General features: G+C 40.9%; 3 protein-coding genes across 5 annotated transcripts in view; 1 reads left to right on the top strand and 2 right to left on the bottom strand.

Moving 5' to 3' along the window:
• Positions 1 to 12832: 12832 nt before the first annotated feature.
• dbt (dihydrolipoamide branched chain transacylase E2) lies at positions 12833 to 41788 on the bottom strand. Its single transcript, XM_080431039.1, has 11 exons — positions 41731 to 41788; positions 36908 to 37025; positions 31222 to 31297; positions 30282 to 30463; positions 28853 to 28980; positions 26345 to 26588; positions 25207 to 25373; positions 23785 to 23862; positions 22484 to 22675; positions 21507 to 21578; positions 12833 to 17320 (listed from the first exon to the last, which is right to left on the bottom strand). Exons 1-11 carry the CDS (start codon positions 41773 to 41775, stop codon positions 17153 to 17155), a joined length of 1470 nt encoding a protein of 489 aa, XP_080287165.1. The 5' UTR covers positions 41776 to 41788; the 3' UTR covers positions 12833 to 17152.
• A 5719-nt stretch (positions 41789 to 47507) lies between these two features.
• Positions 47508 to 54257, top strand: lrrc39 (leucine rich repeat containing 39; the record flags this gene model as incomplete). The annotated part of the gene is made up of 8 exons (XM_080429910.1): positions 47508 to 47635; positions 48638 to 48743; positions 49225 to 49381; positions 49824 to 49960; positions 50758 to 50903; positions 51808 to 51960; positions 53275 to 53462; positions 54048 to 54257. The coding sequence occupies 8 exons, from the start codon at positions 47508 to 47510 to the stop codon at positions 54053 to 54055; spliced, it is 1023 nt and encodes a 340-aa protein (XP_080286036.1). The 3' UTR covers positions 54056 to 54257.
• A 6439-nt stretch (positions 54258 to 60696) lies between these two features.
• Positions 60697 to 72089, bottom strand: part of trmt13 (tRNA methyltransferase 13 homolog) — a 15595-nt gene continuing 4202 nt past the window's right edge. Inside the window, exons 2-12 of one of the 3 annotated variants that reach the window (XM_080431425.1) lie at positions 71634 to 71683; positions 71119 to 71185; positions 69719 to 69778; positions 68789 to 68858; positions 68364 to 68470; positions 67069 to 67263; positions 64702 to 64774; positions 64444 to 64518; positions 63590 to 63768; positions 63120 to 63385; positions 60697 to 62287 (exon numbers count right to left, since the gene is read on the bottom strand). In XM_080431425.1, the coding sequence (XP_080287551.1) occupies positions 62119 to 62287; positions 63120 to 63385; positions 63590 to 63768; positions 64444 to 64518; positions 64702 to 64774; positions 67069 to 67263; positions 68364 to 68470; positions 68789 to 68858; positions 69719 to 69778; positions 71119 to 71185; positions 71634 to 71683 (1311 nt within the window). In that variant the 3' untranslated portion in view covers positions 60697 to 62118. The remainder of the gene's footprint in view (positions 62288 to 63119; positions 63386 to 63589; positions 63769 to 64443; positions 64519 to 64701; positions 64775 to 67068; positions 67264 to 68363; positions 68471 to 68788; positions 68859 to 69718; positions 69779 to 71118; positions 71186 to 71633; positions 71684 to 72089) is intronic. The other 2 variants (XM_080431426.1, XM_080431427.1) reach the window with 2 other exon arrangements.

The raw sequence follows: 72089 nt of genomic DNA, 5'->3' as shown, positions 1-72089 counted from the left end.
TGTGTGGGGGGGGGGGTGAACCTGAACCTGTGAGACTTACTACGGTTCCCTTTTTTCAGTTTTTTGCTTATGAGGCAAGTTAGCGCCCGCCCAGACACAACCAAGCAGCAAGCCACAGACGGCGCACACACACACACACACACACACACACACACACACACACACACACACACACACACACACACACACACACACACACACACACACACACACACACACACACACAGTCTTGCCTACACATGACACATTCATGCACGCAGAACCAGTGGTGTAGAGTAACTAAGTAAATGTACTCAAGTACTGTACTTAAGTACACTTTTGAGGAATTTTTACTTTACTTTTTCCAATTTGCAGTATTTACTTCTACTCCACTACATCTCAGAGGCAAATATTGTACTTTTACTCCACTATCATTATTTGAAAACTTAAGTTACTAGTTACTTTGTAGATTATTATTATTACCAAACCACTTCAGCCCTATATACATTTCAGTCATTTGAAAATAGCAGATCTACAAGCTCACAAATTGTGAGCTTGTAGATCTGCTATTTTCAAAAGATTTGTATACTTTGTATACATTTGAAAAAAAAATCTACATTGTAGAATTGATACTTTTACTTAAGTACAATTTTGAGTACTTTTTCCACCACTGCGCAGAACCCATGTGTCACAGCTACTCTTCCTGTAGTCTCAACCAGCATCAACACAATTTACATCAATACACAACATTCATACAACACACTCACTACCACAACATACAACACAACACAACACAACACAACACAACACAACACAACACAACACAACACAACGACACTATAACTCACAACCTGTCTAATACATATGATAGCTCTATATTACAGGTTGATCTTTAACATTATTCATAGATCTTTAAACTCAATCTCAAATCTCAAAAACTAGACAGGATGTAGCTATAGCTCATATCACATCATCCACAGAGAATAGTTAAACTTGTTTTCTTTTCCCCCCCTTTTTCTCTCATTATAAAATGGTATGAGAATGTAACTGTTGTCTTAGGTATTTTTAAAGTCACATAAATGATATTTGTAATAAAATTACATATATTTCATGTATGTGACTCAGGACATGTCAGGAGCAGTGGTGTGTTCTACAGTGTTACGCTGTATATGTAGTGTGACCTGCAGAACATCTTCGTAGCCAAGCGTAGGCCTCTACTAACCATTTCATCCACTGAAAGCGCACTAGCGTATCTCCACGACCACGCATGTCGTGCGGGGAACGATTATCGTATCACTTCGAAAAAACCTAGAACACACAACACTGGTCAGGAGATATTATCTCCTACTAGTATCTGAATCAACATGCAGATATAAAGAAAATACATTTTACCTTGAGACGAGACGTTGAAAGAAACGATGCAGCTGATCTGAACTGTGTGAGTTCATGTGAGGATGTGGTTTAACTTCCTCAAACTGCACTATAACTGTGAAACATCTGACGTCACTCTGATCTAACCTGACCTACCTCTCCTATACTGTCTGTCTCTCAGCTGTCCTACTGTCTGTCTCTCCTACACTGTCGGTCTCTCAGCTGTCCTACTGTCTGTCTCTCCTACACTGTCTCTCTCAGCTGTCCTACTGTCTGTCTCTCCTACACTGTCTCTCTCTCAGCTGTCCTAATGTCTGTCTCTCCTACACTGTCTGTCTCTCAGCTGTCCTACTGTCTGTCTCTCCTACACTGTCTGTCTCTCAGCTGTCCTACTGTCTGTCTCTCCTACACTGTCTGTCTCTCAGCTGTCCTACTGTCTCTCTCTCAGCTGTCCTACTGTCTCTCTCTCTCAGCTGTCCTACTGCCTGTCTCTCCTACACTGTCTCTCTCTCTCAGCTGTCCTACTGTCTATATATATCTATGTCTCGCCCAGGGGCGAGCAGTGATACTCATGTATCCGTATAAAGCAACCTATTGTCGGCATGGGGCAGCAGTGGCTCAGGGGTATAGTGGCCGGGTAGAGGAAACCGCAAGGTTCCCAGTTCGATCCTGGGCTGGGGGCCTCCCCCAGAGTAAGTGTCGAAGTGTCCTTAAGCAAGACACTGAACCCCTAATTGCTCCTGATGAGCAGGTTGGTGCCTTCCATGGTTTCCTCCGCCATCGGTGTGTGAATGGGTGAATGTAATGCACAATCTATATAATATAAAGCGCTTTGGATAAAAGCGCTATATAAATGCACCATTTACCATTTACCATGGCCGTTACAAATGTCCCCTTGCTTCTACGTTGTGCTGTGGTGGTGGAACGAACTTGATACATGATTTGTTGTGGCTATAATTTACAGGCAATCCGTTTCAAATTGTTTTCTGTTGATTAGATTAAAGAAACTGCCTCTGTGTAATGTTTGATGTTTGATTGAATGTTTTATTTTGTGATATTTTCAAGTAACAACATGAGCTCCAGCGGTGTAAAGTAGAGCTCTTCATGGTCTTCGGGTCCGGAACCGAAATGGAAATGTGAAATCTGTCATAACAGACCAACTGAAATCTAATGGAAATGAGATTTCCAGAGAGGGTTACCAGGCTAGGATAAAGCAGCAGTCGGATGGTTAATATATGTTGTTTCATAACATTACATTACATTACATTACATTACATTACAGTCATTTAGCAGACGCTTTTATCCAAAGCGACTTACAATAAGTGTATTCAACATAGGTAGGGAACGAAAACTACTAATCACCAGAAGTCTTTAGTGCATTTTCTGCATAAACAAGCAACCAAGAGTATACCTAGCGCTAAGGTAAAAGTGCAATATATCAGCTACCTATTTCCTTAAACAGATGAGACAAAATAGCTAAATCAAATGAGCATGAGCTAAAACAAATAAGTATATCGACTAAACAAGATCCAATAAACAATCCAATAATCCAATAAACAATACAGCAATAGAAAACAAGCGTTCGTACAACTAGTTAACAACAAGTAGGTCAGGCAGAGAGGAAGGGTAGTGTTTCCTGAAGAGGTGAGTTTTCAGCCTGCGGCGAAATATGTGTGCAGGATGTATGTACGCTATGATACTGAATGTCAATCTGAACACATTTCTGTCAAACTCTCTGTCTGTGTAATCTGAAGAGTCTGATTATTAATTACTTGTGTCAGTTATGGTTTTGTCATTAGCCAATCAAAACGAACGACTTGAAAGCTCTCTCTCTCTATCATGTCATCATTTCATGTCCAGGTACATCAAGTCGCCTCACGCTACAGAAACAGGAGATAGGCCCCTCCCCTATAAGTAAGTAAGCCTTGCAGAGCCATGTAGCCAATGGCTCTGCAAGGCTTACTTACCAGCACTCATTAAGGTGCTCATCCAGGCTCTTGTCATCTCCCGCCTGGACTACTGCAACTCCCTCCTTGCTGGTGCTCCGGCATCTGCCATCAGACCTCTGGAGCTTGTTCAGAAAGCTGCGGCTCGTCTGGTGTTCAACCGCCCCAAGTTCTCCCACACAACCATCCTTCTCCGTTCTCTACACTGGCTCCCCGTAGCGGCTCGCATCCAGTTCAAAACCCTGGTGCTAGCCTATAGGGCAGTGAAAGGAACAGCTCCTTCTTACCTCCGGGCTATGGTCGATGCCTACACTCCTGCCCGACCACTTCGGTCTGCCACCTCGGGGCGACTGATTGCCTCGTCACTCAAGGGTCCTTCTGGCCGATCCACACGGTCACGACTGTTTTCTGTTCTGGCCCCACAGTGGTGGAATGAACTTCCCACTGATGTTAGGACAGCAGAGTCACTGCCCATATTTCGCCGCAGGCTGAAAACCCACCTCTTCAGGAAACACTACCCTTCCTCTCTGCCTGACCTACTTGTTGTTAACTAGTTGTACGAACGCTTGTTTTCTATTGTTGTATTGTTTATTGGATCTTGTTTAGTCGATACACTTATTTGTTTTAGCTCATGCTCATTTGATTTAGCTATTTTGTCTCATCTGTTTAACGAAATAGGTAGCTGATATATTGCACTTTTACCTTAACGCTAGGTATACTCTTGGTTGCTTGTTTTTGCAGAAAATGCACTAAATACTTCTGGTGATTAGTAGTTTTCGTTCCCTACCTATGTTGAATACACTATCAATTAACTCGCTTTGGATAAAAGCGTCTGCTAAATGACTGTAATGTAATGTAATGTTAAGGGGTTAAAACTTGGTTGATGTGTTTGTTGTACACAACTACACACTGTGAATACACACTGCACACAACTACACACTTAGCCTACGTCTTTGTACCAGAGCAGAGCATCGAGCAACAACTGGTTCCTGAAATGAGCACATGCAGCAAATGATGCCACTGTGTGTGTGTGTGTGTGTGTGTGTGTGTGTGTGTGTGTGTGTGTGTGTGTGTGTGTGTGTGTGTGTGTGTGTGGGGCCTGGTTTACATGAAGTGGGAGGAGTCATGGTTTACATGTGGAGCCATTTCTTGTAAATGCTGTCAGACTCACGTCACGTGACCTGAAAATACAAAATTAATTCTGAACCACAGAGAGAGAGAAGGAAGATAACAGCCAAGGAGTAATAATACCCATATAATAATAATAATATTAATAATTTTTCCAAGTCCAAACATCATATAATACTATCACTTTGATCGTTGTGATGTACAGTGTGTGTGTGTGTGTGTATGTGTGTGTGTGTGTGTGTGTGTGTGTGTGTGTGTGTGTGTGTGTTTGTTTCTATTTATTTTTTGCCGTGGGGGGGTTAGGGTAATAAAAATGTTGCCCATGTCCTCCAGTCAGTGTCTTCAAAAGACGTCGACCACAAAAACAACTGAACATCGGAGGGCAGATTATAGCTGTGTGTGACTTCCTGTTTGAGACGTGTGGTGTCTGTGTGACTTCCTGTCTGTCTAACTGATGTTCAACCACAAGCTGCTCTGTGTTGAAAACTGACAGTTAAAACTGCGTCTTATTTATTCACAGTGAGCATTATGTTCCACTTATAACAACATCTATGTTTACATTATTAAACTGCATGGTCAGCATTCTGTTTCATCTATTTGTGTATCATTTGTGTATCATCAGTTTAATATTTAAGTCATTCATGCATTTATTACATCTAGGCTTGACTAGATCAATGCCTGCCAAACAGACAGCTGTACACCATGAGTAGCTACATGGTAAAGGGTCCAGGGACCCCTGAGGGTGTTCCAGGGGGTCCAGGGACCCCTGAGGGTGTTCCACTCTCTCAGAGTTATGGAGGTCCCTGACATTAATATGTTGAGAACCATTGCCTTAAAGAACACTCTTAAAAGCTGTGGTCTGGATCCAGAGAGGTCAGGAATGGTGATACAGAGACAGCTTCACTGTGATAGTAATCATCACCATACATTACTATAAACAGAGTATTTCTACAGTGCAGTATTGATACTTTTACTTAAAGTAATACTAGGTAACTTTTTCAAAACAACTAATGTTAAATTGTATATCTTTTGTGAGTGGCAGATGTTTCACAACACCCACTCCATGAATTTCACCCCCGAAAGCCTTTTATAAACATATGTTCTATTGAAAGTGGAGTGGGGTGTCTTTCTTGCGAACATGACGTCATCCGGCCGGGAAACGGAAATGCACCGGTTTCCTGTTTGTCCCGGAACTACCACGCTAATAACAAAAAGGAATTTCACGCTGTTTTTATGGCATTATAGGATTTGAAGATGGAAAAACAACAGCAAAAGAAAACACAGCTCACGGTAACTAAAGCTCCACTGGCTAAGAGAAACGATCCGCAGATAATATAAAACAATTAAAAGAACGCTTCAGAATCAGAATCAGAATCAGTTTTATTGTCACATCACAGGTTTACAAGGTAAAAAAGTGGGTGAAATTCTTTTTTGTACATCGTTCCCATCGCAACGTTAGTTTCCATAGAAAGAAGAGGGGGGGGGGAGAAGAAGAGGGTGGGGGGTAAGTGGGAAGGAGATCAAAAACAAGAGAGCAACAGAAGGCCAGACAAGTTATCTACATATTTACAAATTACCTGAGATAATAAAAACTAAAAAAAAAAAAAAAAAACTAAACTAAGGTGCCTGAGCATAGCAGCAATGTATTGTATACTGTGCATGTTATACTTATACTGTGCATGATAGACAATGGACGTTAAGGTGCTTAGAGGAAAAGGAGCACAATAAAAAGACAAAAAAAAAGTCAGTGCGTTATACAAGGGATTAAGGTGCAAAAGGTCAGTGCGTGTCCACCTAGAGTGGACTGACCTTAGTATAATCCGCATGTAGCTCCATGAGGGAGTGCAACAAAAAGTCATTTGTACCTGGTGTAGTCCACAGGTGTGTCCGAGGGGGGGCTAAAGTCCAAGTCATTGTCCCTGGTATAATCCACAGGTGTGTTCAGGAAGAGCCAGAACAAGTCTGCGCTGCCTTTTGTCAGGCTGCTGAACAAGGCCTATGCCTCATTCAGGCTTATGCCCCATTCAGCATTCTGACAGCAGCCGGATTGAAACTACACCAGTACCTGGTGGTGGAACTCTTGATACTGCGGTAGAGCCCCTTGCCCGGTCGCGGTCGTTGTAGGGGGTTGAACAGTCTGTGACTTGGGTGGTGCTTGTCCTTGATGATGCGCTTGGCTTTGACCACGCACCGCTTTTTGAAATGCTTCCGCCTTCCGGTGAAAACTAATGGAATTCTGGGTAATGCAGGCATTGCAGACCTGCAATGACGGTAGTGACCAGCAGAGGTTGCGAAAAAATGTGGACTTAGCAAGTACGGCTATAAGTAAAAGTACTGAGTACTTCTTCCACCACTGTGTGCCGGCTACACTTTTTTTTATCAAACCCCATGTGATCACAGAAAGTCGTTCTCATGAATGTAAATGTACAACACAGTCTCACTGAAATGTGACTGGCACGGTGGCGCAGTCACCTCACAGCTAGATGGTCCTGGCTTCGATTCCTGCCGGGGACGATGTGAGTGCTGGGGGCGTGTCCTCTCCTCCATGCCATCAGTGCCCATACTCTATAGGTGGGGTTGGCGAAAGGGTAGGCTCGATCTCCAGGCTTTTATTTTCCTTCGCGTTTTGCTCAAAGATAAAAGCCTGGACCAGCCTGTTGACGTTCCTGGCATAGGAAGTGGGTGATTTCCCTAACCAACCAGAGTGCAGTGGGCGTCGCTCCAAATGTTGCGACGTCAGGGCTCTCACTGCGACACATTGGGGAGGGGCGCGGGGGCGGGAGCACAGATCGGTGAACCAATGGGAGCCAGATATCAGACGCACTAGGGTAGCCAAGCGAAAAGGCCTTTCTGTGTGGAGTTTGCATGTTCTCCCCGGGTTTCTTACCTCAGAATATATCAGCTTCCCTAGGAGGGCAGTAGTATATTATGTATGTGTATGTTATTCATGTTGTGCAAATCAAATAAATCAGAACCGTTTTATTTTTTCTAAAATATAGCTGCAAACAGCAATACCGGGGGGCGACGCAATATGCAATATATATGCAGTGAGCAATATGTACAATAAGCCATAGCAGAACAGAATAGACTTCATTTGAAACACAGAGGCCCATGCCATTAACAAATAAATGAGCTTTGGAAACAGCTGAACAGATTGCTGAGGGATTGTGGATATTGTAGTCCAACTCTTCATTATGTTGCATAAAATGGCAGATTTCAAACTTAAAGGGATATTTCACTTTCAAATAAAATAAACATTAAAAATAAATATTTTACAAAAAATGAAAGAAGTTATGGCAAAATCACGGCCCCCTCACACATTAGTAGGACACTCTAATGCGTGAGGGGGCCGTGATTTTTCCATTACTTTTTTCATTTATTTTTAATATATTTTTTAAATGTTTATTTTATTTGAAAGTGAAATATCCCTTTAAGTTAGAATGTGGTCAGTCGGCTTCATATTCCTCTCTTCCCGTTCAGCTACACCAGCCCTGTTTAACACATTGCCTGCCAAGAACGCATATATGTGTCCTTTTAAAAAAATCATGTTTACAGTGATTACACTAGAGCAGGGGTGATGCAACTTTGATGATGTAGAGGGCCACTAGATTTCCACACTCACTGCAGAGGAACACATTACATATACATTATATATACATGCAGAAACCTCTTATCTCCGTATTTTAACTTTTTTCGTAATTGATGCTCTACTTCACCATTCTATGTCACACAAAAGTGGCAAAAATAGCAAAGCTACAAGCTGAAAACGTGTCGCAGTGCAGTTTTCAGCTTGTAGATCTGCTATTTTTTCTATTTTTGAATTGGAATCCTGAAAAGTAACATTTTAATTTAATTTCAAATGCATTTAGTTATACTTATGTTAACTTTATGAACTTAAATACAAATACATCGGACATAAAAAAGACAATAGAATGTTAATACTAGTCATTAAGCTACTAATATAGTAAGGTTGTGCGGTTTAACTGTTTAACGGTTTAATACGGTTTTATAAAATCTTGACGGTTCGTCAGCCAAACCGCATGTCACGTGACATGTGCCGTGCGTTGCGCTTATGTGAAAGTGTTTACGTGTATGACCAGCGCTGTTTTTGCCCCCTCATTGACTTAACTCTCAAAAAAAAAGAAGGCTCTGGTACATGCAAGTGAAAAGGTGTCACGTGATTATTGATTACGGAAGCACTAAGCAGCAGAAATCAGTTGGGAAGCGGCCACGCGGCCACAGCTGAAGACCTGGTCTCAAAAAGTAAAACAACAGCCCCAATATGGGATCACTTTGGATTCATAGCCAACGAAAATGGAGACCCAGAAAACCTACACAAGCCGATATGCAAGCTGTGCTTGAAAAAAGTTGCGGCTGCCGACGGTAATACGTCAAACCTAAAAAAAAAATCACCTACAAAAGAACCACCCGCTAACCTACTCGAGGATGGCTCCAACTCAAGTGGGCACAAAGCGACCTGTAGCTGGAGGACAGCCAGGAATCTTATCTGCCTTTGCTAAATGCACAAAATACAGCAAGGACAGTGCGGGGTGGAAGTCACGCACCGCAGCTGTAACCAACTACTTAGCGAGGGGAATGGTGTCATTCAACAATGTAGAAAAAAAAGAGTTCAAAGACATGCTGAGCAAATTGGATCCACAGTATGAGCTGCCAGATATACGTTTTTTTTTCAAAGACAGCCATACCTGCCTTATACAATAAAGTTATAGAGAGGACGTGCAGGTACTGGCGTCGGCATCTGACTTTTATTCACTGACAACCGACATGTGGTCAGCTCGTAACATGACACCATATATGTCGCTGACATTCCATACCTTCACACCGGAATGGACACTGGAATCTAAATGCCTCCAAACTAGCTTTTTCCCCGACCAACACACCGCTGACAATCTTGCAACTGCCCTGGAAGATGCACTTGTAAACTGGGGCTTAGATGCAAAACAACTCGTGGCAATAACCACAGACAATGCCAGCAACATAAAATCTGCCATCGACAAACTTCAATGGCAATGGTTGAACTGCGGCCATAACTTAAACCTTGCAGTCACCAACTCAGTGTCACAACATAAAAGGATAGTGGACCGTGCCATTTGAGTTTGTCATTGCATCACTACTGCGTTCTCTCACAGCTGGTGTAGACAGCAGGAACTACACAAGAAACAAAAAGGAGCTGAACCTACCAGATCATCGTCTCATAACGGTAAGATATAGCACTAAATAGGTTATTTATTTGGCATATTAATGATAAATATATTATATTCTCATTTAACTTATTTAATGGCCAATAAATTATGCCTAGTGTAGGCCGACAAACGTGTGCTTTCCTTTTATTATTTTGTTCCTTTTATTTTATGATGTTCTCGTGTATTTTTTTAATTTACTTTTAGGAGTGTGTGACCTGCTGGGGTTCCCGACAAGCAATGATCGACCGTATCCTCGAACAGGCACCCGCAATTCGAGCAGTACTGGCAGCGGACAGAACATCCAAGGTGAAATTCACGTGGAGTGACGAGGATGTTTTGAAATCTATAAACGCTGCTCTCAAACCTGTTGCTGAGTTCACAGACATCCTGTCTGCAGAAAAATATGTCACAAGCTCCTGTATCCTACCCCTGTTAAACTTGTGCCGAGATGATGTGCTGCATGTCACAGAAGATGATGTCACACTAACGAAGGACATCAAGTTGGGAATTGTTGACAGGCTAAATGACAAATATGTCTCGGACAAGGCTCAGAAACTGCTGCGCAAGTGCACCATTCTTAAATTCTAAAAATATGCAGTTTGATTTATAAGTTTAAGAAAATGTATAAAGAAAACATAATAAACAAGTATAAAGCACTATTATAAATTATAAACCATAAAAAAGCTTCATCATAAAACATTAACATATGCATGTGTTGTACATGTGTAAAGATACTGTGGATACCTTAAGTATAAGAAACAAACTTTTGAAGTATGTTGGTCCTTGTCTTGTCTTTTTGTTTTGTCTTTTGAACTACTATGTCCTTTTGTAGATCTTATTATTTTGATCTAAGTTGAAAGATAAAAAGGGTAGGCATTATAAGCTACGGCTTCAGCCTACACCTTTTCTGTACAAGTACTGTTTTGTTTATTTATTATTATTTTTTGCGTGTTAAAAATTGGAATTCTTGATACAGAAATAAAAAACCATTCATTCATTCATTCATTCATTCATTCATTCTTGACCCTCGCTACAGGGATCGGTATGGGGGAGGGGCAGTTCAACTTGGTTTAGATGATACGAAAGCTGATCTACAGGCGGAGATGGTCGCATTGGCAGGGAGGGAAGTCAGGGAACGTCCTCCAGTGGCTATGGAGGAAGATGAGGAGACCGAGCGAAGACCTGTTGCAGCCAACCAGCCTGCTGCGACCCCAGAGCAAAAGGCAAAAGAAGAGCTGGCTAACTACTTGAGAGAACCCGTCCTAAGCAGGGATGAAGATCCCCTTATGTGGTGGAAACGCAATGCAGACTGTTTTCCACAATTGTCGATCGTTGCCAAGAAATATCTGTGTGTTTGTGCCACAAGCACGGCCTCTGAACGAGTCTTCAGCACAGCTGGTAACATAGTGTGCCCCACACGAAATCTCCTTAAACCAGAAAAGGTTGACATGCTAGTGTTTTTGGCTAAAAACCTAGAGTAGGTTGCCGCTCTCTGTCTGAATAATGGCTAAGAAGAGCATTTTTTTTTTAGAAAGAGAGTGAGACTTGCCATTTATTTTCGTTTAATTTAGGTTTTATTATTTTTATTTGAAGAATGTTCAATGTTGTGCTGCTGCAGCTACTTGCACTGCATGAAGTCACCTTGTTATAAAGCCTGTTAGGCTAAGTAAGTATGCGCTGCTACTTAACGTGCACAATCTGCACATGCACATAGGCAATAGCCTACAATGTTATATTGTTTACAAACTTCAGAGTTGTTACAAAGTTTGCACTGAACTTGAAGTTGCCTTTGGTATTAAGCCTACAGTTAGGCTAAAAACTTGCACTTTGTAAAATATTCGTGTTCATTTGTAAAAAAAAAAGAAAAAAAAAAAAAAAAAAAAACTTGTATTAAATACTTTATTAACAGTTTACATATTGTACACAAAAAGCCCTAGGGGCTTGTTTCTTGGTATGGTTGAAATGTTTATTCTTTATTGTTGTTGTAGGTAAAACATACCTATTACCTAATAGCCTAAGTGGCAATAAAAATGTCTCTAGGCCGAGGCATCAATACTTTTCTACTTCTACTCAAGTAAATTCGTTCTGGACTTTTACTTGTAACAGAGTATTTCTACATTGCAGTTACTTAAGTAAAAAATGTGAATACTTTTCCCAGCGCCTGGAGTCCGTCAATAAAGTGCAGTTGTTTCTCCCTGTAAGGATCTGTTTATTTCTTTAAACGCACTGAAAGAAAACTAACTGCTTTAATTTAATCCTTTAGCAACAGCATGTTTGGAATCATAACAGCTGAAATCAATAATATATCACTATTCTGATATTATTCCGGTGGATAGAAGAGACCCTCCCCCTCCCCCTCCCCCAGACAGCCTGTGTTTACATATCGTGGCCTCCCTGGCTCTCAGTGGATAAGTTAAAATAAGGTAAAACCACTGGTAAGGATGATGAATTAATGAATGAATTCCTGGCTGTCAATGTGTTATAAAGCATAACGTTTTGCCTTCTGTGAAGAGCCACAGCCCTGTTTCACTAGGAAATAATATGTCACAATACTGACATTAAATACTGTCAAAAAAACATTTCATGTTGTCTTTAAAAAGTGGAGGTGCGTTGATTAACCCATTAGGACCGGGAACACATCTGTGTCATTTTAAGACTTTTATTGGCTATTCAAAAATAGCAGATATACAAGCTCTTAGGCGGCAATATGAGCTTGTAGATCTGCTATTAATTTTTTTTCTATCGTGAAAATGTGGGCAAATCTTTGAATAATAATACATTTGAACTCAAATCTTTGTTTCTGGGGGTCCCTGGACCCCAAAATACATATCATTTTTTGGGGTCCTTGACATGAAAAATGTTTGAGAACCACTGATATTATAGCAACATAAGTAAAAAAAAATGGATTGATTTTGAAGACATTTGTAGAATCCCCCAGAAGCAAAGATTTGAGTTCAAAATGCTCGCTTTGAAAAATATAAATATTCAAAGATTTGCACACATTTTCACAAGTTTTCAAAAGAAATAGCAGATCTACAAGCTCGAGCTTGTAGATCTGCTCTAGTCATGATTTCTGTGCAGCTTTAAATGAATGACACGGTGGTTTTCCACCAACACGGCCCAGGAACTCACATGAAGTGAATCCCAAAACGCTGATCAATCAACAGAATGCAAAGAGATGCTGGTTCAGCCTTACACCTCAAATGTATTATTTAAAACTTTATTATTTTCACCTAAAAAGGAGCCACTCCCATCAAATACATCCAAACATGAAGTACATTCTCTCACAGACCTCAAACTGACCCCAAAAATAATAATTAAAAAACAAAAAACAGCTCTGTCTATTCATGTATGTTTTATATATTCCTCTAAAACCAAACTAAACAAAACAGAAACCAGGTCAAACTAAAACTAAAATCCTAAACAAAACAAACAACAAAACGTCTGACATACGTAACCATAGCAACAAACCCCAACAGTGTTAACTATGGGATAGATTTAATGAGGCGTCGGTGTGCTCTGTAAGATAAATGCACAGATGTCATACAATAAAATAACATTAAAGAAAGGCTCAAATTTGCATTGGGTTTTCATGTCATGGACCCCCATTGATATGCATCTGAAAGGACTTGGTGCCAGGGACCCCAAAAGAGAACATGTGTCAACATCTGAGAAGCAGTAATAATATTAACAGCATTAATATCTGGTGTTCAGAGTTCCAACGGTGACTGTATTTAAAGGAGTAGTTCACTTGAGCGGTGGAGACGCCTACTGAGTCTCCTACTTAGGGAGGCAAAGTATCGATTAATTCATTAATTGATAGATGATAACCTTATCGATCGATTAATTGCGGCAAATATCCGTGTTTTTTTTAGGACCAAACGTGAAATTCTTGTCCAAAAACGAAAATGAGGGCAGAAACATTATTACCTTGATGTACGGAACATTAACGAGGGTCAATGAGCATCAGCTGGACACAGACACACCTGCCCTCTGCAGTGCTCTAATTTGAAAGTCTAATTTCTCTCCAAAAGCCCTTGAATATGATGGAATATGATTAAGGATTACTGTGATTAATTTCATATCACACACATCATACCTGTAACTTTCACTTGTCAAAAAAAACGATTAAAAAAAATAAAAATAAAATAAAAACAATAATTTAAAGGAGTAAATTCATTCTTAAAGGCAATTCATCTTTATAGATTAATTGTTAACATCCCTACTCCTACTGACCCGGTCATCACATTGTCTCAGGAATGCGACAAAAACAAAACAAATCTCCATGAATTCAAGGCTTCATGGGATGTACAGTGTAATTGATAGAAAGTAAGTCATTTTTTGGGGGCGAACTACTCCTTTAGTGAAAGGAAACACACGTCACATGATCTTAACTGTGGTCACATGACTTTCAGGTCATGTTGGTCCGGTTATCACTGTGCCGTAAATTAAAGCTGCAATCTGGAATTTATTTTAAAGTATAAAACTATTGTTTTAACCCAGTGGTTCTCAAACATTTTCATCTGTATTCTGACCACGGACCCCCATCTATGTGACCACGGACCCCCATCTATTTGACCACGGACCCCCATCTATGTGACCACGGACCCCCATCTATTTGACCACGGACCCCCATCTATTTGACCACGGACCCCCATCTGAAAATATATTTAGAACAAACATGGTAAAATATTCATTCTATTACTTCTACCAAAATGTAGAATATCCTGACACCATCTATTAACCCTTTAAGACCGGGAAGGCATCTGTGTCACTTTAGGTTTCTTTGGCTATTCAAAGAATAGCAGATCTACAAGGGGAGGCCATTTTAAATCCCATTGAAATGAGGGTCATACACCGTTTTCCTTTTTATCCCTTGTACATAGTTGTTTATATGTTGATGACATGTATTAATGTGTTAATATTCTATGCTACAGTACGTTGATTAATTGAATACATACAGTAGGACCACAATGGAAACAAGTCCTCAGGACTTTTTTTGTGTTCTCCTTTTAGACTTAATGTCTTCAATCAATCAAGTATTCAATCAATCAAAAACAAGGCGTCACATTGCAACAGAGTATAACATAGGGTTAAAGTGGTTATGCTATATTAACTCATTTAGCTGGGGGCCCCTTCTGGGGGTCCTGGGGGTCCCTGGACCCCACTTTGAGAACCACTAATTGAACCTGTATGGTGGAGCATATAACACATTCTATAACTAGTACATGTGCAGTGGTTGTATGTTATATAACTAGTATAACTAGTACAGCTCTTCTACTGAGACACTTAGGACACCTACTGGTTGACGAGCAGTACTGCCCGAAGCTCAAAGTGCAATATCCCCCCCCCTGGGCCAAGCGGGCATTCCGTCTGAGCTCAGCGGTAGAAATGTGTTAGAATCCGAGGAAGGGGGAGGGGCTTACAGTAAAATGAATATTACAAATTGCAGCTTTACATGAGGAAGTGTTTTTAGACTGTAGATAATAGGCCTCGTATTAAATAAAGGCTAACATGATCCAACTGTTACAAAGCCTGATGTTATAACTACACTACTTTCCAAATGAAGGTTATGTTTTTTTTATAAGTGGAAAAACATGATATTTATTGTTCACAGAATAATCTCACTCACAAACAAAGCATAAACACTCCCCCCCCCCCCTCATGACATCACACTTAATTGACAGTCTGAGAACCAATCAGAAGTTAAAGATGCCTGACTGGGAGCTCATTGGACATGATGATGATGAAAGAATACTATGTTACATCCAAACCACGTGATTTCAACCCACAATCCCATTGGCTGTACTACAACCACGTGATTTCAACCCACAGTCCCCATTGGCCGTCCTAAAACCACGTGATTTCAACCCACAGTCCCCATTGGTCGTCCTAAAGCACAGTTGTAATGTGGGATTTCTATTTAAGCAGCTTTAAAATGTGATTTCTGCGTAAAGCCTGATCTATATTGTTGTCACACGACAGACAGACATGCCAATTTGTGTCGTGACACTGAATTTGTAAGGTCACATGGTTGACGGTTATGTTTTCCAGGCTAACTAGACCAGCATGGATTCATAATATTCAGGGCTGTGCAGTAACAGTTATTCAACATCCTAGCTACGGTCTAGACGGCTAGACTTAAGGCAACGAGGAAACGAGAGCAAAAGGAAAGGAAGGAAGGCAACGACACAAAGACACGTTAATAGAGAGAGAATCCACAGGCTGCGTCTGAAACTCCACACTAACACACTAGCATACTAGTTAGAACAGTATGGAAGTCCACACTAACATACTAGCATACTAGCATACTAGTTAGAACAGTATGGAAGTCCACACTAACATACTAGCATACTAACACACTAACATACTAGTTAGAACAGTATGGAAGTCCACACTAACATAGGATGTAGTACACAATGCTAGGGCTGGGCAATTAACCGAAGATATATATCCAAAGCCATATTTATAACCAGTAGCTGCGACAACAACGTACGTACAAGAGGCCTGTAATGACTTAACCTCTGACATAACGTCAGCGACTGTAATATGAAACACTGTCATTTTATACACTGAACGTAGTTATTCATTCTATGGAACACGTGCAGAACGTGGTTATTTATTCGACTAATAGAACGTAGTTATTAGATGAAAACAATGACAATGTCCAGTAAACAAGCCTAGTGGCCTAGCAGTACCTCTGCTTCGTCACTAGATGGGGCACTTTCCTAAAATTACATTAGTATGTGTGTAAATTAAATGTACTATTGTGTATGTTGGATAATAGCATACTGATTAGCATGTATCATACTGATTAGCATGTAGCATACTGATTAGCATGTAGCATGTAGCATACTGATTAGCATGTATCATACCGATTAGCATGTATCATACTGATTAGCATGTAGCATACTGATTAGCATGTATCATACTGATTAGCATGTAGCATACTGATTAGCATGTAGCATACCAATTAGCATGTAGCATACTGATTAGCATGTAGCATGTAGCATACTGATTAGCATGTAGCATGTGGTTTCAGACGCAGACAAAGTCACACCAAGTCCAGGGAAGGACAGGGTGGGGGGTGGGGGGTGGGGTGGGCACAAGTCGTGGGTATGGGTGTGGAATCTAGTACAGGTCCAGTGGGGGGGGGGCATACTTTGTTTCCTAGGACAGGGACTGAGGACTCAGCTTGCGATTGGTTGAGAAGGCGGGGAAGGGAGCGCTCGTTTCTCTGAAGGTGATAAAACCATTCCGTCCACTACGGCTCACCCACTCCCCCTAGCCCCTCCCCCTAGCCCCTCCCACCAGCTTGTGCGCCTCGAGGCCGTGTTGTGGGTGCGCCTGACCTTCTGAGGTAACAAAACCAAGCGCTCCTCTTCCGTCTCTATTTTTGGAAACTAATATATATAGTGTGGAAGAGGAGGGGCTTAGGGGGATCGTTATAGATCCAGGACCAAGGTGGGGGGGGGGGGGGGGTATGGGGGTAGAGGTGGGGGGTATGGGGGTAACATATTGGGATCATTTGAGGTCCAGCACCATGACAGAAGGGTTCTCCAGGTAATCCTTCCACAGGTTGGAGAAGCGACACATAGAAGCTCCATCGATGATCCGGTGGTCAGCTGACCAGCTGACCACCATGATGTGAGCTTTGACCACCTCCCCCCGGGAATCGAACCTGGGGAGAACCTGAGACACACACACGCAGAGACACACACACACACACACACACACACACACACACACAATGTATTCATGTCCACATCAGGGGTGAAAGTGGCTGACAGTTCTTGCCGGAACTGTTAGGACGCGCGGCGACGCCGCGCGGCCGGGAGAGTGCGCCCAGAGTTGCGGTTCTGGGCGGATTGGGTCCGTTTTTTTCGCGGTTCTGGGCGGATTGGGTTCGTTTTTTTTTCCAGTTTTTGGTTTCTTTATTTTGGTTTTAGGGTTAGGATTAGGAGTTAGGTTAGGGTTATGTTATTTAATTCATATTTTTGCCTGATTTTACCAATTTATTATCACAAAAAACAATTTCTGCCTAATAAAATATTCAAACAAAATGGGTTTATACTAATGTAAAAAATTTGGTTATATGGCGGATTTGGGAGGGTTCTATATATGATTATAAATCATACATTAATCCCTTTAGCCCTATTTTATACCTAGGACTATTTGAAAATAGCCGATCTACAAGCTCCACAAGCTTGTAGATTTGCTATTTTCAAACATTTTAGTAGTTTTACTTTTGGTACTTTAAGTACATTTTGATACCAATACTTTTGTACTTTCACTCAAGTAAATTTTCAATTCCAAACTTTTAACAGAGTGCTTTACATACATACATTGCAGTATTGATACTTTTACTTGAGTAATTGAGTACTTTTCCCACCACTGTACCTGGGCGTTGTTGTTCTACTTTGTTTTTAACCACATTGTCAGCTTCTTCAACTCTGTCTTCTTTTCTCTTAAACATCTCAGTTAGTTTTCGTTGCATTGTGCTTCATTTATTTTTAAAATTGCATTCTTCATCAAAACAGTGTTTATTTCCCCTCGCGTTTCTTTTCTTTTCTTTTTTTATCCAGAAAAGACGTGTTGAACCAATCAGAACTAACTATGCTAGTCTGTCAGCCAACCAGAAAGATGTTTTGAACGTTGGTGGGATTTAATTCGTCGTAAAGCCCGCCTTCTTTATCCGGTAATTTGCACATACACACATAGGCACGGACAACGGCCGTTTCCGTATCCGTTTTATGCCGGATCTCCAAGCTGCAAAGTGAATTGATCCCAGTCCCAGTTTCGTTTCGCTGGAGAAGAGGAGACGCTTCTCCGCTCCGTAAAATAAATAAAACACCGTAAAAATAGCACGGATTAAGCTGACACAAACACACAGTGGAACAATTCAAAAGCACGTTATTAGAACATTTAATAATTGTGTATGTTAATCTGACGTTAGTAGATTATGTTTTCTTCTTGAACATGGCCATGGGTCTGTGGCAGGTTATTTAATATGGGATTTTCACAACTACCTTCGAATTTTTCGTAACGGAACGGCGTTCCGGCACCTAATCTTTTACCGGAACGGCGTTCCGGACCGTGCCGGCCCACTTTCACCCCTGGTCCACATAAAGGAGAGCACACAAGTAAACAAATATTATAGTTCTGTCAGGACAACACATAAATGGATAAAGACAACTCATGAAGAATAAGATATATGTATTGAATATAAAATGAGCAACATATTTATTATGGTTTGTCGATGAATTGGATCTGCTTTTAGGTTCTCTGATAAAGAGCATCTCCTAACCATAGGGACTCAGAATCCCCCCATAGTACATAAACAGCAGATCCACAAACAACAGGTGGTAGCAAAGCATGGGGTGGTGGAGGGTGAGCAGCAATTTAGCACAGTACAGAATGAATGAATGGAGCAGCAGCACAGCAGCAGTGTGTGTGTGTGTGTGTGTGTGTGTGTGTGTGTGTGTGTGTCCAAAGCAAGCAGGATGAGAAGTGCAGACTTCCAGCTCTACTCTCTCAGTGCCAAGCCACGAGATATCCACAGTTTTTTCTGAATGCCCTCAGTGCCAGAACGAGAAATCCAGAGTTTTTACTTAATGTTGTTTTATAGACGGTCACGGTCTGATCTTGAATCCAAAGGGAGCAGTAAAACTGTAGCACAAACGGATACGAAAATAATGGATTTAACGTCATTTCCGTTCCCGTCGACTCCATGTTTGTCGTTTTTTTTCTTTTCCCTATAACTCTTTTTTTTTTTTTTTGTTCCGCCGAAACACGTGTTTCCAACGGCCTGTAGCGAAGGGGACACAAGCTCCGTGTGGAATGTTTTTCAACAAACCAGCAGTCAGAGGCGATCTCTGGCTGTACACACAGTGAGTCGATCGATCAATATGGATCTAAACTTTTTATGACCACTTGAAAACCACTATAAACACGAAAATCGCTTGGCACTGGGTGAGTACATTATGAAAATAATCTGCCAGTCAAAGAGTTAAATAGAGCGGTCTGAGAATGAAATGAGTGGATGAGTGGATGTGTACGTGGAGCTGCTGCGGTCCAATAGAAGGCCACCAACAACTGGCAGAACTTGCTCTGCGCACGTCTGTGACAGGCGCGACGCTCATGTATAGTTCATTTTACATTCACAAAATCATGGCATTTGTCATGATAGGGCATTAATGTACGGCTTTTGTTTTGATTTTAATATCATAGATTCCATGGCAAACAGCAACATTGGATAGCCTAATGATAGGCCAACATAATGTTGGATGCATTTATCCACGATAAAGTTTGCGGCTTCTGTTCTGACTTCTGACACAGTGCAGTGTCCTATGGCTGCCTAATATAAAACCAATAGTCTGTACCCTATAGCCCAGCTCTGAGATGGAATGTAGGAGTGGTTGGTATTTAATGAACCAGGGGTCTATTTCACGAAACCTGGATTAGGGATAAACCGGGTTTAAACCGGGTTTAATCGGCTATCCTGGCTTAAATTATCCAGGAATCGGTTTCACGAAAGCTGAGTTAGCTCGGCAGATTAACTTAGCCAGTAAACCTGGATATGTTTATCCATGATCCTGTTTCACGAAAGAAAATTGAAGCAATCCTGCCTTAGTTACCATGGCAATTTAGCTGTGAAGTTAGCCTGGTCCGGACCAGGCTAACAGCCAAGCTTTATTAATCCAGTGCCTTGTTCTTCAAGTTTTGTGAAATAGCTGTTAGTCCAATGACTCCAATCATAAACCAATGAGTTTTTCCACACTTATTCAATTCTTAGGCGAAAATCGAAGATCTACAAGCCCGAAATGTTTTTGTCTTATGGCGGCCGGGGGTCCCCGGCCCCCCATGGACCCCCGCCCCCGTGGACCCCCGGACCCCTGTGTACCTCCGGACCCCCGTTGACCCCCGTGGACCGGGGACCCCCGGCCGCCAAAAGGCAAGCTTTTCACTTGTAGATCTTCGATTTTAGAAATTAGAAATTAGAAAATTATTCCAAGTGTTTATAATTATAATTCCAACATTCACTTAAACTCCTTATGTTTAAGCCTAACTGAATTATATATTTATGGATTTGTATATAAATTAATTGCATATTTTTGGACAACTTGTGCATTTAATTTGTCGGCAATACTTTACCACGCTTTCTCCCTGGATCTATATTTATTGCGGCCGTGTTTCCTTTCTTGGTTATTATAAATTTTACTTCCTTGTATGATTCCATGAGCTGCTGCAGTGCTGCTGTTCAGCCACAGAGAAGAACGCCGCTCTGGTTTTGGGCTCCATGATTGGTCAAGTTCAAGGATCGACTTTCATGGTCTTTTATAGGAATATGTGAACTCACATTCAGCCTGGTTTAACGATCCTGGCTCGACAAACCTCTCCTTCTCAGCCCGGCTTGGCGTTCGTGGAACTGAATAAACCAGGCTGAACAGCGCAGGCTTGTCAAACCTGGATTTGCCTTTCAAACCAGGATAATTTAATTCCGCTTTCGTGGAATAGACCCCTGGTCATAAAGGCTTCCTCTAGGCTAGGGTCAAAGGTCATAAAGGCTTCCTCTAGGCTAGGGTCAAAGGTGAAGGCTATCTCTAATACAGACTCTTCATCAAGGTCGTCTGTTGTATTATCTGTCAGAGATGTAAAGATGTCTGGTTCATCACAGAGAGAAACATGCATGTTATGATACAGGAATGTTTATACATTAGCATTTATAAACATAGTATTCATTAGTAGAATTCATCACCTGGATCTTTCCCAGAGCACCAATGGCCACCTCAGGAGGTAGTATTTATGAATGTATAGTATTTATTAGTAGTATTATAGTATGTATTAGTAGTATTATAGTATATATTAGTAGTATTACCTGGATCTTTCCCAGAGCACCGATGGCCACCTCAGGAGGCAGGATGACTGGCTTGGCGTACGTTCCTCCAATCTGACCACAGAAGAAGACATCATACATTATTCTCACTTCCTAACAGAATGTTGAAGAGTCATGCTGTTGAATGCACTTATTGTCTCCGCCAGGCCGAAGGCGTGGCGAGACAGTATGTTTTGCACACTGTCCGTCCGTCCTTCTGTCTGTGAACAGCTAATCTGTCCGTCCTTCTGTCTGTGAACAGCTAATCTGTCCGTCCTTCTGTCTGTGAACAGCTAATCTGTCCGTCCTTCTGTCTGTGAACAGCTAATCTCCGGCACCGTTGGCCTTGGCAAACTGTGCACACACACTCCCTGTATGCCAATTCCGAACCTCTGACCCAAATGTTTACACATTTTTCACATGGGCCTGTTATAGTGCCATCAGGAGGCCGATTCTACCTGACCTGGCAGAGACCTGTGCTCCGAGGAGCACTTTTTCTAGTTGTAAGTCGCTTTGGATAAAAGGGTCTGCTAAATGACTGTAACGTAAATTTAATGTAAATATTGGACAGGGTAAAGGTACAGTGCAGTGAGGTCTTACAGATCCGATATTAGACAGGGTGAAGGTGTTATATAGTGTGAGGTCTTACAGATCCGATGTTGCTCAGGGTAAAGGTGTAGACAGTGTGTGTGGTCTTACAGATCCGATATTAGACAGGGTGAAGGTGTTATAGAGTGTGGTCTTACAGATCCGATATTAGACAGGGTAAAGGTGTTATATAGTGTGGTCTTACAGATCCGATATTAGACAGGGTGAAGGTGTTATAGAGTGTGGTCTTACAGATCCGATATTAGACAGGGTGAAGGTGTTATAGAGTGAGGTCTTACAGATCCGATGTTGATCAGGGTGAAGGTATTATACAGCAAGGTCTTACAGATCCGATATTAGACAGGGTAAAGGTGTTATACAGTAAGTCTTACAGATCCGATGTTGCTCAGGGTGAAGGTGCCCCCTGTGAGGTCGGAGGTTCCCAGCTGGCCGGTGGAGCCCAGACTCTGCAGACGGTTGAGCTCCACAGCGATGTCCATCACACTGAGGAGCTGCACGTTCTTCACGTTAGGAACCAGCAGACCCTGAGCCGTGTCCATGGCTAGACCTATGTTATGAGACGCCTGTATAGATATACATATATGTTTATTAATATGTGTCCATGGCTAGACCTATGTTATGAGACGCCTGTAATAACTTCCATATGTTTATTAATATGTTTATTAATATGTGTCCATGGCTAGACCTATGTTATGAGACGCCTGTATGGATATACATATATGTTTATTAACTCATTCACTGCCAGAACATTTTTATTTTTGCGTTTGACAAACTGCCAGAGATTTTTCATAGAAAAAAAAAGTACTCAGGAGCCAAGATACAAAATGTTTAAGTTTTAAGTTAACAAGGAAGTGGATTGGAGTCTAGATCTTCAACAAATCATATCTCCTTGGTCTTTAGGTTAAAAATTAAATAAATAAATAAGAAAAAAAAAAAGATATATTTTTTTTTTGAAAAAATTAAAAGTCGTTTTAGTCGTTCTTGGCAGTGGAGGCTTAAAGGACAAAAGTCGTTTTAGTCGTTCTAGGCAGTGAATGAGTTAATATGTGTCCATGGCTAGACCTATGTTATGAGACGCCTGTATGGATATACATATATGCTTATTAATATGTTTATTAATATGTGTCCATGGCTAGACCTATGTTATGAGATGCCTGTAATAACATACAAATGTTTATTAATATGTTTACTAATATGTGTCCATGGCTAGACATATGTTATGAGACGCCTGTATGGATATACATATGTTTATTAATATGTGTCCATGGCTAGACCTATGTTATGAGACGCCTGTATGGATATACATATGTTTATTAATATGTGTCCATGGCTAGACCTATGTTATGAGACGCCTGTAATAACACTCATATGTTTATTCACCCATTCGATCGGGAACGCACCTGTGCAATTTTTGATTTCTTTGGCTATTCAAAAATAACAGATCTACAAGCTCATGAACTTGTAGATCTGCTATTTTTGAAAAATTGTTAAACTTTGTGTAGCGCGATCTGTTATTTTTAAGTAGCCAAAGAACCAAATGTTATGAGCTGCCTGAATATGAATATTCATATGTGTTTATTAATATGTTATGACTAGTGTCCATGGCCAAGCCAATGTTATGAGAACATACATATTAATAATAATGTACTTATTAGATCGTATTGACACATACCTTATATGTGATGTTCTGACAGTCTTCATCTACCGACGCGTTGAGAATGGGGAAGTGCAGCAGACCCAGTGACGCAGCCTGAACCAATCAGAAGACAGAGATCACATCACAACTCTAATATACGCCAAGCTCTTAGATATGAATGTAGATTCAATTTACAATGTAGTCATTTATCAGACTTACAGTAAACAAGGTAAACACATACATAGAATGTCAAGACAGTTAGAGATGCACCGATTGCAAAATTCTTCGCCGATAGCAATTTCCGGTTTGACCCGACCTGCCAATACCGTCTTTACAGATACCGATTTTCCATCTGAGAATTAGACAGTAAGGACTGCTCCAATGCCATTTTTTTCAGGCCGAGTACAAGTACTTTTGTGTATTCGTCAATACAGAGTACCAATAAACCAGGTAAAGAACACTTATGCCATATCACAATTGTACAAATCCAAAATCAAAGACGATATCCAGTCTAATATCATGATATGGCTATAATAACATTTTATTGTACCATTGCTGTCATTGTCATGTGTCACTGTTACAGAGCTGCATGATTATGGCAAAACTTATTATGGGTCCATATTGAGAGCAGTTATCAACATTATTATTTTTTAAACAAACTTTTTTAACAAACAAAATCTTATCTTAATGCAAAATTTTGACTAAAAGCTAAAATAAATAAATAAGGTTTTCCCATTTGGACACATAGCAGTACATGTATGTCTGCATTTCATTGTTTTCAAGGTGAGAAATTTACCTTATGTCACTCTAGTCTAGTCTCTTGCCTTTCAATGATATCAAAGGCAAATATTACCTTATGTCACTGCTTCAGTTTTGGCTTGATTTAACCTGTTACACTACTCTCGGTTGCTCAGCACAGGAATTAGCTCTTGCTTAGCTGGTTGAGTGTCTAAGCGGAAGTACCGTAATTTAGCGGAAGTACCACCCAAGGAAATGACGTTGCCGCTTTACAAATCTGTTTACATTCTCCATGAATGAAACGAGTGTTGTGATTGGTCGAAAAGATCGTTTCCGGGGGAAACACGTACTACAGAAGTCTCACCCTTATAGACTCTCAGCATTAAGTCGTGACCAGGCTTTTCTCTTCGCAGATGAGTAAGGCTGTGAACGAGGCTAATGTTCAAGTGGTTTTGTTTGTTATAAAAGGTAACTACACAACCAAACCTCTACCAAAGTAGTTCTGCTTCAAGGTTTTACCTTGATAAAGAGCTTATAACTCAGTTTTTACCTTGATAAAGAAGGGCTTATAACTCTGTTTTTACCTTGATAAAGAAGGGCTTGTAGCTCAGTTTTTACCTTCATAAATAAGGGCTTATAGCTCAGTTTTTACCTTGATAAAGAAGGGCTTATAGCTTAGTTTTTACCTTGATAAATAAGGGCTTGTGAATCAGTTTTTACCTTGATAAAGAAGGGCATGTAGCTCAGCTTGACTCCTCGGGCTTCAGTCACAGGCTTGAGTTGAGATCTCAGAGCCACCAGTCGGCTCAGGTCCACCTCATCACAGTAACCAAAGTGAGGGATCTTCAGAGCTGCTGTCATGGTCTTCACCATGGCTTTATGGAACCCTGGAGAACAAGAATAAACATGGTCTTCAAACTATGGCTTTATGGAACCCTGGAGAACAAGAATAAACATGGTCTTTAAACTATGGCTTTATGGAACCCTGGAGAACAAGAATAAACATGGTCTTTAAACTATGGCTTTATGGAACCCTGGAGAACAAGAATAAACATGGTCTTTAAACTATGGCTTTATGGAACCCTGGGGAACAAGAGCAAACATGGTCTTTAAACTATGGCTGTATGGAACCCTGGAGAACAAGAGCAAACATGGTCTTTAAACTATGGCTGTATGGAACCCTGGGGAACAAGAATAAACATGGTCTTTAAACTATGGCTGTATGGAACCCTGGGGAACAAGAATAAACATGGTCTTTAAACTATGGCTTTATGGAACCCTGGAGAACAAGAATAAACATGGTCTTTAAACTATGGCTTTATGGAACCCTGGAGAACAAGAATAAACATGGTCTTTAAACTATGGCTTTATGGAACCCTGGAGAACAAGAATAAACATGGTCTTTAAACTATGGCTTTATGGAACCCTGGGGAACAAGAGCAAACATGGTATTTAAACTATGGCTGTATGGAACCCTGGGGAACAAGAATAAACATGGTCTTTAAACTATGGCTGTATGGAACCCTGGAGAACAAGAGCAAACATGGTCTTTAAACTATGGCTGTATGGAACCCTGGGGAACAAGAATAAACATGGTCTTTAAACTATGGCTTTATGGAACCCTGGAGAACAACACTGTGTGCAATAGACAGTATATAACTCTCGTCACATATACACATCCTGATCTTATACTTATAATAATAATAATACACTTTATTCGTATAGCACCTTTCATGACATGAAATGCAGCTCAAAGTGCTTTACAGAGCAAGAATACATTTAATTTAATGATAAAGAAAAAGAAGGCAAAAGCAAAAAACATAACGTAAATATGAGATAATAATAAACTGTTTTAAACCTTTCAGGGGTTCAGTGACATCTTTCCCTGTGAAGACGGGTTTGGGTCTGGGGGGCGTGGCCAGCAGGGGAGCGCTGGACGGAGCCTTCTCCTTGGGCCGGGGGGCCGGGGGCGGAGTCTGGATCTCCTGGAAGGGCAGAGACGGCGTCAAGATGGCGCCGGTCTGCTTGGCCAGGAAGTTGAGGATGTCCTCTTTGAGAATACGACCGTCTCTGCCCGTTCCCACCACCTCACTGAGCTTAATCTGAACACATGGAGGTTATGCATTATTATGTGTCCATCTTTAACTGTTCCCACCACCTCACTGAGCTTAATCTGAAAACATGGATGTTATGCATTATTATGTGTCCATCTTTAACTGTTCCCACCACCTCATTGAGCTTAATCTGAAAACAAGGATGTTATGCATTATTATGTGTCCATCTTTAACTGTTCCCACCACCTCACTGAGCTTAATCTGAAAACATGGAGGTTATGCATTATTATGTGTCCATCTTTAACTGTTCCCACCACCTCACTGAGCTTAATCTGAAAACATGGAGGTTATGCATTATTATGTGTCCATCTTTAACCGTTCCCACCACCTCACTGAGTTTAATCTGAAAACATGGAGGTTATGCATTATTATGTGTCCATCTTTAACTGTTCCCACCACCTCACTGAGCTTAATTTATACACATGGAGGTTATGCATTATTATGTGTCCATCTTTAACCGTTCCCACCACCTCACTGAGCTTAAATCTGAACACATGGATGTTATGCATTATTATGTGTCCATCTCTAACCGTTCACAGTGGAGGCTTTAGCGATGTTTCAGCCGTTTCAATTGAAACGGGCCCCGCCACCAGGGGCATCCCGACTGACCATCAGTCGGGCCCCCCCACCCCGGTCAGTCGGGCCCCCCCACCCCTCAGTCACGGACCCCACCAAAGATGAGCGTCCCAGGAACTGGAACCGTATAAATATAAATATGATAATAAATATAACCGAAAAACAGGGACGCCTATCGCATGGCTACGTTCCTAATGTACGCCGGTGTGTGTGTGTGTGTCTCTGTGTCTGACACACACACAGTCTGACTGGCCGTGGCGCGCACGTGAAGACCCGCTGCGGCCATTAAAAACAAGGTTGAGCGCACATTGAAATGCATGGAGCAGATGTCTCGCTGTGGCCAGGTTGCCCTCGTGCAAACGCTTATTTGGCGAGTTGGAAGCGCAACACACACACACACACACACACACACACACACACACACACACACACACACACACACACACACACACACACACACACACACACACACACACACACACACACACACACACACACACACACACACACACACAGTTAATTCTTCAACAAATCTTTGTCATTGCCTTTGAATTGATCGTCTCCGTGATGCAACCTCAAATTGGTCCTCATTCTTATTCTTATTCTTATATTTGTATATGTGTTGCTACAAACATTTCTCTTTCTACCAGCGCTCCTATGCTGCTACAGATGCACTTTGACTGTTAATAATAATAACAACACTGTGTTAACCACACAGAACATATAAATGCTTCTGAAGGGCACTTTGTTTCTAGTTTGTACCAATACATTATTTATGACACATGGAACAGTGTTTCATTCACCTTACATCACATCTTATAGCGCCACCATGTGGACTAACTGAACACTTTAGACCATACATGGGCAACTGGCGGCCCTGGGGCCACATGCGGCCCCCACCTTCACTTAATGTGGCCCACAGGTTAATATCAGAATAGTGATTATATTATTGATTTCAGCTGTTATGATTCATAACATTCAAACATGACCCGCTTTAATGACTTCAGTCTATATTAGTAGGTAGCTGAATGACTAGTATTAACATTCTATTGTCTTTTTTATGTCCAATGTATTTGTATTTAAATTCATAAAGTTAACATATGTATAACTAAATGCATTTGAAATTAAATAAAATGTTTACTTTTCAGGATTCCTGAAAAATAATTCAGGACTACAATAAAGAAATAGCAAAAATAGCAGATCTACAAGCTCAACGCATCACATTGCGACATGTTTGGACTTGCAGATCGGCTATTTTTGCTACTTTTGTGTGACATAGAATGGCAAAGTAGGGCATTTATTATGAAAATAGTTAAAACACTGAGATAAGAGGTGTCTGCCCTACAGTATATGTAATGTGTTCCTCTGAAGTGAGTGTGTAAATATAGTGGTCCTCTACATCATTAAAGTTACATCAGCCCTGATTTAGACTGTAAATAAACAATACACTGAACCTCTGCTGTTCAAAGGCAGAGTGACATCACCACTGTGATGATGATGTCATCACTATGATGATGATGATGTCACCACTATGATGATGATGTCATCACTATGATGATGATGTCACCACTATGATGATGATGTCACCACTATGATGATGATGTCACCACTATGATGATGATGTCATCACTGTGATGATGATGTCATCACTATGATGATGAGGTCATAGCTCTTACGTTGTTCTCCATGGCGAGGCGTCTCACAGCGGGCGTGGCCTGAGTCTTGTGACCTTTGATCTGCTGGTGGGTGTGTTCGTCATGTGACATGGCCGGGGTCTCCACCACATCCTCTTCATGGGCCTCCTCTGGAGACAGGAAACCACACACACACACACACACACACACACACACACACACACACACACACACACACACACACACACACACACACACACACACACACACACACAATTACATTATTTATTTTCTATAGTTAGGTATGTCCATATTATGACCACAGATATGCTCTAAAACTGTGAAAAACATATTTTTCATTTCACCAGGTCTTTAATCCATTAAGACCAGGAACGGATCTGTGTCATGTTAAGATTTCTCTGCTATTCAAAAAGAGCAGATCTACAAGCTCGTAGTAAGGCACTCACAAGCTTGTAAATCTTACACTGATGTTGTAGCAACATACGTTTTTATCAAAAAACTGTTAGGATTTAGAAGATTAGATCTGAGTTACAATGTTCGCTTAAAAAATATATAATAATAATAATGGATTTTATTTATAACGCACTTTACATTTACAAGAAATCTCAAAGTGCTACAGAAGGCAATTGCATAAAAACAGAAACATCACACCATTAAAAGAAAACAACTAGGAAACTATTAAAACATGGGGGCATAAAGCCTAGAGGTAAAACCAGCTAAGAAAATGCTTTACTAAAAAGGTAGGTCTTTAGTCCTCTCTTAAAACAATCAACTGACTGTGGAGCTCTCAGGTGGACAGGGAGGGCGTTCCACAGTTCGGGGGCGACCGAGCAGAAAGCCCGGTCACCCATGGTACGAAGCTTTGCCTTGTGGGTTTTGAGGAGGTATGTGTTTGAAGAGCGGGTGTTGTGGGTTGAGGGTTGTAGGGGGACTAATTCCTTGAGGTAGGAAGGAGCGTTGCCGTGGATGCACTGATGTGTCAGAAGGGATACCTTGTATTGGGTTCTGAAGGAGACGGGAAGCCAGTGGAGTGAACGGAGGATGGGTGTGATGTGTTCATGTTTACGCACTCTCATCAGGATCCTAGCCGCGCTGTTTTGAATATACTGGAGCCTTTGAAGGCTCTTGCTAGGGATCCCGATGAGAAGTGCGTTACAGTAGTCCAGCCTGGAGGAGACGAAGGCGTGGACAAGTTTCTCTGAATCTGCCAGTGTGAGGCGGAGTTTTGAAATGTTTCGGTGGTGGAAATATATATATACATATTCAGAAGTGACGTTTTTTGGGACGGCGTCACATCCATCCATTCCTTCTCTCAGAGTCAAGGGATCATTCCTAAATTGTGTTACAGCGTATTTTTTAATGTGTCAATGTGTTAATGTGTTGATTCCAGACACAGTCACATTATAGTCATCAAACGGGGGTCTTAAATGTTCAGGTAAGGGTTTCCCACCTGGACTGGATTCTGTCTCGATGTCGACCAGCGGTTTCCCCACCAGCGCCGTGGCGTCTACGTCGTAGTGCAGCTTACGGATCACTCCGTCATAACGGCTGGTTATCGTCACCGACGCCTTGTCACTCTGAACCTCACAGATACTGTCAAACTGAGACACCTTGTCTCCTTCCTTCACATACCTGTTACACACACACACACACACACACACACACACACACACACACACACACACACACACACACACACACACACACACACACACACACACACACACACACACACACACACACACACACACACACACACACACTATTTTTGAACAGCCAAAGTATAAAAGGTTAAAGTGGTTACATTTATTGTAGTCTGCCCCAACGCTCCTGATTTTGTGTATAGAGGGGCGGGTGTATAGAGCCGGCGAGAGATTGCGCCTGATCCCATTGGTTCACCGATCTGTCCGTCAACCCCCGCCCCGTTAACACAACATTACGAGCGACGCCCAGAGTTGGTTGGGAAATGAAACACTTCCTCATACCGAGCTTTTATTTTTTAGCAAAACTAAACAATAAAAGCCTGGAGATCGAGGCTACATTTAATGTGATGCTATAAATTAACACATTTTCCTGGGGACCCCCTGTAACCACCCCAAAGGACCCCTGGGGGTCCCCGGAACCCTCTTTGAGAACCAATGGCCTATATGATGAAATGTCACTTCTTCTACTTTTGGTATTTTTTTTAACGTGTCGTTTGCTTTGATATTATTACGATCCATATTGTGGATGATGAATCCAACAGGATGAAGTGTGTCATTAAAGATGTAAAGGCAGCATAGTGACTTTCTACATGTCTTTAGTACAGAGTGACAGTATGGTACAATTAAAGAACGGCTGTGAAACAAACGTTTAAAATCAGAGTTTCTGACAGATATTTTTGTACGTACCATTCTTTAACCGTGACCTCCATGATTCCCTCTCCAATGTCAGACAACTTGAACTGAAGGATGGGACCATGACTCCCTGGAAACATATGAATATACATATACCTATTAACAACTCATTCACTGCCAAGAACGACTAAAACGTTTTTTCTTTTTTTTTTCTTATTTATTTATTTAATTTTTAACCTTAAGACCAAGGAGATATGATTTGTTGAAGATCTAGACTCCAATCCACTTCCTTGTTAACTTAAAACTTAAACATTTTGTATCTTGGCTCCTGAGTACTTTCTTTTTCTATGAAAAATCTCTGGCAGTTTGTCAAACGCAAAAATAAAAAAGTTCTGGCAGTGAATGAGTTAATATATGTACGTGACTTCCTGGAAACCTTAATATACATACATTAGTAAAACATTAATAAGCATGACTCCCTGGATGGAAATAGAAAACATTATTATTAAACCTGTAATACAATTTACAATGTATTCATTTATCAGACGCTCTTTATCCAGAGTGACTTACAATAAACAAGGTAAACACATACATAGAATACAGAGAGACAGTGTAGTGTCTCAGTAAACTATAGGATCATAGAATACAGAGACAGTGTAGTGTCTCAGTAAACTATAGGATCATAGAATACAGAGAGACAGTGTAGTGTCTCAGTAAACTATAGGATCATAGAATACAGAGAGACAGTGTAGTGTCTCAGTAAACTATAGGATCATAGAATACAGAGACAGTGTAGTGTCTCAGTAAACTATAGGATCATATAATACAGAGAGACAGTGTAGTGTCTCAGTAAACTATAGGATCATAGAATACAGAGAGACAGTGTAGTGTCTCAGTAAACTATAGGATCATAGAATACAGAGATAGTGTAGTGTCTCAGTAAACTATAGGATCATAGAACACAGAGACAGTGTAGTGTCTCAGTAAGCTATAGGATCATAGAATACAGAGACAGTGTAGTGTCTCAGTAAAGTATAGGATCATAGAATACAGAGACAGTGTAGTGTCTCAGTAAACTATAGGATCATAGAATACAGAGACAGTGTAGTGTCTCAGTAAACTATAGGATCATAGAATACAGAGACAGTGTAGTGTCTCAGTAAACTATAGGATCATAGAATACAGAGAGACAGTGTAGTGTCTCAGTAAACTATAGGATCATAGAATACAGAGACAGTGTAGTGTCTCAGTAAACTAAAGGATCATAGAATACAGAGAGACAGTGTAGTGTCTCAGTAAACTATAGGATCATAGAATACATAGACAGTGTAGTGTCTCAGTAAACTATAGGATCATAGAATACATAGACAGTGTAGTGTCTCATTAAACTATAGGATCATAGAATACAGAGACAATGTATTGTCTCAGTAAACTATAGGATCATAGAATACATAGACAGTGTAGTGTCTCAGTAAACTATAGGATCATAGAATACAGAGAGACAGTGTAGTGTCTCAGTAAACTATAGGATCATAGAATACAGAGAGACAGTGTAGTGTCTCAGTAAACTATAGGATCATAGAATACAGAGAGACAGTGTAGTGTCTCAGTAAACTATAGGATCATAGAATACATAGACAGTGTAGTGTCTCAGTAAACTATAGGATCATAGAATACAGAGACAGTGTAGTGTCTCAGTAAACTATAGAATCATAGAATACATAGAGACAGTGTAGTGTCTCAGTAAACTATAGGATCATAGAATACAGAGAGACAGTGTAGTGTCTCAGTAAACTATAGGATCATAGAATACATAGAGACAGTGTAGTGTCTCAGTAAACTATAGGATCATAGAATACATAGACAGTGTAGTGTCTCAGTAAACTATAGGATCATAGAATACATAGAGACAGTGTAGTGTCTCAGTAAACTATAGGATCATAGAATACAGAGACAGTGTAGTGTCTCAGTAAACTATAGGATCATAGAATACAGAGAGACAGTGTAGTGTCTCAGTAAACTATAGGATCATAGAATACAGAGAGACAGTGTAGTGTCTCAGTAAACTATAGGATCATAGAATACAGAGACAGTGTAGTGTCTCAGTAAACTATAGGATCATATAATACAGAGAGACAGTGTAGTGTCTCAGTAAACTATAGGATCATAGAATACAGAGAGACAGTGTAGTGTCTCAGTAAACTATAGGATCATAGAATACAGAGATAGTGTAGTGTCTCAGTAAACTATAGGATCATAGAACACAGAGACAGTGTAGTGTCTCAGTAAACTATAGGATCATAGAATACAGAGACAGTGTAGTGTCTCAGTAAAGTATAGGATCATAGAATACAGAGACAGTGTAGTGTCTCAGTAAACTATAGGATCATAGAATACAGAGACAGTGTAGTGTCTCAGTAAACTATAGGATCATAGAATACAGAGACAGTGTAGTGTCTCAGTAAACTATAGGATCATAGAATACAGAGAGACAGTGTAGTGTCTCAGTAAACTATAGGATCATAGAATACAGAGACAGTGTAGTGTCTCAGTAAACTAAAGGATCATAGAATACAGAGAGACAGTGTAGTGTCTCAGTAAACTATAGGATCATAGAATACATAGACAGTGTAGTGTCTCAGTAAACTATAGGATCATAGAATACATAGACAGTGTAGTGTCTCATTAAACTATAGGATCATAGAATACAGAGACAATGTATTGTCTCAGTAAACTATAGGATCATAGAATACATAGACAGTGTAGTGTCTCAGTAAACTATAGGATCATAGAATACAGAGAGACAGTGTAGTGTCTCAGTAAACTATAGGATCATAGAATACAGAGAGACAGTGTAGTGTCTCAGTAAACTATAGGATCATAGAATACAGAGAGACAGTGTAGTGTCTCAGTAAACTATAGGATCATAGAATACAGAGACAGTGTAGTGTCTCAGTAAACTATAGGATCATAGAATACAGAGACAGTGTAGTGTCTCAGTAAACTATAGGATCATAGAATACAGAGAGACAGTGTAGTGTCTCAGTAAACTATAGGATCATAGAATACAGAGACAGTGTAGTGTCTCAGTAAACTAAAGGATCATAGAATACAGAGAGACAGTGTAGTGTCTCAGTAAACTATAGGATCATAGAATACATAGACAGTGTAGTGTCTCAGTAAACTATAGGATCATAGAATACATAGACAGTGTAGTGTCTCATTAAACTATAGGATCATAGAATACAGAGACAATGTATTGTCTCAGTAAACTATAGGATCATAGAATACATAGACAGTGTAGTGTCTCAGTAAACTATAGGATCATAGAATACAGAGAGACAGTGTAGTGTCTCAGTAAACTATAGGATCATAGAATACAGAGAGACAGTGTAGTGTCTCAGTAAACTATAGGATCATAGAATACAGAGAGACAGTGTAGTGTCTCAGTAAACTATAGGATCATAGAATACATAGACAGTGTAGTGTCTCAGTAAACAGTAAACTATAGGATCATAGAATACAGAGACAGTGTAGTGTCTCAGTAAACTATAGAATCATAGAATACATAGAGACAGTGTAGTGTCTCAGTAAACTATAGGATCATAGAATACAGAGACAGTGTAGTGTCTCAGTAAACTATAGAATCATAGAATACAGAGAGACAGTGTAGTGTCTCAGTAAACTATAGGATCATAGAATACAGAGAGACAGTGTAGTGTCTCAGTAAACTATAGGATCATAGAATACATAGACAGTGTAGTGTCTCAGTAAACTATAGGATCATAGAATACAGAGACAGTGTAGTGTCTCATTAAACTATAGGATCATAGAATACAGAGACAATGTATTGTCTCAGTAAACTATAGGATCATAGAATACATAGACAGTGTAGTGTCTCAGTAAACTATAGGATCATAGAATACAGAGAGACAGTGTAGTGTCTCAGTAAACTATAGGATCATAGAATACAGAGAGACAGTGTAGTGTCTCAGTAAACTATAGGATCATAGAATACAGAGAGACAGTGTAGTGTCTCAGTAAACTATAGGATCATAGAATACATAGACAGTGTAGTGTCTCAGTAAACTATAGGATCATAGAATACAGAGACAGTGTAGTGTCTCAGTAAACTATAGAATCATAGAATACATAGAGACAGTGTAGTGTCTCAGTAAACTATAGGATCATAGAATACAGAGACAGTGTAGTGTCTCAGTAAACTATAGAATCATAGAATACAGAGAGACAGTGTAGTGTCTCAGTAAACTATAGGATCATAGAATACAGAGAGACAGTGTAGTGTCTCAGTAAACTATAGGATCATAGAATACATAGACAGTGTAGTGTCTCAGTAAACTATAGGATCATAGAATACAGAGACAGTGTAGTGTCTCAGTAAACTATAGGATCATAGAATACAGAGACAGTGTAGTGTCTCAGTAAACTATAGGATCATAGAATACAGAGACAGTGTAGTGTCTCAGTAAACTATAGGATCATAGAATAAAGAGCAACTATACCATAGAAACTATAGGACGCCAGGTCAACAAATGAACCTGGAATCAGTCTAATTCACATGCTAAATCTGAATGACATTTTAAGCTTTGCATGAGAGACTGTATGGTGGTCAAGGCTAGGTCACTGTACGTACATGATTGGAAAATACAGAGAGAATGTTTGAAACATTTTAATATCACATGTCTGTCTGTCTAACAGTGATTGAAGTTGACTTAAAGAGTGCATTCAGGATGAGATGAACGCTACATGGAATGAATGAACATGTTAACCAACGGTCATTGTAGTCAATGGTCAGACAATATGAGAGTAACGTTGTGTCAACGCATCTGTGTTTTTTAGATTTCTTTGGCTATTAAAAAATAGCAGATCTACAAGCTTGTAGATCTGCTATTTTTGGAAAATCTTTAAGTGAGCATTTTTGCTTCTGAAGGTTCCTCGAACAAATATTTTGAGATGGGGGTCGGCGGACAAATACATATCATTTTGGGGGGCCTTGATATGAAAAGGTTTGAGAACCACTGATATTATAACATAAATTTTTTTAAAAAACTGTTAGGATTTAGAAGACTTTTGTAGAATCCCCTGAAGCAAAGATTTGAGTTGAAGAATTTCGCATAAAAAAAATATATATAGTAAAGATGTCCACAAATGTTCGCAATTTTATTTTTTTTGCAGATCTACAAGCTCATAGCACGGCACTCGTGCCGCACTTTGAGCTTGCATATCTGCTATTTTTGAATAGCCAAAGAAATCTAAAAATGACAACTGCGTTCCTGATCTGAAAGGGTTAAGGCATATGTCAGAGATCTGATTCTCCATCTTTTAACTCATTTAGACCTGAGGCCCATTGTAAAAACACCTTCTAAATCCTGACCCAACTTTTCTGAAAAAATATTTATTCAAAATGTTCAAAAAAAGATGTAGCTATTTACTGTACCCCAAAAGGGGTTAATGCAATGATGGGCCTGCAGCACAATTAGATGTTCGTCGCCCACCTTACCTTGTAATGTGATCTGACAATAAAGATAGATTCTGAGTCTAAATTCCATTTGATCTTCCTCTCCGTCTCATCCTGTTTCCATGCTGAGCTCAATTTAGCATTAACTGGAACTTTGAAACATAACTATAAACCTTACAGTAGCTTGTATGAAGCAGTCTGTCAGTGCAGAGGTGATATTAATAAGGTGGTTATGTTTATGAATATTAAAACTTAACTTACTGTAAGTGGTGTGGATCAGTCTGGCCGTGCAGAGAGGAGGCAGGAAGCAATGAGTCTGGACCGGTCTGTTGTTTCTGAACGTCTGAACTCTGAAACACCGACGTCTCTGATGAGACAACTGTAAACAAACACATGAAGCATAGTGTTAGTTCATGTAAACAAACACATGAAGCATAGTGTTAGTTCATGTAAACAAACACATGAAGCATAGTGTTAGTTCATGTAAACAAACACATGAAGCATAGTGTTAGTTCATGTAAACAAACACATGAACAGGGGTGCACATAACTGGTGCGCAGGTGCATGCGCACCCAAAATAAATAATGCGCGGCACATCAGACGACGCAAGGCGCTTTTGCGTACCAACAGCTGGGACAGGAATTTCCAAGCTTTTATTTTTTAGCCAAAATAAAAAATAAAAGCATGGAGATCGAGGCTAGGAATTTACTTCCTGAAGCCACACTCACACAATCACGCTAAAGCACGTGTCGGCCCCATACAGCCATTAGGCGCAGGAGGAGAGGACGCATGCTGCACGTGATTGTGTGAGTGTTGCCTCGCATCGCCTCGCATTGCCTCGCTGCGTGCACGCAGCCAGCAGCGGCTGTTAGAGGCACTCGTCACTGATGATGAACGCACCGTAATGGTACAAAATATGCCGTGAACGTCCCAATCTGGCGGATAGACCTAAAAAGTTATGTGCACCCCTGCTCATGAAGCATAGTGTTAGTTCATGTAAACAAACACATGAAGCATAGTGTTAGTTCATGTAAACAAACACATGAAGCATAGTGTTAGTTCATGTAAACAAACACATGAAGCATAGAGTTAGTTCATGTAAACAAACACATGAAGCATAGAGTTAGTTCATGTAAACAAACACATGAAGCATAGAGTTAGTTCATGTAAACAAACACATGAAGCATAGTGTTAGTTCATGTAAACAAACACATGAAGCATAGTGTTAGTTCATGTAAACAAACACATGAAGCATAGTGTTAGTTCATGTAAACAAACACATGAAGCATAGTGTTAGTTCATGTAAACAAACACATGAAGCATAGTGTTAGTTCATGTAAACAAACACATGAAGCATAGTGTTAGTTCATGTAAACAAACACATGAAGCATAGTGTTAGTTCATGTAAACAAACACATGAAGCATAGTGTTAGTTAATGTAAACAAACACATGAAGCATAGTGTTAGTTCATGCAGGACACGGAAGTCTTGAAGCTTCAGCTGTAATCAGCTGTCAGTCAGCTGATGTTGAACATCAGCCTCCTGTTCCCCATTCACAGCTCTGCTGGTCATTACGTCACACATTCATCCTCCAATCACAGCTCACGCCTTAACAAAGAGGTTCCTTTAAATACGTCTTAGCATTCACTAGGTCTCTGTTTGTCTTGTTGCCTGATTCATTTCTGCTAGCTGCCTCCTCCACCCCAACCTCCACCTTTTGATTAGAGTCTGGCATAGGCTCATACTTGTGATTTATATCTGCTAATTCACACTAATATGTCAATGTATTGCTTATTGTTTGATATTCTATCCCTATGGAGGGTTTGCTTAACATTCCCTGATTTTGCTTAGCATGCTGCTTGGACCAAAGTCAGTTAATATCTCCAAGAGCGGAGCCTTTAACGCCAAGCTTAACTGTAAACAAACAATACGTCTGTACTGATGATACAACTGTAAACAAACAATAAACAATATGTCTGTACTGATGAGACAACTGTAAACAAACAATAAACAATATGTCTGTACTGATGAGACAACTGTAAACAAACAATAAACAATATGTCTGTACTGATGAGACAACTGTAAACAAACAATAAACAATATGTCTGTACTGATGAGACAACTGTAAACAAACAATAAACAATATGTCTGTACTGATGAGACAACTGTAAACAAACAATAAACAATATGTCTGTACTGATGAGACAACTGTAAACAAACAATAAACAATATGTCTGTACTGATGAGACAACTGTAAACAAACAATAAACAATATGTCTGTACTGATGAGACATCTGTAAACAAACAATAAACAATAAACCTTGACACCCTGACATACAGTATGTTAGACTTGACCTTCATCTGATTGGTCTGGAACATGCAGTGACTGACTCTCATCTGCATAAACATCATAACAGATCATGTATTCTAACACCAGAGGGAGCTATACTGATCTCGTTGCCCCCAGATTGGGCTCAAACATGGGGATGAATTCATTCTACTGTTATGCCACCAGAGTGTGGAACGCCCTACTATACCAGCAGACATCAAAGGGTGTGACTCCCTCCCCTCCTTCCTGTCTGTAATTAACCTTTTTTTCCCCTTCTTAATTTAAGGTGACCCCCTTTTTCTCCCCAATGTAGCCGTTATTCCAGTTAGTTCCCCCCCACACACATCAGTGTGTTGTCACTGCTGTACTACCCTACTGACTCACCTGCCAGTGAGGAGCCCCCACCAGGAGGACGTAGAGCCTTCGTCCTACTCCTCCCGCCCAACACTCCTTGCTGACAGGTGCTGCCCCCCCCCAGCCCGTAGGAGTACATACAATGACCAATATCACCCTCCTCCTCCTCTTCCTCTTCCTCCTCCTCATCCCTCCCCCGAACACCAGCCAATTACATGAGGTGATGCAACATAGATGATGCAGAGGGTCACTATATTTCCACACTCACTCCAGAGGAACACGTTACATTATACTGTCAGACAGAAACCTCTTATCTCTGTGTTTTAACTTCTTTGCTAAATTAATGTCACCATTCTACACTAAAACAAATGTTAAAGGCCAGAACACAATAAAATGATGTTAACACAGTCATGCTTTCAATAAACCAACAATCTTCCATCACCATTTTATGTCACACAAAAGTAGCAAAAATAGCCGATCTACAAGCTCAAAATGCGTCACATTGCGACGCATTTTGAGCTTGTAGATCGGCTATTTTTGCTACTGGTCTTCTTTTGCTACTGGTCTTCTTTTGCTACTGGTCTTCTTTTGCTACTGGTCTTCTAGCTCGTCACCAGAGAGCACTGTCAGCAGGTAGTATATATGTTGTGTCACAGTGTCAGGGACAAAATGTTTCAAAAATATTCAATTCATAAAGAAAATAATATAAGAAAACACCGCCACAATATTGTAGTGCGTTTCTGTAACCACCACCACACTGTACTGTAGTGTTGGATGGCTCAGGGTAGAAGACGGGGTTAAGCAATCAAAAATGGGATTGGTATTTAAGATAGTTAAAGGGACAGTGCCCTCACTCAATGCCCTCAATGCCCTCCATACCCTCAATGCCCTCAATACCTGACCGACTACCTCATCAAAGTGAGTGCCACCCACAGCCACACCACTAGAGGGAGCCACCATGATCTGGTATCACTCATCTAGAGACCCCTTAACAGACGACGTCACACTGGTTGCAAGCAGCGTCATACTGGTTGCAAATGAAACCCATTCTGTCAGGTCTCGCTAGGACGCGCATCACTAGCCAACACACAAGAGGGGGTTTTGGGTTTAGAGGTTAGAGGTTAGAGGGGGTTGGGGTTAGAGGGGGGTGGGGTGTGCTGAAACCAGCGAAACCCCGAAACAACAGGTTGAGAATTGATTGCATGAAACAATCACCTGTGCATCCAGTCTCAATGTTGGTAAATAAATAAAGTCTATAGAACAAACATGGGAAAATACTCTTTGCTACTGCACTGCCACCATAGGACCACGATGGAGACAATACCCAGGACTTATGTTGTGTTCTCCTTTTAGACTTAATGTCTGACTGTACCCTCATGCTGTTTACATTTATGAATAATAAAATCATTCAATCAACCTCTCCTCTGTACCACCCAGGACAGACTGGCATCATAATGCCACCTAACAATGCCCCCCCCCCCCCCCAGGGGATTATCTTAATGTGTAACATGGTTTTCTCCTCAACAGTAAACAAGCCAACATACAGTATCAGTGTTTACAGGGTATCTGTACATTTATAAAGAGACAATTTAAGACTATTTAATAACTCTAAAATGAATGTGTCATTGTGTCAAAAGTCATCAAAACACTATATTACTTTACAAAATGGTCAAACATCGGCTAGATTGTCAAATATTGCCTAAGAAAGATACATTGTGAAAGAAACATTGTGAAAATAGCAGATCTACAATCTCACAACATGAGCTTGTAGATCTGCTATTTTCACAATATTTATCTGTGGAACCGAGTCAAAGAAAATGCAACGCCTCAACTTCTACAATTCCAAGTGCTTGTCAGGGTGGGGGGTCCCCAGTTCAAATGATTATTTTGGGGGGTCCCCAGTTCAAATTTGATTATTTTGGGGGGTCCCCAGTTCAAATATGATTATTTTGGGGGGTCCCCAGTTCAAATGATTATTTTGGGGGGTCCCCAGTTCAAATATGATTATTTTGGGGGGTCCCCAGTTCAAATAGGTTCAAATATGATCATTTAGTGGGGGTTGCAGCATGAAAAGGTTGATAACCAGTGAACTCTAATGCATGTCAAACTGAGGAGGTCCTTGACATTAAAAACATTCATAATAATCACTGCTATAAGAGACACTTCCTACAGAAATGTACAGAAAGACATTACATTACATTAGTTACATTACATTACATTATATTACATTACATTCATTTCCATGCCAACCTCCTCTCCTCTGTGCCAACACACAGCCTGGCATCATGCATCATGATGCCAGCTCACACACTCACTGTAATGCCAACACTGTCTCCTTATAAACATATTAAACCTCATAAACATCATAAATGTGTTATTATATCTATGATAATAAACTCACCAGGGTTCTGACTAGACTCAGAGAGCATCTGGTCACCGCCGCCATCTTGACTCCCTTCTCCTGACACTGTGACGTCATCTACACGCCTCTATCAACGGCCAATCGGCGAGCGCTCCCAGTTCTTCTTCTGTGTGTTTTTCAGCAAGCAGCAACACTTCCGCCTCCAGGACCAGAGTCATAGAAAGAAAGAATTACAACACACTTTGATCGCGCCATGTAGTTCCAAGCATTGGAACTTCTTCATTGGCATAAAGGGAGCATTTCTGCATTACATTGTTACAGTGGGAGTCTGTGTTAGTGTCGTAACTCTCCTATTAGACCACGCTGCCCAGGACGTCCCTTGTGGCTTGGGGAACTTTTTTGCCTTTATTGTGACTGTAAGGCACACAGTGTAGAAGACACTAAATATGTTTGTATCATGGTACATGATAAAACCCTACTCTCCTTCAGAACTAAAAGAGTATCTTCAGGACTCAGGAGGCTGCAATTCTAAACTGGCCCGTGTAAAAATCATAACCTAACCCCCCCCCCTTTTTTTTCTCTAACTGTTTACTGTACAATATTTTTCTTTTTCTTATTTTTCATTTCTAAACTGTTTATATGATGTTCTGCATAGTAGTGTAAAACTGTCATTTAATGTCACTATGAATTGAGTACAAAGGACCCCAATGGAAACAAGGCTTTTTAATCCTGTTTAGTTGACCTTGTATTTAAACTGTACTTTCATGAGCTTTTTCTCTGCAAACTTCTAAATAAACTATTCAATCAATCAATCAATCAATCAATCAATCAATCAATCAAAACTTCAGTCTCTCTGGGTTTTGGTTTTCCCTGTTTAAAAAAATAAAAAGTTATTGTCATAAATTGGCAAAATAAAAAAGGAGGGGGTTGTGAAAATAGCTGATCTAGTTCTGATATTATTATTATTATTGTTTGTTATTCTTATAACCATCCATGCCCCCCTAAATAAATGAATAAATACAATACATTTTTTAATTGCATTTATATTTCACTCACAACAGAATCGTTTGCAGGTAAAATGCAATGAACCTATTCTTCCACTAGGTGTCACTGTTTACCAAGGCAATATTCCATTTAGTTTTTTATTCAGCAGGTAGAGAAGGTTCTTAGTGAGTGCCACCAAGGGAAATATACTGTGTATAATATGCTTCTTTTTTCTTTTCTTTTTTTCCACATACAGATAAAAAAAATTATTGGCTCCCGCTCCTCTAAATAGATGCAAAAAAATAAAAAAAAGGGAGCTGAGCTAATGAAGGACAAGGAGGATTACCAACCGAGTTCAGTGACAGTGAGGTAATCTGAGTTCCCAGAAGTTTTTCGCCTCGCATACAAACGGGAGCGGCGAGGAAAACAGTGAGGTGACTCATCACTCTGTACGACAAACTGTTCAAAATGTATCGCAAAAGATAAACTATTAAATATCGACCAATCAGAATAGGGGGTGGGGCTATGTAGCTCCAATGAAGGACAAGGACTCTCAACCGAATCAATCGATTTGACTCACAAGTCTGTTCAACAAACCGTTCAAAGGTTATAGCAAAAATATTCATTATCAGGAATAAGAATAATAATCTTTGCCATTTCAGCAGGGCTTTGCACTGGTGCAGCGCTACGGCCTAATAATAAGAATAATGCACCCAGTGACCTGCTCCATTGTCCCAGTGACCTGCACCAGTCCTGGCCTGGAATGTGGAGTGAACCATGTGAGAGGCTGACACACACACACACACACACACACACACACACACACACACACACACACACACACACACACACACACACACACACACACACACACACACACACACACACACACACACGCGCACACACACATACACACACACACACACACACACACACACACACACACACACACACACACACACACACACACACACACACACACGCGCGCGCATACACACACACACACACACACGCACGCACACACACACACACACACACACACACACACACACACACACACACACACACACACACACACAGCTGGGTTCCTGGTGACTCCAGTCTAAAGTTAGAACCTCCGGGGGGTTGAGTTACAGAGGAGAAACCAGGCCGTTCCACCAGCAACACACTGACATGTCACACTAATATATCACATTCATTTACAACACACACTAATAACACAACACACTAATATATCACATTCATTTATAACACACACTAATAACACAACACACCAAAATTACTCGCTCATTTACAACACACACTAATAACACAACACACTGACTAACAACACATTATCATGTGTGTGTGTGGGGGACATTTGTTGTGAAAGGAGTTGAGCAGCTCTGAGACACAAGAGGTGAGTAGAATGTATTTACCATTTAAATCATTTAAATCATTTAAATCGGTCTTCAAGGCTTTTCTTTTTTGTATAACATTGTGTTTTTTTAATCATAGATGTCATAGATAGCTTCATAAACTTGACACAAGAGGTGAGTAGAATGTATTTACAATTTATCTAGCCATAGATCAAGACTGCATTTTGTATTTTTTTATATCTACGAGAGTCTTAGCTCCAGCCCCTCAGTTTACCCTGAAATGTCACCAGTAAAGCCCGTATTTCTCCAAACATGTACAAATGTAAAATATAAGGTGCTTACCCGCTTGCCCCAAATGTTAACTAGGTGTCCGGAGTAGTTGTACAATGTATGAATCTATATTGTTCAATAAAGACGTGTTTTAATCCAGTCTGTGGCCGAACACTTCGTTTACTTCCTGTTTACATTGAGTGTAATTCTGGCTTTCACCAGATGCGCCCCATTACTACCGCCCATTAGAAACTTCTGACAGAATCGGCCACAGACGGGATTAAAACACTTCTTTATTGAAAGATATGGACATTACACAAATACTTCGGACACATAGTTAACATTTGGGGCAACCTTATATTTTACAGTTGTACATGTTTGGAGAAATACAGGCTTTACTGGTGACATTTCGGGGCAAAATGGGGGGGGGGGGGTGGAGCTAAGACTCTGGTAGAGATAATCGATAAAATACATATTCGAGAGACTTGATCTAAGGTTACCATTTATCCTCTCAGTTCAGATGCTTTTAGAACATGTTGCAGAATAACACGGTTTTTGATTGATTGATTCATTGAACTTTATTAACAGTTTGCAAACAGTGCACTGGTATGATTGTTAAAAGGATAACAACACAAAATCCCCTAAGAAGTTGTTTCCATTGCGGTCCTGTTGGTCACTTGTTTAACTTATTCTAATTTATTCTGTCAACAGTTTACTGTTTATAGTGTTTTATTTATGTTTCATAATTGACCCATGATGATAGTGTCTGTTAAACAAGTCTATGAAGCTATCTATGAAATCTATGAAAACGTTTAATCTGCAACACAATGTTATACAACATGTAGTGGGGGTCCCTGCTTCATCTGTCTGTCAGCTATAAGGGGTCCCTGCTTCATCTGTCTGTCAGCTATAAGGGGTCCCTGCTTCATCTGTCTGTCAGCTATAAGGGGTCCCTGCTTCATCTGTCTGTCAGCTATAAGGGGTCCCTGCTTCATCTGTCTGTCAGCTATAAGGGGTCCCTGCTTCATCTCTCTTTCAGCTATAAGGGGTCCCTGCTTCATCTGTCTGTCAGCTATAAGGGGTCCCTGCTTCATCTCTCTTTCAGCTATAAGGGGTCCTTGGCCTGAAAAACCTTGAAGACCCTTTGATGTAGAATATAGTTGTTTATATTTAGGTGGAACTTTCAGCCTGCTGTGTGTGGCTGGGATCTGAGACAGCTGACACACACACACACACACACACACACACACACACACACACACACACACACACACACACACACACACACACACACACACACACACACACACACACACACACACACACACACACACAGAATGTAGTTTATGTAGACAGATGCTATAGGTTCATTGTGTATCTGCTAAACTATGTTTAACTCATTGTGTCACAGTATACTGTAGTGGTGAAGTCACAGATAACAAAGGCATCCATAGATAGGACCTGACTGGTCTGCACTCTGCTTACTGTATACTGTACTGCAGAGGTGGGAAAAGTATGCAAATGTTTTACAAGTAAAAGTCCGGAATGCAAAATTTACTTGAGTAAAAGTTCGATCCCCCGGCCCCAATATGCTTCTGTTGGTAATCGCTCTCATTTTAAGTATTTTGTGAGTGGCACACACCTGCCAGCAGGAGTCAGTCACAGGCGTGTGACTGGCACCTGAACATGGGTTCTGCAACTTTGTTGAGTTTGTGTTGATGCTCCAAGCAGCAACACTGCCCCCCCCCCCCCCATGGAAAGATGCCACGTTTGTCCCTTCAGGATAAGGCCTGTGGTGCATCAGGACAAGTGGAAGCTGGTGTTCCGTTATGCAGAGTGGCAGCATTATTTGGTGTCAGCCCTGGTACCATTTACACACTGAGGACCAAGTTCTGCACAACTGAAGGCTACCAATGACAGATGTCCAAGTTGCAGGACCCATGCTCATGGTGCCAGGCACACACCTGCCTGCAAATGGTACCAGGGCTGACACCAAATAATGTGTAATCTGCATAACGGAACACCAGCTTCACTTGCCCTGTTGCATCATGGGTCTTTTCCTGATGGGACAAACGTGGCATCTTTCCATGAGGTCAGTGTTGCTGCTTGGAGCATCAACACAAACTCAACAAAGTTGCAGAACCCATGTTCAGGTACCAGTCACACACCTGTGACTGACACACACCTCTCAGCAGGTGTGTGCTGGCAGGTCGCTCATAACGACAGCGATTACCAACAGAAGCGTATTGGGTGGGGGGGGGGGAGCAGGACGGAGGCTCTACGTCCTCCCGGTGGAGGCTCCTCACTGGCAGGCGAGCCAGCAGTGAGTGGCAACACTAATGTGTGTGTGGAGGAGTTCAACACTAATGTGTGTGTGGAGGAGTTCAACACTAATGTGTGTGTGGAGGAGTTCAACACTAATGTGTGTGTGGAGGAGTTCAACACTAATGTGTGTGTGGAGGAGTTCAACACTAATGTGTGTGGAGGAGGAGTTCATTGGCATGATGGTTCAATTGGGGAGAAAAAAGGATACAAAGCCAAACATTAAATAAAGAAAATAATAAAAACTAGAAAATGTGCTCCTCGGAGCACAAGTCTCCGCCAGCAGATCCGTGATCTCTGATTAATTTAATTATTTCTCTCTGTTTCTTAGCTTTGGCCTTCTGCGCCTTTGCGTCTTCATCAGGTTTCAGATGCTCATTTGCTGCTTCTTTAGTTTGCATAATGGGAGTTAGTTTCATTGTGTGATCTCAGCCTCTCCTGTCTAAGTTATTTATATATTTATATTACATATTGTGATGTCACGTAAAACTGACCAATGTTAGGTGTTCTCAGAGGGACACACACACGCACGGACGGGTGATTTGTACTGGAAGGTACTGTTCCAATCAAGACTGATTGATCCTGTCTTACCCTACTTCAAAAACATAAATGGCTTTTTGAAGTGACACACCTATTTATAGGGTTTTATTTCGTCATACGTCCCTCTAGCCAATCAAAGGCATTGGTGTCAACATATTGACACGTGTCACGTGGAGCTTGACCAATGTTAGCTTGGCTAGGGGCCATGCTAACACACGGCGGGACAAAGCGAAAACATACTCTCCACCTCCGGCGGAGACAATAAACACCTTACATCTGCTTCTAGAACCTTCATAACCATCCTAACTAGTATGTTGTGGTTCTGGTTCCAGTAGAACCAGTATGCCAGCAGCAGCAGTGTGTTGTGGTTCTGTGGGGAACGTCAGAGCTCTGTGGGAAACCAGAATAAAGAAAACTACAGACGACATCCAGAAACAGAAACAGCAGAGAGATAAAACATCTTTAGGAAGGTGAGTGATATCAGACAGTGTTCTGTGGCTCCTGCTTATTGATCTAAGATTCACTTTTTACACCTGCAATTCTCATTGTCTCATCTTGTCTCACGTCCTCAGCTTGTCTTCAGGCTGTCTGGTGTTGTTTCATTGTTTCATCTTGTCTCATGTCCTCATTGTCTCGTGTCCTCATTGTCTCGTGTCCTCATTGTCTCGTGTCCTCATTGTCTCGTGTCCTCATTGTCTCGTGTCGTCTCATATTGTCTCGTGTCCTCATTGTCTCGTGTCCTCATTGTCTCATGTCCTCATTGTCTCGTGTCCTCATTGTCTCATGTCCTCATTGTCTCTTGTCCTCATTGTCTCTTGTCCTCATTGTCTCTTGTCCTCATTGTCTCGTGTCCTCATTGTCTCATGTCCTCATTGTCTCATGTCCTCATTGTCTCGTGTCGTCTCATATTGTCTCATGTTGCCTCATTGTTTCAGGTTGTCTCATATTGTCTCATATTGTCTCATAATGTCCTTATCAGTGTTGATTTTGACAGCAAATTCTGATGTAGTTTTAGTCATAGTCTTTTGAATAAAATTCCATTTAGTTCATGTTTTAGTCATCTGAAATGCTTCACTTTTGATCTAGTTTTAGTTGACTAAATATCATAAGATTATTGTCGACTAAATCTACAGTTGATTTAGTCTAATACAATGTGTGTTGGCGGTGCCTTGATGGTGTCGTAATGACTGATTTTACACTTGGTTGCATGCTGAAAATAGCCGATCTACAAGCTCACAACTGCAACGCAATATATCGAAATTGTCAATATATTTAGTAATAGCTTTAGTCATCGTAGCTTAGTTTTCGTCCGTGAAAAAAGGTAGTCGACGAACATTTTTCGTCATAGTTTTAGTCGACGAAATCAACACTGGTTCTCATAATGTCTCATATTGTCTCATATTGTCTCATATTGTCTCATGTCTCATATTGTCTCATATTGTCTCATATTGTCTCATGTCTCATATTGTCAGGTTATCTCATGTGTGGGAGGATCGTATCATTTTGGCCAAACTGAATGAGAAGGTTGTGACAGAAGATGGACGTCTGGTTCTGAGGATTGAGAAAGAAGAATGGAAGGTAATCTATGGAACCCTCATATCACTGTATGAATATGTTTACAAACAAACAAACAAACACTGATGGAGGTAATGAAATGAGGAATACATTTCATTCTGTTTAGTTTTAGTTTTATTTATTTTAACTAACAGCAACATCGTCAACGACATAATAAAAGCAGATTTTGCAGGTGAGATTGAAAAACAACATGGGGTTTATATGTTAATTTCACCTTAATTCATAACAAATATACAATACAAATAGGAAAGTAATCAAACCAGATCGCATCACATTTGTTCCTTAAATAAAATTGTGAAGATTTGTTTTAGAACATTCTACTAATAATGATTTAACCAAAACTGTAATTGAAATAAATTCTGTTCTTCAAAGTGTTCTCTCAGCCTCTCCACAACAGGTTAAGTTGTGCTTAGGTGCTCTTGAGCAAGAAAGAGAGTCGTACAGGCAACCGTTTGATGTCAACTGTGTGGATGTGTTTCTGCAGACTTTACCCAAGGCCTTGGTTCACCTGGTTCAAATCCAGGAGTGGCAGATCCACCGGACCGGACTGCAGAGCATCCCCAGTTTCATCTCCAAGTTCAGTGGTCTGATGGTGCTGGATCTGAGCCACAACTCCCTTACTGAGATCCCCAGGGAGATAGGTGAGATGTTAGCATATTATTAGCATCTTATTAGCATTAGGGTACTAAAACATCACTGAGATACTTTCCTAAGGAGAGCGAGGAACATAGGGCCTAAACCTAAACCTAACCCTAACCTTAGTGGGGGAACATAGAACCCGGGGAACATAGGGATGACCCCCCCAGGGAGATAGGTGAGATGGTAGCATCTTATTAGCATTCCATCACTGAGATCCCCAGGGAGAAACTAGCGAGCTGGTTTCCTTTTGACCACTAGGACTCATGTTGTTATGTGTTGTCATGGTAACAGGTCAGTGTGTACGTCTCAGTAACATGTTGTTATGTGTTGTCATGGTAACAGGTCAGTGTGTACGTCTCAGTAACATGTTGTTATGTGTTGTCATGGTAACAGGTCAGTGTGTACGTCTCAGTAACATGTTGTTATGTGGTGTCATGGTAACAGGTCAGTGTGTACGTCTCAGGGATCTCCTGGTCAGCTATAACAGGGTTCACACGGTGCCAGAGGAGCTGGGATGTTGTGAGAACCTGGAGAGACTGGAGCTGGCCATGAACCGCAACCTCTGTGACCTGCCAGCACAGGTAACCTCTGACCTTTAACCCCGAACCAAAACCTCTGTGACCTCTCACAGGTAACAGGTCGGGTTAGGGACCGGTTACCTGTGAGAGAAAACCTCTAAACCTGAACCTGAACCTCAGCCAAAACCCCTCAGATCTTCACCCTGACATTGACCTTGACCTTGACTTGAAAAAACAAAACAAAAACAAGCTACATATACATACACAACTTCAAAACAACACAAAGGTTCAAGAAAATAAAATAATAAGCAGACCCACCCACCCCTCCCAGGAACCAACGATGCCACAAAAAGCAATGGCCAAACGCCATGTATATTGTACCTGTGCAAAGTTACCTGTGCACAGCCTAAATCAAGCCCTTAAGCTCATCTGCAATGTTAGACCATACGTTAACGTTTCTCTCGCTTGTTCCATGTCATCTCGCACGTTATGCCTAACCTGACCTCAGCCCTACTGTCGGCCCACATTTTGTGACTGTGTGACTTCAACATTCAGTGATGCAGTGAAACATCGATCATGTTTTAGTTTCACCTTCTCTCTCCACACAATTCCTGTTTGTAATGGAGGAAGTGGAACAACTCATTCTTTAAACAGTTCTCTGTTGTTTTTAACTCAAGCTTTTATATTTTACTGTACTTGTCACTTGCTAGTCGTGTGAACGCACATATCACTGACCTTAACCCTGGACTCCCAGGAAGACTATAGAGGCTCATTCATGTGTCTCTAATGATCCTTCAATGAACATAAACCTCTACTCGACCCCTGACCTCTAGTCCTGTGTGTTTGTTGTTGTTCTTCAGCTCAGTAAGCTGAAGAAGCTGACCCACCTGGATCTGTCCATGAACCAGTTCACCTTCATCCCAGACAGTGTGGTGAATCTGCCCGCTCTGGAGTGGCTGGACATGGGAGGAAACAGACTGCAGTCCCTGCCTGAAGACATTCACAGGTCTGTAGCACTGAAACACTGAAACCTGAAGACATTCACAGGTCTATAACACTGAAACCTGAAGACATTCACAGGTCTGTAGCACTGAAACACTGAAACATGAAGACATTCACAGGTCTATAACACTGAAACCTGAAGACATTCACAGGTCTGTAGCACTGAAACACTGAAACCTGAAGACATGCACAGGTCTGTAACACTGAAACACTGAAACCTGAAGACATTCACAGGTCTGTAGCACTGAAACACTGAAACCTGAAGACATTCACAGGTCTGTAGCACTGAAACACTGAAACCTGAAGACATTCACAGGTCTATAACACTGAAACCTGAAGACATTCACAGGTCTGTAACACTGAAACACTGAAACCTGAAGACATTCACAGGTCTGTAGCACTGAAACACTGAAACCTGAAGACATTCACAGGTCTGTAGCACTGAAACACTGAAACCTGAAGACATTCACAGGTCTATAACACTGAAACCTGAAGACATTCACAGGTATGTAGCACTGAAACCTGAAGACATTCACAGGTCTATAACACTGAAACCTGAAGACATTCACAGGTCTGTAGTACTGAAACACTGAAACCTGAAGACATTCACAGGTCTGTAGCACTGAAACATGGCCTGTCCTTCCATCATAGATATGAACATCACAAGTATTTCAGAAATCTGACTTAAGAATTTAAGCATTAGAGTCTATTTATATAATGACTGAAGTGTCCTTATTTATCTCTATAACTAGGCTGTAAAATAATGCCAGAGAGTACAAATGGAACCAAAAGGAACAGTATCATGTGATATAATGTTGTATTAAAACATGTCAACGCTCTGTGTAATGATACTAATGATAATAATAATATTAATAATAATAATTATATATATTAATGTTGTATTAAAGGATGGAACATGTCAACGCTCTGTGGCTCCAGAGGAATGAACTGGAGAGTCTTCCAGAGAACATCAGCAGAATGTTCAACCTCACCACTCTGGTCCTCAGCAGGAACAAACTGACTGACATCCCTAAACTCATGGAGGGAATGACCCAACTCAGGTTATTATACCATACTATATACTATTACCACTATACTATATACTATACCACAACGAAAAAACATCACATGGATGCACCTGGGACGTATCATCAGTGTTGTAGCCTGGGGTCATAGGATGTTTCGGGTCTCGCAACATACACCCTCACCCAGGTGACCCAGCCAGGGTTGATCAAGCCCCGACTTACGTCCCAGGTAGCTACCCACGGTCAGTCCTAAATAGGGAAAGACAGGGCCACTCAATACGCTTGTCCGAAACTACTCTGCCAGGAATGGGGGAGAGCGGAGGCTCTGGCACGTGGAGGGGCTAGGCTCTGTGGATGGCCTCCTGGCCGGGCTCCTCCTCCGTCTCACCAGGTCCAGGACCTGAGCGTTGCACCAGACTCCCCCGCTCCAAACATTTCATTCTGGTGTGATGGTGTCTTGGCCCGTGGTGGTACTGCAGGCTCCCTTGCGTCTTGCTTGAATGGTCCTCCTAAAGGCCTCACCGTGGATTTGTTGGGCTTCTTCCTCACGGAAGACAAAGACTGGGGCGCCAACCCAAACTGCTCCCGGATGCCATCTACATTCCGGCTGTCACCCGTCTCTCCGGTGGTCACCAATCTATTCCTGGTTGTCAAGTAGTCTATAAATTCCTATGAGCCACTATAAATAGAATAACTATAACGAAAAAACATCACATGGATGCACCTGGGACGTATCATCAGTGTTGTAGCCTGGGGTCATAGGATGTTTCGGGTCTCGCAACATACACCCTCGCCCAGGTGACCCAGCCAGGGTTGATCAAGCCCCGACTTACGTCCCAGGTAGCTACCCACGGTCAGTCCTAAATAGGGAAAGACAGGGCCACTCAATACGCTTGTACTATACACACTACTATACTACCTAAACTCACGGAGGGAATGACCCAACTCAGGTTATTATACCACTATAATATATACTATATACTATTACCACTATACTATACCACTACTATACTACCACCATAACCCTTAAACTCATGGACTCAAGGACCCAACTCAGGTTATTATACCACTATAATATATACTATATACTATTACCACTATACTATACCACTACTATACTACCACCATAACCCTTAAACTCATGGACTCAAGGACCCAACTCAGGTTATTATACCACTATAATATATACTATACCACTATACTATATACTATACCACTATACTATATACTATACCACTACTATACTACCTAAACTCATGGAGGGAATGACCCAACTCAGGTTATTATACCATATACTATTATATACCATTACCACTACTATACCTTCTTGTTCGTTGTCTTGATTGACAGCTTTGTGAACTTCCGGGACAATCCTCTGACCATGAACGTAGACCTGCCTCCGCTGGTGAAGAAGAAGAGCGGCGGAGAGGAGGAGGATGAGGACGACAGGGAGATGTTCGGACGAGACTTCATGCTGGCGTACATCCAGGAGGAACGCAAACGACGCTACGCCGTGCTCAACATGCACCGCGCCACCAGTAAGTATAAAGCCTCTACACCATGCTCAACATGCACCGTGCCAACAGTTAGTACGTAGCCGCACCGGCATGAGGGGAAAAGTCTTACAGTCTGCCAGATGTCAGCTATAGGCTGCCGCTACTCCACGCTGTAGCAGCCTACAATAAGTGAAAGAGCGTGTTTTCACCTCCATTAATAAGGAATCCAACAACTTTGTTCCCCCATATACATTGGCTGCAGTAATCTGATCCCTGGTCAGTCTATCATAACAACACTTGATTCCTGCAGCCTGAGCCCCCCTTCTTTCACACCCACACAGCCAGTTTACAAAGAACAACTATGTGTTGTGTATTAGCTTGTCTGACACCGAGTTGGTTGGGTTGAGAGAGCAGCTGTAGCAGAACGTACAGTAACAGAACGGTCACGGCCGTGAGAAGCGAGCATGCAGCCAATACACAACGACGATTGGGCAACACAATGGAAAACGGTGGGGTGCTAGACCAGCGCCGGTCGGGGAAAATAAATTAATAAATAAATAGACCGCTTGATCCCAATATTAACGAGAGCAAAAACTATATTTAAAACATTATTTCTGAACCTTTCAGAATCATGATGGAGTTCATCCAATCAGAACGCTTCTGTCCTGCTGTCAGGATGACGTCAACCAATCAGAACGCTTCATGCTGTCCAGGATGATGTCTGGTCTTCGGTCCAGCTCTGAGGATGAACTGTGTTTGCATTCCTGTTGTCCAGCCAGGACGCTCAGTGATTGGCTGTCCTCCAGCTAGGAGGCTCACTGATTGGCTATCCTCCAAACCAGGACGCTCAAGTGATTGGATAACCTCCAGCCAGGACGCTCAAGTGATTGGCTATCCATGCTCAGTGATTGGCTGGTTTTTAAACGGGCAAACAAACTAGAAACAAATAATTAGAGAGGCGCGCTGCTCTGAACACAGATCCCCGCCAGGCCGGGTTGCCTACCCAGGGCTGTGTCAGTCATGGGTTGCAGCCGTCAGGACAAGAGGAAGCTGCAAGGGGAATAAGAGTCTGTACGACCGACGGTGCAACTGTTCTGTGTTTGTAGCGCCCCCCCTATGGGCAGAAGAGAAAGCACTTTTAGAGGTGAGCTCTATAGAGCATTGGTTCTCAAAGTGGGGTCCGGGGTCCAGGGGTCCTTGGAGAGGGGGGGCAAAATGTGTTAATATAGCGTTACAATCATTTTAACCACTTTAACCATATTTTATAGCAGATCTACAAGCTCATAGCGCGTCACTTCGTGTCGCGCTATGAGCTTGTAGATCTGCTATTTTTGAAAAATCCCTGGCACAAAATATTTTTTAGATGGTCAACATGTGATTCCAGTTTGGGTAAGATTGTTGGATGTTGTGTTCATGTATACAGTGTTTTTTTGTGTTTGTGAAGCAATGACAGGAAAACCCTGTAGTATGACCTTGTCTCATGACTCACAAGACTCATTTGTGCCTGTGAGTTGGCCCCATCCTTTTCTCCCTGTACCTCCTCCCTCTGGGTTTGATTTTTAAAAAGCATGGCATTCCCTACCACTTCTATGCAGATGACTCGCAGATCTATATGCCCCTGAAAAAAAATAACACCACCTGGACTGTCTGAAGGACATAAAAGCATTGATGGCCCGAAACTTCCTTACCTTCAATGAAAGTAAAACAGAGGTCATGGTGTTCAGACCCAGCACTGCCTGTGACACCTCCTCTCTGGATCTGGGCCCCCTGCAGCCATTTCTAAAACCGGTGGTCACTAACCTTGGTGTTAAATTGGACAGCGATTTTAAGTTTGACAAACAGATCAACTCTGTTGTTAAATCCACGTCCAACGTCTTATCCATGCTTTCATCTCAACCCGACTCGACTACTGTAATGCACTCTATGTTGGTGTTAGACAAGCCTGCTTGTCACGACTACGTTAGTCCAAAACGCAGCCGCTCGCCTCTTAACAGGGGCACGGAAGCAGGGGTCATCACCATGCTGGCTTGTGGTGGACATTTTTGTTCAAATTGTATTTTTGCCACGGACATACAAATGAGCGGACCATAATATTACCAGAAACACATGGTGGTCTGTAACTTACGGGTCCATTTGGTTCCATTGGTATACTCTCAGAGTTATGGGGGTCCTTCAAAAGTCTAAAAAGTCTGTACCAGTGGACTCCTAATGTGCCATAGTGTCAAAGTAAATCAGAGTCATACATATTCTGAAGAAAACCTGGAGACTGACATGCAGTTATTGGGTCTCATGATCAAAATAAGAACATTATAATGTTATGTAAAAACAAACTCTTAACATTTGTCACGGACAAGGACAAGTCTTTGCCATGGACAGATTTGTCCATGTGGGGACATATTGATGACCACTGCACGGAAATATGATCTCAATTCCCCGATTCTTGCCTCCCTACACTGGCTCCCTGTTCGTTACAGGATTCAGTTTAAGACTTTAATGTTTGTCTTTAAATCTTTAAATGGGCTGGCACCATTATACATATCCGAACTTCTACCTCCCAATAACAAGGGGGTCAACTGACCAGTCACTCCTTAAGGTCTCAGCAACAAAGTTGAAAACTCGGGGAGATAGATCATTTCCCTCCATAGCGCCCACACTGTGGAACGAGCTTCCACCCCATGTTAGAGCGTCTCAAACCTGCCATGTGTTTAAATCACGTTTGAAAACTCACTTGTTCTCCTTGGCGTTTGAAAATTCAGATTGAGAAGCTGCTGCTTCCCCAGGCATTGTGTCAATCGTTGTATTGTGTGTGTTCTCTTGTTTATTTTAGTATTTTTACTGAGTGTTCAGCACTTTGGTTCAACACTGTTGTTTTTCAATGTGCTCTATAGATAAAGTGGATTGGATTGGAAAAAAATAATCAAGGGGTGGCCATAGCTGAGTGGTTAGTGAGCCCGCCTAGGGAGCCAGAGGCCCTGGTTACCCCAGGTACGATTCCAGGCCAGGCCAGCAAATGTGTCGATGAAATGAAATTTGTCCCTGAGCAAGACTCTTAACCCCTAATTGCTCACAGGCCCTCATTGGAAACAAGACCGCAAGGACTTTCATGAACGGACCTGTTAAAGGTAATATCCTTAGTTTCAGACACAAACAGTGACATTTGTAGAATCTGTAAATTGTATTTATTATTGTACTGTTTTGCAAGCTGCGCTGATCCCAGTGAAATCCAGAGCCGTTGAAGTGTAATTGAAGGTTTGCTAAAACAAAACAATTATTCTTAAAAGTTTGAATTTTATAGCGTTTCAGTTCCAATGTTGTTCTGCTGTTTTCCTCACTTCTGATTTCACTTTGATCCTGTATGAGTTCTCTCAGTCGTCACATCATGACAGACAGACAGACAGACAGACAGACAGACAGACAGACAGACAGACAGACAGCAGAGACTAATGTGAATCCTTTAGTAAATGTAATGAATGCATTTTAAACATTTAAACATAGGGTAATGTGTGTACATTATTATTTATCTTCTAACTTCAAATAAAGACACATTTTTTATACCAAAATAAGTTCCATTTCTCTGGTTTATTATTCATATCAACAGAGCTGCTGCTGCAGCAATACATGTTTTCAAAAAAAAAAATTTGTCATCCTGATTGTCTGATCTGATGATTGTCAAATAAATCTTATAAACATTCCTGCACAATGTTACAGAAACATGAAATAATGGCTTTATGGAATGCTATTAAAGTTTTGGATAAAAGATAGACATAAAGATACATTTTGAACCTTATCTTCATATAATTGCTCCTCACTAATGTGCATTATAATATTATATTATATCTAATGCTCATTATAATATGACATCATGTCTACTCACTCTGCGTGTCAGAGGAGGGCTGTGGACAGTTCAGAAACCTGCCTACCAGTGACATCATCGGTAGGCAGGTTTGGTCATTTCAAACAAGATTAAAACGTTATTTTTTATTATTGCAAAAACAATGGCATCCATTTCAACATGTTAACTTTCCCATCGATGATGTCACTGGCGTCATGGTGCAACTCCATTTACAACCCGTACATCAACATAAACGTTCAAATTTCAAATATAAAGTACTGACCCCACGGCCATGGTTGTAAAACGTTAAAAAGCCTGGCTCTAAGTACCCGTATATTGTCCGTTCAATAAAAAGCATTTTAATCTGATTGTTGGCCATTTTCTCAAAATGTCCTTCATATGCTTTCAACTAGGCGACTCTATCGGTTGTGAGGTGTATTGCACTCTGATACATCATAACTCTATAAGAAAATGACCACCAATAGGATTAAAATGCTTTTTATTGAACAATACGGAAAATACGGGTACTTAGACCCAAGCGTTACAACTTGTTACATCCATGGCCGTAAGGTCAGTACTTTATATTTGAAATATGAACGTTTATGTAGATGTACGGGTTGTAAATGGAGAAATGTCAAAAACCAGGAACAAGTTAATGTGTTCATGTTTACAACACTTTGTTCATCTGTTTGTATTCCAGGGCCTTTGTCGCCCTCATGTGGACAAAATGAATCACTACAAGTGGAAGTCGTCAATAAATCCACTTTTCACTCAGTTCATAAAATAATAAGATGTGGAGCTAGTTTCTACAATATAAGATGTTAAGATCTACAAGCTCTTAATGAGACGCGTTGTGAGCTTGTAGATCTGCTATTTTCGGCAACACCGTCGTAGAACGGAGCATAAAGTAAACATTGAAAAAGTTTTATTCTGAAAAATAAGCGGAAGCGTTCGAGTTACGTTTGATGTGAGACTTGACATGATATAGTTTTATTTTGACAAAAAAAACGGAAGTGCCCTCGTGACGTACGATGTGATGCTTGACGATGCGCTTGACCCATGGTAAGGGAAATGTAGTCCTTATCCTTAAAATGTAGTTCTTCTAAACACTCATGGTGTAAGGGAAATGTAGTCCTTAAAATGTAGTTCTTCTAGCGACCCATGCTGTATGGGAAACGTAGTCCTTAAAATGTAGTTCTTCTTGCCACCCATGGTGTAAGGGATATGTAGTCCTTAAAATGTAGTTTTTCTAGTGACCCATGGTGTATGGAACATGTAGTTCTTATCTGTAGTCCTTGTGGCCACATCCGGTTTTATTTTGAAGAGAAAACGGAAGCGTTCACGTGGTTTTCGATGTTAAGCATGACACTTAACCTAGTTTTACTTTGAAGAGAATACGGAAGTGCTCACATGGTTACTAACGTGTGACTTGACGCAGCTAGCTTAGCCAGCTAGCATGTCAACATGATGCTCTGTTCACGGCGTCGCATGCCCAAAATAACAGATCTACAAGCTCACAACGCGTCTCATTGTGAGCTTGTAGATCTTAACAGTTTATGTTGTATAAACTAGCGCCATATTGCGTCATCTCGTTCTTAAACTTCTAATAAAGTATCCAATCAATTCAACCTGTAGTGATCCATTTTGTCCACATGAGGGCGACAAAGACCTTTGAATACAAACAGATGAACGTCTATCGGTTTAATTAGCATAACAATTAGCTTTAGTTTGAGCTAGTGTTAGCCTTGTCGTTGCTTTATAGCTATTATTAAGCGTTTGCGTGTTTTATCTTTGTATTAAAGGACAGCTGATTGTGTATTTAATGGATGTAAAGTTGGATGTATTGAAATAAAGAACAGTTTTTACATCATTTGAAAAGCTAGCTAGCAGGCTAGCATCACAGAATTCGATAGGTTGCTGATGTCACTGTAACACACCGGATATCTCAACCAGAATTGGGTTACTTTCTGAACGTCACATAAATCGATAGATCACCAATTGCAATGTAACACACCGGAAACCTCAACCAGAATCATGTTACTTAGTTGCTAAACAAACACACGTTGACTTTCTGCGTCTTTTAATGTTTAGGAACATTATGTTCAACATATAACACACACATATATGTATACAATAGTTATTGTTTCTCATTATAAACGCCAATAGATTTAAAGCTAAAACGTATTTATTGCTTTAAAAACAACCAGTAATGTTACTCTGCTAACATGTGCCATTATCACCACAAGAGGGCAGCAAAGCCTATATTTTGCCTATATATTGTACATTGAGCTGTAAAATGAGAGGAAATCTTTTTGTCTGTATTTAGTTAGATAGTTAATAATAAAAATAATACAAATGATAAATAATAAGAAGACATGTCAATGTCTCTACATTAATACATGACATACAATTAGAAGACGATACACACGTGTGTGTGTGTGTGTGTGTGTGTGTGTGTGTGTGTGTGTGTGTGTGTGTATATATATATATATATATATATATATATATATATATATATATATATATATATATATATATATACAGAGAGAGAGACAGAGAGAGAGACATAGAGAGGTGTGCATCTTCATTGGCTTCACAATTCGAATTACGAGTAATCTGTTAACGATTTGATTGTACAAATAAATGCATCTCAAATTCTCAATTTTATGTATTTTTCTAAATTAGGCTGGGTAATAGCTCAGTAATGTAACTCAGTAATACTGTATACACTAGTGGTTCTCAAACGTTTCCATGTCAAGGACCCCCAAATTGACACATTTTAGCTAGCAGACCCCCATTTGAAAAGATACGCCAGAGACACTCATAAGAAAATACTTTTACAGCTTTAGCAGTGATTCTAAACTATTTTAATACCAATGACCCCCTGGTTGGCATGCATTAGACCACAGACCCCCATTTAATGGCTTTTTATATCTGGGACCCCCACAGTCTGCACCGTATTATCATCTGTTCATTTAACTCTGAGTGTACAAATGTACATGTGTACACTCTGAGTTACAGACCTGTAAGGGTCCATTTGGTTCCATGAATACACTCTCAGAGTTACAGACCTGTAAGGGTCCATTTGGTTCCATTTGTACACTCTCAGAGTTACAGACCTGTAAGGGTCCATTTGGTTCCATGTGTACACTCTCAGAGTTACAGACCCGTAAGGGTCCATTTGGTTCCATTTGTACACTCTCAGAGTTACAGACCTGTAAGGGTCCATTTGGTTCCATTTGTACACTCTCAGAGTTACAGACCTGTAAGGGTCCATTTGGTTCCATGTGTACACTCTCAGAGTTACAGACCCGTAAGGGTCCATTTGGTTCCATTTGTACACTCTCAGAGTTACAGACCTGTAAGGGTCTCAGACCTCTTATCTCTAGATTTAAACATTTATGTTTTTATTCTAAATGAAAGCCCTCTTGCCCTACAATTCATCAGACAACAGTGTCACGCTGAAAGTAGCAAAAATAGTCGATCTACAAGCCCACACAGATCGGCTGTTTCCGCTAAAGTGAAAACGGTTAATAGAGTCTGTGGGTTTTATTTATGGAAGCAATGACAAGTATCAACAAGATCTTGTGAGTAAATAATAACTACATTGGATCCATTGGAACACAGATTCTATTTTTACATCTCCTGAAAAGTAACAGTTTTGTTCATACAAGGTTTCCACAGACAGACAATGTGTTGATATGACGTTCATATTCACAGACTCAGCTGAACCACTATCAACCTGCCATCACCAGTTTAGGCTTTATAGGAGAAAATGTAAAAAAAATAATAATAATAAAAAGTTCAAACGTTGAAAAAGTAGTAGATCTACAAGCACACAATGCGTCCTCTGATAACTTAAGTAATTTCAGCAAGAACAAAGAGTTGACATAGAATACTGAAGTCTGATGTCAAAAAGACAAATATTTTTTCCCCTTTTGTTTGTTTTAATTGCATCACATGCAATGAACTGTGTTCCAAAAACGATACTAAAAACGACCAGTCCAGGCATTGTGTCAACGAGGTGTATCTGTAGCGTTTAGTTATAGTGGATAACGTCTGTGTTTGGAGAAAAGGGAATTAATTCTATGGCGGTTGAAGAGGTGTTGGAAACTACAGTAAGTAGTAAACTTACTGTGTGATTTAACGTCCTTCACTGAAACTGAAACACGTCACGCTACGTTAAAAACATTCCTGACATTCTTTAGATTCATGACATTTGTTATCAGTTGTTTTATTACTTAGTTTGTTTGATCGACAACGTTACTGCCCTACAGAAAGAACTACATTCCTACTGATGATGCTGATTATGTGCACCGTGGTCCTTATTAAGTAATTTCTAATGTGTGATGGGAGTTGTAGTCCTTATTAAGTCATTTCTAATGTGTGATGGGAGTTGTAGTCCTTCGGTCATTTCTAAGACTGAGAATTTGTAGGCGGTCCTTTATGTTCTTCCTCTTTTGATACAATTTACCATAGACATATAAAGGTAGACGCCTCCTCTGGCTCTGAAAGCGGTCTGTATGGAGCGTCTGTATCCGCTTCTGGGGGGACAGAGGAAATTTCCGTGTGCGTCACAGAAGGGGGCGTTCAGTAGGCCAATCAGAGGCAGGTGGGGGCGGGACAACTAGATTCTGACAAGTCCTGGAAAAGACGCGCTGTGGTTGGCCAGTAGTCAACACGCTGTGATTGCCCGTCAAATTTTGCCCGTTTCCCCCGGAAATATGGCGGCCACCATACCAAACAGGTCGCTCCAACGAACTGCAGAGGCCAATGAGGTATCTAGGTTTCTATATCTATGCAATTTACAGCGGGACAGCGGTGATGTCACAGTGATGTCATCAGTAGGGGACAGCGGTGATGTCATCAGCAGGGGACAGCGGTGAGCAGGACGTTCTCCAGAGTGACGTGTGGTTCGGTGTAAACAGTTAGCTTAGCAACGTAGCCTCTCTGCTGCAGGAAGTGCACTCTGCCCTGGTTGATCAGCAGCTTACAGAGAGAACCGATACGATGACGCTCCTCACTGGATACAACCCTGTGACAAACACAGAACAATATTAATAATAATAGTAATAATAAACACTCCTCACTGGATACAACCCTGTGAGAAACAGCAGATAAAACCATGTTAAAAACATCAACAATACAAAGTATGTCAACAACATTCTGTCTTCATGTTCATTAGTTGAGTCATGAGGCTGTATGCATCACTGATGAATAAAATGAGTCAGCTATTGCTCTGACAACATTTCACGTGTAAAGTTCACAACGTTTCGGCCAACAACTGGCCTTCCTCAGGTGAAGATAATGAGCTACCGAGACCCTTGAGTAGTTACCCAGCATCCTCACATGGACAGCGTGAGGGAACACTAAGTACCAGGATCACTGTAATGCATTACAACTCATTCAAAAGACAACCCACCTCTAAGAAGGTATCGTTATATATTGTGGGAACCCCAATGCCCCTCCCCCCCCTCCCCTCCCCCAGAATATGGATGCTGGGGTTCAAGTGGTTAAGGTCAGGTCAGTGTACGGTGTAATACATCCTCCTTCCCACGTCCAAACCTTTCTTCAGAAACAGAGGTGATACAGTAGAACTACAAATTGACGTCATTCAGAACTTCTGATAGGAGAACCTTTCCCTCAGAACTCATGCACCTCCAGATGTCCTGACTCTCCCAACTAGAGATTGGAAAACCTGTCTGAACCCTGACGTCGTAAGGAGCATGTATTGCGCTTTAATCATTGAATAATTAATGAGTCACGGTGTTAATCATGAATAATTATGAGTCATGGTGTTAATCATGAATAATTAATGAGTCATGGTGTTAATCAGTGTATAATGAATTAATCATGGTGTTAATTACCCGTTCAGAGTGTCAGGTGGTGTGTCATGGTCTGGTTCTTCATGTTCTCCATCTTCAACCTGATGACCTCCTGAACAGCTCTCCTCCGTCCCCTGGCCGGGCCGCAGGCCGCACGTTGCCCAGCTGGACATGCGCTGGAAGGCGTTAAACTCCGCCCCCCCCAGTCCTCTCTGCCGGAAGAACTGCTTCCCCACGTAATGCCTCCACTCGCACCGATGGTGGCAGCAGAGAGCAATGGCCACGCCTCCTACAGCAGTCTGAGCCTGCTTCACACAAATATGACAAACCACTTTAAAAAACAGTATAAAGAAATAGCAGATATAAAAGCTCACGTGTCGAATCGCGACACAAATCTGCTATTTCTGCAACAACAAAAAAAAGTCTAACGATTATGACGATTATAATTGTGATTATTATCTCAAATAATTGTGATTAAGTGATGATGTAATAAATAATTGTGACAGGCCTACCTTCACAGAACCAGTCTTGTCCGGTTCAGACTCCGCAGAACCAGTCCGGTCCGGTTCAGACTCCACAGAACCAGTCTTGTCCGGTTCAGCTGTGTCTTGCATCTTCAGCCGTTTACATGGAGGTTCTGCTTCAGTTCCTCTGATGTCGTCTCTCCTGAACAAACACCTCAATGCCAGGTCTGAAGACCAGAACAAACACCTCAATGCCAGGTCTGAAGACCAAAACAAACACCTCATTGCCAGGTCTGAAGACCAGAACAAACACCTCAATGTCAGGTCTGAAGACCAAAACAAACACCTCAATGCCAGGTCTGAAGACCAAAACAAACACCTCAATGCCAGGTCTGAAGACCCGAACAAACACCTCAATGTCAGGTCTGAAGACCAAAACAAACACCTCAATGCCAGGTCTGAAGACCAGAACAAACACCTCAATGCCAGGTCTGAAGACCAAAACAAACACCTCAGTTTGGTTGGCAGTAACATGAGTATGAAAGGTGTCTGATCAGTAAGGAACTTTAAGTGGATAAGTGATAGAATTATGTAGGCAACTTAAAGAGGTTCACCCAAAAACATGACTTATTTTCTATCAATTGCTCACCCCATGAAGCCTTGAATTCATGGAGATTATTTAGTTTTTGTCTCATTCCTGAGACAATAATTTGACGACCGGGTGGCTGCTCAGTAGAAGACTCTTTGAGTCGACTTGCTGGTCATCTTTTATTGTCTCAGGAATGAGACACAAACAAAAAGAATCTCCATGACTTCAAGGCTTCATGGGGTGAGGAATACTGTAATTGATAGAAAATACGTCATATTTTGGGTGAACTACTCCTTTAAACCTCTAATCTTACCGGTTGCAGCTCCACATAAATGTTTTCCAACTCCAACAACCTTCATGTTCTTCTCTGAGAGGAGACGCACTTTACCTACAAACAATATGAACATAACTTTATTATAATACTATTAACAATATTAATATAACATAATATAACTATATTAATAAACAATATGAACAACTTTATTATAATAGTATTATCATGATATTGTCAGGGTTCATATTAAACCATTCATCAACAGTCAGGGTTCATATTCCATCATTAATAACTCACTCAGATCCAGGTGTTTAATGTCCACCTGAAGTCTCTCAAACTGAGTCCCATCGTCCTGGTGTTTACCATCCACCTACACACAGCCACGCGCACACACACACACACACACACAAAATATTTATTTATGTCCACATAAACAGAAGTACAAGAATGCCTTTTACAAAGGACAAACACTGCCAGTGCAGTCAGATAAAGGGAAAACAGCCAGTTACAAAGTGCATATAAGGCAGAGCATTGTTACAAGGAAAACAAGTTGGCATACTGGTCAAACACAGCGGACAACAATCATGGGTAAAGGAAACAACACCTCCTCCACATTGAGGGGCTTCCTATAATAGCTGATATTGAGCAGTACCTTGCTAATTGTTTAGCCCTCCTTTTGGAGAGACCGGCCATTTGCAGGCCCCTCACAACCAACGTGGTCTGACCAGCGTGACACCACACACACACACACACACACACACACACACACACACACACACACACACACACACACACACACACACACACACACACACACACACACACACACACACACACACACACACACACACACACACACACACACAGTTTTCAAACATGTTGACCACCTATGTTGAGGCCCTATATAGTTCTCGTATGACGAACAGTGAACATAGTTGATCTAGTTTTGGAAAAAGTATATAGTATATAGTATATAGATGGGGTTCTACAGATGAGGATGTAAGTATCTAGAACTTTTGGAAAACTAGATTTTTGTACAACATGTTTACAACGTTGGACTAGAGCTCCAAACAGACGAGACCAAACACGCAACGTGTTGGTGAGCTTGTAGATCAGCTATTTTCAAATAGTTGATGTTTATATAGGGTTAAAGTGGTTGAACCGATTTTTGATGCTATGTCCTTTCAACGCTGTCTCACGTACCCCCAAAAGGCATTTTGTGTAGTTTTGGGAGAAATGTGACCAAACGTCAACAGTCCGCTTGAGTCGTCTCAAGCGGACTGTTCAACGTTCAGCACGACGACTCGCTCGGCGGTGCCTCTTGTGGCTGAAGTCCGCTTGAGACGGCGCGCCTCTGTCGTTTTAACAGTCATTTTTGTCAGACCGGCAAAAACGCTGAGAACTGGAAAGTGGAAGAGCCAATCAGTGTCTGCTCTCAGGGCCTGTGATTGACAGACACTGATTGGCTCTTCCACTTTTTGGTTTCTGCAAAACTCCCACCCAGCTCGTTGCGGCCAGACTGGTCTGTAGAAGACACATGATGATGTGAACTCATCCAGACCGTCTGTAGAAGACACATGATGATGTGAATTCATCCAGACCGTCCTGTAGACACATGATGATGTGAACTCATCCAGACCGTCTGTAGAAAACACATGATGATGTGAACTCATCCAGACCGTCTGTAGAAGACACATGATGATGTGAACTCATCCAGACCGTCTGTAGAAGACACATGATGATGTGAATTCATCCAGACCGTCCTGTAGACACATGATGATGTGAACTCATCCAGACCGTCTGTAGAAAACACATGATGATGTGAACTCATCCAGACCGTCTGTAGAAGACACATGATGATGTGAACTCATCCAGACCGTCTGTAGAAGACACATGATGATGTGAATTCATCCAGACCGTCCTGTAGACACATGATGATGTCAACTCATCCAGACCGTCTGTAGAAAACACATGATGATGTGAATTCATCCAGACCGTCTGTAGAAAACACATGATGATGTGAATTCATCCAGACCGTCCTGTAGACATATGATGATGTGAATTCATCCAGACCGTCTGTAGACACATGATGATGTGAATTCATCCAGACCGTCTGTAGAAAACACATGATGATGTGAATTCATCCAGACCGTCTGTAGAAAACACATGATGATGTGAACTCATCCAGACCGTCTGTAGAAGACACGTGATGATGTGAACTCATGCCACCGGGATGGTTTACCAGGCTATGTTTAAGTGGTTAAATGTCTGAAAATACACATTATAATAAAAGAGTATAGCCGGACACTCTTCAGGGTACAAGAAGAATGGTATGTGTGAAATTACACTTTAACATGAATCCAACACAACACTGATGATAGTGCTGTCAAACTACTCTATGAAGATATCTATGAAGATATCTAGATATCTATGAAAAGGTTTAATCCCTGCTTCATCTCTCTTTCAGCTAAGGGATCCTTGGACTAATAAATATGGAAGACCACTGATGTAGATGATATTTTTATGTAGGAAACAAAAACAAAAAATTTAACAATTTTACTTGCGACCCATAAATAGTTCTGCGACCCACAAAAGGGTCCCGACCCACAGTTTAAATAAACACCAATCAGGACAGTATGGGCGGGTCTTAAAGAGACAGCGTACCTTAAAACGAGTGCTCGATCGCTCCACGAGCAGGAAGTGGTAGTCGTCACGTGAAAGGGAGTGGTCATCACGGTCATGTGACTTCAACGCTTCATGGATCCAGTGAGACAACTTTCCCTTCCCGGCACCAAACTCCACGTAACACCTCTGACCTCCCAGCAGCTGCAAGGAGGCCATGTGACCCAAGATGGACGCCTGAGGACATTTAGAAACACTTACTTCCTGTGGAGGTTTAAAAAACACTCACTTCCTGTGGAAGTTTAAAAAACACTCACTTCCTGTGGAAGTTTAAAAAACACTCACTTCCTGCGGAAGGCAACCTGGCCTGGCGGGGATCTGCGCTCAGAGGAGCGCACTTTTCTAGTTGGTGGGACAGCTCAGAAACCTGCCTACCAATGACATCATCGATGGGGTGTCCAAGCTAATAGAAACTACAACCTTTCTCTTCATGGAAAGTTAGCATGCTATAATGGAAGCCATTGTTCTTGTGTTAATGTAGTCTCGTGTAGCCAGACAACTATTCCACAATCTCTGAATGCTATATAGAGTCTGGAACTCCCGAAATCCGAGGGAGGAAACTGGCACTTCTTTTTATATTTTAAAATATCTTTACATTTTATTATTTTATTTCCATTTCTGCTAAGCAGCAAGCTAAATATACTTAGATGATTTGTATTTATATTAGGATAAATTTGCGCGACTGTAAAGACGAAACGGAAGTGAGGAAGAGGCTTCATATCCGGTTTATATTGTAATCATGATCAGAGCTTCAGAGTCCCAGACTGTATGACCGGAAACATTTGAACATTGTGGGAGGCAACAGTCTGGCCACGCGAGACTAGGGTTAATGGGGGAAAAAAGAGGAAAAAAGTTTGAAATCTTGTTTGAAATGGTCAAACCTGCTTATTGATGATGTCACTGGTAGGCACGTTTCTGAACTGTCCACAGCCTCCTCTGAGACACATGATGTCATCTTATAATGAGCAGAACTAGTGAGGAGAGTTGGTGTAGATGGAAAAAGAATGCACCAAGTACAGACTCTCCATTCTTTGGATGGTTGACTTGTTGAGTTTTGTACCATACAGTTTTGTGTTGATGTAATTATGTGTAGTTTTGATGTAATTAGGTGTAGTGTTGATGTATTTAGGTGGAGTTTAGTACCTGTTGTTTTAAGTGTTTCAGAGCAGACTCTCCGTTCTTAGGATGGTTGACTAGTTGAGTTTAGTACCTGTTGTTTTAGGTGTTTCAGAGCAGACTCTCCGTTCTTAGGATGGTTGACTAGTTGAGTTTAGTACCTGTTGTTTTAGGTGTTTCAGAGCAGACTCTCCGTTCTTAGGATGGTGGAGTTGTTCCTGAAGAGCAGGATGAGACAGGATGCTGACCTCTGAGTGACCTTCCAGTCCTGGTCAGGGGTCAGAGGTCACAGCATTACAACACACTCTCTGCTGCTGATGATGTCACTAAACTGATACTTTATAATCCATTATTTATCCCAGTGGTTCTCAACCTGTGGCCCGGTGAGGGCATTGCAAGTGGGCCTCCAAATAGTTGGCAAAACACTAAGATTTGAATGATGATATAAAATCATGTTTTAAAACAATTATGTTAAATAGACGTCTGTATTTTGTCTTTAAACTTTTGAAAGAAAACGTCTTTCCAAGCTGGAACACGAATAATAGAGGGTGATGTCATGATGACATCATGATGATGTCATAATTACCTTGAACTGCTTTCTTCAGTTTGTCCAACAGTCCCTCTAACTCCTCCCTGCTGCGATCGGACAGACATGTCTATATATGGAAATAAAAACTACATATAAATGATTGTCTATACAGTAGGTATATGGAAATAAGAAAATATGGCAAAATGTTTAAACCTGTCTAATATGCAAAGTATATTTTCCAAATGGATGCAGACTCATCCATTCAACAGAGATAACAGTTCATTTGAACCATTTAAAGCAGTGGTTCTCAAACTTCTTCATGTCATGGACCCCCAAAATGATATGGATTTGGCCGTGGACCCCCATCTCAAAATATGTTGTTCCAGGGACCCCCAGAAGCAAAGATTTGATGTTGGCTTTAACAAATATATATATATATATATATATATATATATATATATATATATATATATATATATATATATATATATATATATATATTCAAAGATTTTTCAAAAATAGCAGATCTACCTATTTTTGAAAAGCCAAACAACAAAATATGGTTAAAATGATTGTGACACTATATTAACTCATTTTGCTGGGGACCCCCTGGTACCCTCCAAGGACCCCTGGGGGTCCCCAGACCCCACTTTGAGAACCAATGATTTAAAGCACATTATACCAGGGCTCTATACCTTCCTTTTTTCCCTCTACACCAAATGTCCTCAGTGAAAACAGCAGATCTATGTGACCAGGTCAGGACTTCAGGAGAACACTGTAGACTTATGGAAACATGATCATAATAATACTGACCTGGTCATCAGAGGAGAACACTGTAGACTTATGGAAATATGATCATAATAATACTGACCTGGTCATTAGAGGAGAACACTGTAGACTTATGGAAATATGATCATAATAATACTGACCTGGTCATTAGAGGAGAACACTGTAGACTTATGGAAACATGATCATAATAATACTGACCTGGTCATCACAGGAGTCTTCATCTGCAGAGCCAGCATTGATGTCTTCTACATAATACACCTGTAGAGATGAGATTATATCATTATTATGTTATTATTTATATTGATTCACTCTCATCTGCATATTAAGCATATAGATATACATATAGATACATATACATATAGATATAGATATAGTGACTGTTAGGTTCAGAACCAGAGGACCTGGCTCCATCATATTTGGAACCATTTTGGGAACCAGGTTTTATCTACACCGTCAGAGCCGCTGATATACTATTACTATACCTGTGGTTCTATAGTGTTTTCATTTCAACAACTATGAGTGTGCACATGGAACCAAATGGACCCTTATGGGTCCATTTGGTTCCATGTGTACACTCTCAGAGCTACAGACCTGTAAGGGTCCATTTGGTTATATGTGTACACTCTCAGAGTTACAGACCTGTAAGGGTCCATTTGGTTATATCTGTACACTCTCAGAGTTACAGACCTGTAAGGGTCCATTTGGTTCCATGTGTACACTCTCAGAGTTACAGACCTGTAAGGGTCCATTTGGTTCCATGTGTACACTCTCAGAGTTACAGACCTGTAAGGGTCCATTTGGTTCCATGTGTATACTCTCAGAGTTACAGACCTGTAAGGGTCCATTTGGTTCCATGTGTACACTCTCAGAGTTACAGACCTGTAAGGGTCCATTTGGTTCCATTTGTACACTCTCAGAGATACAAACCTGTAAGGGTCCATTTGGTTCCATGTGTACACTCTCAGAGTCACAGACCTGTAAGGGTCCATTTGGTTCCATTTGTACACTCTCAGAGTTACAGACCTGTAAGGGTCCATTTGGTTCCATGTGTACACTCTCAGAGTTACAGACCTGTAAGGGTCCATTTGGTTCCATTTGTACACTCTCAGAGTTACAGACCTGTGCAACGGTTGCCTGACTGCCCGTGGCAAGTAAATAAAACGTTCAGGAAAGTGGAGTTTTCTTTCATGTTGCCCGACAGGAGAGTGAATTCTGTCTTCATATAATATTATGGTCTATTTATGAAGAACAATGCTACCTTTTTTACAACTAGTAGTTGCACTCTTTCTGTGTTTTCAAAGCGTCTGTCGCCACTCTGTAGATATCTATAGGATTTCACATGAAATTGTTCTACAAGGGCAAATCTTACCTGTCATTTTATAATGGAAAATGTACTTTTTGGGCGTGTGGGCGTGACCTTTGGGCAAGTAGAACATGACGTCTGAGACCGTAGTGTGTTAACCCTGTGATTACACTGAGCTTTCATCATAAACTAACAAGCATGATGTGGTGGGTCTACAGCATCTTCATCATCATCATCATCATCATCACAGTATGTACCTAACATGTGCTTTAGAGGTCAAAGGTCGTGTACGTACAGGTTTGGGTTTCTCTCTGGAGTTGCATTTCTTCAGATGTTTGGAGAGTTGATCTCTATATACTGTACTGTTAATGACATCATAATAATATATACTGTACTGTTAATGACATCATAATAATATATACTGTACTGTTAATGACATAATAATAATATATACTGTACTGTTAATGACATCATAATAATATATACTGTACTGTTAATGACATCATAATAATATATACTGTACTGTTAATGACAATTAAACATGTTATTTACTTAATAATAATAATAATAATAATAATAATAATACTAATAATAACAATAATGTGAGGCTCTATTTAGACACTATGTATGGATTCATGTCTCTCCTGGATGAGTCCAGGAACAGTATTATTGAGGATAGAGTTAATCCTGTGAAGAGCTGTCTCTGGTTCTCATCAGGCTGTGTGAACACTGGAGAGTCAGCCTCTATGTATGATTCTATGTGTTTGTAATGTATTGTTGTTTATTGTGTGATGTTTTAAATCATCTTACTGTTTAGGATCCAGGGGACAGGGGATTCTTTCTTTGATGTTTCCTTCCTCCTAAAAACAACAACAACAACAACAACAACAACAGTTCAGCTTCAGTTGACAATAACTACATTCATATATAAAGTAGGACATTTTATTTACAATCTACATAACTATGGTCACTGTCAGATCCTCACGCTCACAGCACTGCCGTGCTATGAGCTTGTAGATCTGCTATTTTTGAATAGCCAAAGTATACATTAATGGTTAAAGTGGTGACACAGATGTGTTCATTTCATTTACAGCAGATGAAACTCATGACAGAAAGAACATGACAGTCTGTCAACTGCTTTCTGTTTGTTTTGTTTTGTTTTGTTTTGTTTTGTCTGCTCTGTGTCATTCTGTCTGCTGTGGTTGTTAGTCTGTCCTGTGAAACTGTGGCTGTTCAAAAATAGATGATCTACAAGCTCACACGTGT

Source organism: Gymnoscopelus braueri, assembly GCF_963280865.1.
Source record: "Gymnoscopelus braueri genome assembly, chromosome: 6".
Classification (NCBI taxonomy): Eukaryota; Metazoa; Chordata; class Actinopteri; order Myctophiformes; family Myctophidae; genus Gymnoscopelus; species Gymnoscopelus braueri.
The sequence above is the reverse complement of the archived record's forward strand: the minus strand, read 5'-3'. Positions and strand labels throughout refer to the sequence as shown.

What these genes read in the sequence shown, in the direction of transcription:
- dbt (XM_080431039.1), bottom strand. Translation starts at nt 41,775, where the DNA reads ATGGCGGCGGTGACCAGATGCTCTCTGAGTCTAGTCAGAACCCTG. An exon ending in TGTCACTGAACCCCTGAAAG is followed by an intron (nt 25,374 to 26,344) that starts GTTTAAAACAGT and finishes CTTGTTCTCCAG; the next exon opens with GGTTCCATAAAGCCATGGTG. An exon ending in CCCTGAGCAACATCGGATCT is followed by an intron (nt 21,579 to 22,483) that starts GTAAGACTTACT and finishes TTCTGTGGTCAG; the next exon opens with ATTGGAGGAACGTACGCCAA.